Raw genomic sequence first — 70084 nt, 5'->3', positions numbered from 1 at the left:
TTTTAATTATTCATTTTTGATGGAGACAATATATAGGAAAAACATTGTAAATATCCTAAACGAACATCACACGTTTCCTTTTGGGGAATAAAATGATGTAACTTTTTTATTTGAAGTCTGTTTGTTAGAAAAGTGGATTCAACAAACATAAAAAGTAAGACAAAAAAACTTAATATAATTAATGTAACTCGATATATATCACATATTGTCATTTTCAGATACTGAAATAATTAGTAAAATAAAACTTTTTTAATTAAACTATATTTTATATTCCAAACTTTAAAACAATATGTTTACATTTTAATTTAATTTTTTTATTGTTAGTCAAATATTTTTAAAATTTATATTTTCATACACGAGATACTTAATAATACAGTATCTTCATTCTTTCAGTAAGCGATACAAATACAGAAAAAGAGAGCATGATATAGCATCTACGTTTTTTTTTTGTTTTTTTTTCTGTATATATAGCCTTTAATTCCTACCCAAAAACAGCAATTTAGATGGAAATAAAAAAATATTAGCAACCCACATTTAAAATTAGGAATTAATTGAGTTAAGCAAAGTCCATTAGAATTAATTAACAACTAATTCAACCATCTTAGAGATATTTCCTAATTTAAATAAAATTGAAAATATAAACTAAAAACATTTGAAAATAAGAGAAATATATATATATATATATATATATATATATATATATATATATAAAAGTAATAAAATATAAAAAAATAAACATAAAGAATAAATGTTTAAAATAAAAAAATAATAATACAAACAGTAAATATTATTGGACTCAAGTATGTAGAAAAAAAAATATATGGTGGACATAAATAAAAATAAATTTAGTTTCCTAATTTTTATTTAATGTTACCTAAGCATCATTCTCTATATATATAATGAGGAAAAATTAAAAATTATTTCTTCATTATATGAAAACAAGAATATTATATCAACTTAACTAAGATACTTAATTAATGAAAAAGTTATTTAGTTTGCTTTATAATTGATTGCAAAATGTCTTAACTAATATTATATATAGATCATAAGATATTCATATGCTTATAATTTTATTCTTTTACATAATTGGAATTTTTTTCAAGTCATGGTTTGAAAACTCCAATAAAGAAAGCGAAAGGGACAAGTGGTGTCGGTAAATGATTCCCTTTTCGGACATAAATGCATTTCATTTATACGTATATTTTGGTGACACTAAAAATAAGGAACAAATGAATTTAATTAAAATTTACGATAGAGATACATTAAAGTTGACTGCGAGGATAGTTAATACATTTTTAGTTTATATCCAATAAAAACTATTTTAGATATAATTTTAAAGTAATTATTATAAATAAAGTCAATAATTTTGTTATTACTTGAGAAGTTAGTACATTATATTTAAATTAACATTTTCTATAAAAAAAAAACCCACTTGTTAATTCTTCAATGAATGCTTGTAGGAATATATAGTAGTGTGTTAAATAGGAATGTGAAACGATGGTGGAATCTAACAAATATCATCTTCTTAAAACACGTTTCATTCTCTGGTTTTGTCAAATTGAAATGAATGGAGTGATAGAAAAACGACAATTTTATTTGAAAAATAGACAAAAAGAATTTGAGTGAAATATTATAGGTTTTAAGAATTCATTTAATTGAATTTCATGAAAAGTCATTGGGCATAGACTTTTGGAGGTTTCTTGCTGCAGCATTCATATCGAAGTGTTGCAGACTCTTATTATTTAGCTTTGCCATAAAGAATAATCTGATATATTCAAAAGGGTGAAACACAGAAAAAATGAAAAATCGTGAGAGAAGTGTCAGGCAGTACAACAAATCTGAACTTCCACGCCTTCGTTGGACACCTCAACTCCATCACCACTTTGTTCAAGCTATTGAAAGCCTTGGTGGAAAACACAGTAAACTTCAATTTCCTTCATATCATAATAATATATTCTGTTCTATCTAGGGTTTATGTATATGTTTAGGGCTTCCAAAACCTGTTGACGAAAGCATCAGATTAGGGTAGAAAAGTCACCGTTTGATCTCAGAAGGCCAGTTTAATTAATGCCTCATCAAGCTTTTCATCAAACCTTTGAACTTTCCTTCACTCTTTAACTTTTCTGCTTTGTTGACTCACTCTTCTGCATGTCTGAGTTTCATTTTTGCCTTCTTTTTCTTCTGATTCTTGTCTCATACTGGGAGAAGATAGTTTGTGTCAGCAATATATGTTATTTATCATAGAACATATGCATATAGATGAAGTTCGTTTGATCTCTTTCTTCTCTTTGTCACTGTGGAACATGAAACCGAATTAAGGTGGGAAGAAACTGTTTGAAAATTGAGATATGATTGATTATAAACTGCAAATAAAAATCATAGAAGCAACATGGTTTTGCAGAGGCAACTCCGAAGAGAATTCTGCAGCAGATGCATGTGAGAGGGCTCAAGATCGCTCACATCAAAAGCCATCTTCAGGTATTTCTGTCTATATATATATATATATATATATAAACGGTTAAGTTAGGTTTAGTATTACCTTCATGGTATAAGAGTCATGAACAGACATTTATGACTGAGATTTGTTTTTCTAAGTTTATCATATTAACCGTTATTACATAGTTATCATGTTTAGTTTCGCATGATAAATCTATCTCTGACATAGGTTAAAAATTTCATATAGATTAAATTTAAAATTCATTTTAAAAAAATAAATATATATTTTTATATATTAGGTAAATTCAGCACAAATTTATTTATTCACTTTGGGAAAAAATATAGTTTATGGAACGTGAAGAGATATCTATGAAAAACATTAATTCCTGATATGATATATTGTTCTAGGGCTTTTTCTAGTCCTCAATTAATTAGGTCATCACATCTCTGTCACCTCTTTTCCTTTTACATTAAATGGCTCAATAAATGAGTTAGACCAAATAGTTTGAAAGTTAGTTCAATTATTGCTGAAAAACAAAATCAGAAAGCATACAGTGCCTTCTTTCAAATAATGACCATATTTCATGGAAAACTTCTTAAGGCACTGCACAGTGCAGGCATAAATATACTTGAGTTTTTCAGAAATTTCCCTTTATGTAAACCACCACAATCTATTAGTGCAATTTTTAAACTATGTTATTATGTGAAAATGATGAAAGATTTAAAGAAAGGACAAATTTCTAAACAATGTAATAAATTTTGCTAGTCTTGTAACTAAAAAACAACTACATATTTATAAATAAGTACTACTTCAACCCTTATATGTGGTAATTAAGGATTGTAATAGTATATCACTTTAATAACATTTTATCATAAATTCAGCATTACATATTGTTACACAAAGATAAATAAAAATTTATATTACAAAAAAGACGAATCAATCTATATGAAAAAAATGTAACTACACCATATTTCACGGATAACACTACATCGATTAAAATACTATTATATTCACTTGTTTTTCCTTAATTTAGATATTTTCTTAGTTATGGTATTATATTTTAGAGAAATAACTTTTAAATTTAATTTAATTTCACAAAAACTAATTTATGAAACCACTTATATATTTTAAATTAATTTTATCTGTTGAACACATACTACACTAACCTAGTCTCGCATAAGTTTTTCTTACATAATAGTTTAATATTAATATATATGACACAATATTAAATATCTAATATTAAAATTGATATTTAAAAATATTTTATTTTCTTGATAAAATGAGTACGTAAACTTGATTATTTTGTTAAGTATGAATTAAGAACATATTAATTTGAATAGTGTGGTATGCTTACATTGAAGAGAAATGGGTTTTGTTAATTAGATGTACAGAAACATGAAAGGCTATGCCAAGAAATGTGCAGATGAGTTGATGGAAGGAAATGTAAAGGATTTCAAAGTATGCTCCATTTGTCCAACCCAAAGGTATTTTCAAAACATTTTTGCTTATGAGTATGTTGAATTTTTCTTTTCAAGATTGGGACAACTTTAATTTCTTCTTTTCAACTACCTTTTAGACATAATTTATATATCTAAATCATTAAAGTATATATATCTAATATCATCAGTAAAACATCTAGTGATTTAAATTTTCTTTTTAGAGAAATGATCGAACTATCCAAAATTACTATCATTCAATTATATCTTTTACATATTACGTAATTGAGTATTATTGAATTTGATCCCTAAAATAAAATTAAAAAAAACAGTGAATATGAATGAAACCATAATTGAATTACTTAATAATTTCTCAATCCTCTTAACATTGAGAAACAAGAGATTGTAGTGTCTTAACCATAAACATATACATGACTAAAAAATCCACCTACATATATTAAAAAACTAGCAAATGAATTAAAAATTCATAAACATATATGAAAATTAAAATGTTATTAATTCTTTATCGTCAATTTAAAAAAGTAAATACATGTCATTGAATATTATTGGATCATATATATATATATATATATAATTTATTGGTCTTTTAAAAATGAGTTTTATGAAAAAGTTGATTTTATCATATTATGAATTTAATACCATTTTCATATCTTTTTACAAAAATATGAAAGCACAGAATAATGAAGAAGGTGGAACTTCAGCTCTTAGACAACAAAAAAGGACTTTCACAAAGCAACGAAGAAACTGATTATGATCTAAACCAGGTATTATATCACTTTCCATCTCCCTAATATTTTACGACTTTTAATTATATGAAGAAAAAAAACATCATGTAATGTCTCGAAAACCTATGTTCTTGTCTTCACAATTAAGCAATCCACTGTTCTTCATCTGCAAGCATTTTTTTTTATGCGTATATATTAAAATTTTAATACTAAACATTTCGACAGGGATAATAATTTTCATTTAGACTGCTTTAACTATGACTCTGATATCATGTTAGAGGTAAACTTTAAGTTTAACTCAACCTCACAAAACCGATTTGTAGGGTAAGGTTTACACCCACTTATAAACTATGAAATATCTTTATCTCTAACCGATGTGAAACTTCCAACAATTATTAGGTAAAATATTTAGCATACTGTTGAAAAGAAAAGGAGATGTTGATAAAATGAATATTATTGATATATTTTATATATTGGTAAAAATATTGCACGAAGCTGAGTCAACTTCATGGTTGGTTAGAGATGATGGGTCAAATGAAGAAGAAAATGTTCCTAATCTATTATTTTCCTTCAGCACACCACTAATTTCTATGATGAAAAGTGAGAATAGCAAAGACATGATGCATTTTTCCTCATCAACTGCACCACCTAATCATTCTATCGATTCTAGTTATACACCTTCCTTTGGAAATACTTATATTAACTTAGACCTAGCAATATGAATATGTCAATTCTAATTTTATTTACTTCATTATACAGGTGCGAACACACTAGTTAATTACTGTTAACAATTTAGGTTGATAACTTAGTTGATTATTATATTCTTTATTACAAGTTAGCTAGTCTTGTTAGCCTTAATAAAAAGGTTATCTTTCTTCTTCTGTATAATAATTATAGTCATTATGTTACCAGAATCTAAACCATGATTATTAATTGGCGAAAAAAAATCTAACAGTATGATTCATCGGGCAGAGCTGGGGCAACTTTATTCTTCATTTGCATCAAGCCCTAGGGTTTATTGAAATTCATTCACTTGCATTATGCCTTTTCTTCTTTAACACCATGATCATATAATTTATCACTTTTCACTCATTTCTTATTCGTAATTCTTTTCTAGGAGTTGTCACACATTGTAAATGAATGATAATTTCATAAAGTCTCAATTACCTTTATTCCTTGTAAATACTTTTTTTTTTCAAAGAGTATGTGTTTAATAGGTAACAGAAAAGTAAAACTATGCAATTCATGTTTGGAAATAATTGTTTAAATAAGTACATAAGATTTTGAAATCCATTCCATAAAATAAAAATTCATTTCTGAGGAAACATTTTCATTAAATCAGAAATTTACCAAAAAATTCCTATAATCAAGTGTAAAGTTCATTTTATCAAAAAGACAATAAAACCAACCGCACTTCTTATTACTACTTATAAATCCAAATATTATGATTTTGAAAAAATTAACATGAAATACCATAAAAAAAATAGTTCACACAATAAGATTTTTATAAATTAACTTTAACTCGTTAAAAGATTATTTTATTATTTTATTTTCTTCTTTAAAAATTATTTATAAAAATGTCATACAAGTACTCCTACTGTTTACGTAACACGAAAAAATTAATAAAACTCATATGAGAAGATGGACCGAAATGACAGGTTAGAAACACGCCTGCCAAATTAATTGAAATAAAATACATCGCATTTAACAATATAATTAAAATTAAACCAATAAATGTACATTAATTGGGAAAAAAAGGCAGAATGATTATATTTATACAAGTTCGGATCACAGGGGACCCAAACACTTTCAACTGTTTCTGTTCTCTTACATCTTTCACTACACATCATTGACATGTATTCATTTTCCTAAAATATCACTAAGTACAAACATTCACTGTCTCTTTGCCAAAGTCTTTCTCAATCCTTTGATGATTTTTGAAAACCAAACCAAGTTCATAATTGATAGCACCAGCGGCACAACAATAACTAACACTTGTCCAAACGACTGCATCTGCTCAACCTGTTTTGAATAATTGTATGACGTGAGATCCTAAGCTTTATAAGATAAACTTTGCTTGACCAGAAATTTGAAGGAACATGTTTATGATTCCCATGCAAGCAAGACTATAGCATTTATTACAAAAGCTAAAAAGATTACCCCATTCATCTTGACAATGCATGTAAATGCAAGAGTCATGATCTCATCTCACAACAAAGCACTCTCTAATCCCTATCACGTATGGGTGAATTTCCAACTATCTAATGGGAAGAACATTCATGACTAAGTTGTTCACATGATGGATCTACTGCCACAAAAATTGGCTTGCCAAACATGGAGTCAAATTGTAAATTTGTTGGAACAAGTTCTACCAATTCCATCTTATGGAGGTAATGGTATGTACGTGCTAGTGTAAACTGAAAGAGACTCCCACACTAAATGCTGATCCTTGCACCCACAAACTCACCTCACCCTCCCAATTCAACACACACGTTATACATGTTCAGAAAGTGATCTTGTAGGGCAACATAACATTATTAATCTTAAAAGGCCAAAAATTCAATATTATGATCTGATTGTTGCAAAGCAGCACAAATACCAGAAAATTTCTGAAATTCATTACGTCAGTAGTTATTACCTGATCGAAGTGCAAGTAGACATGGTAAAACATGTATACGAACAAAAGTATTCTGGCAACCTGCACAAAGACCATTTCAGCAAGTATGTCCAAGATGCCAGGATGAGATTATATGTACTCAACCTGACAGGCAATTCAGAATGATTCCACAAATACACAAAAAAAGAGTGACGTAAATATATTTCAAGCTGTGATGACTTGACCCACCATCCAAGCAATGAATATTACAACTCCATTGATGATATAAGCTTTCGACTTCTTCATTCCAGCTGCATCAAGATACCTTCACAAACACAATATATGCATAAATAAATCAATTACATGACATATACTGCAACATTTAAGAGGTAGATTACCATCTCAAATTTATCCCAGGAGTTGTTGTCTCAGAGATCAGGACCATGTATGTGTATAGCTGACCCTCTCCACTCAACATTGAATAGGCTACTGCTACTAAAGAAAGCAAATGATGAATCACCTGAATCAATGTCAGCATAAAGTAATGTTAATCCAGACCCACAACCAAAGAAGGTGAAAAAGGAAGGAAACCAAACTCCTGCCATAATCATCTTCAGCTGGGTTCCTATGAAGTGGAATATCTCAAAATTGAATAGAGTTCAGATGAATAAGTTGGTTTAACTCATGCAAATCAAAGGATATGATCCTTACATACTCATATCCACCAAGAGAAGGAAAAAACCAAAATATCATCCCAAGGTCAGCGATGAAGTAACCGACAGATACCTGTTACAATAAAATTGAAACAAACACGCAAATTTCATAACCAGATATAAATAAAAATGTCTTGCAGATCATAATATGATCTATAAACATAATTTTCTGTGTTACCATTGGATGTATCAGGAAAATCAATGCAATAAAAAGTCCAGATTTGACGTAAATTGTTACTAGCAACATATAGAAAGCATTACTGACTAAAATGGAATTGGCAGATATGCATAATAAAAACATATGGGACGATCTTTCTTTTCTTTCTTCAGCAGAAAAATTAATTATGAAAATCAAGCAGCATGTTTCATGCAGCAGAAGCAGAAGGCACATATACTTACTCATCAACAATTTACTTAAAATATTATTTTTCTTTACCCTGGCAGTATATTCCTCTTGTCTGTCTTGACTTTGTAACAACACATGGGTGTCCTCCAAATTTAAGACCAGTATGTCTAGTGATTCAGACTTAACTTACATTATATTTAGTGATTCAGACTCATCTAAAGTATATTATCTCATACTTCTTTTGGAACTCCTCTACATCACGCCACTCGTGTTAATATCAGAAAATGGTATCAGGCCACTAAACAAGATGACATAATATATAACCGTAGTTAGCGTACAATTCAACTCCATGATCCATTCCTTTATCCAATTGATATGCCCTCAACAGTGAAGTAAAACAATTATAAGTGATTGTTTATCATAGATAATGGTGACGGGCAGATATAAATTACAAAGAGGAAAAGTAAAGGCAAACAAAATTGGCAAGGGTCCACATCATTCTTACCCCCAGAGCAAATGTAGACAATGAAGAGCTTCGTAATGTAACAAGTTCAGAAAACTCGTCGTCAGAAAATAGATTGGAGCAAAACACGAAGTATAATGACATAGTTGTTACGAAAATAGCATGAATTGTTGACATAGAACTGCACAAATAATAGGAAAAAAATCATAAATATATCTTCGTCATAAACTAAATACGATCATTCCATGAAATGGAAATATCCACTCACCGATTATTCCACTCAACGCGTTGGATTCTAGTGAGACTGGAATAGCTCTTAAAGTGAACAGTGCTAAACAGCTGAGTCAGATCATAGACCTGGAAAAACAGGGAAATATTTAAAGATAAATGAAAAATAAAGATATATAAAAGTAACCATAAAAGCTCAAGTCAAGTGAAATACTTTAGAAAATAGAATGAGAATATAATTTATTACACCATACCATCTTGCAAGCAAAAACGCCACCGATAATAGAAGTGTATGGAATCAGAGGGTCTGCTAACAAATATTCCTTCACAAATAAATTAGCCCGATTCTGGTAAGATTTGAATTTCATCATTTCATTAGAAGCCAACATTGCAACACTACCCCTTGAATGGGAAATCTTTTGAAGATCTTATGAGCTTTCTGCCTTTACTCCTGTACCCTGTTTTATGAACAAAAACAAGTTTGAACACAAGATGTTGCAAAATTTAAAAGCCAATGATGAGTCCTAATTTGTTTTGCCTGTGAAAATGACTAGAGAGTTAAGGATAACTATCACATAAGTCACACAAATCAAGAGAAAGAAACTTAACCAATTAAGAATTTGTCTATGGTGTGCCAAAGAGATAACTGATCAAAACTTTCATATGGACGAAAGCTAGAATATAATCACATTAGGAATGAAGAAATAGGAGGAAAATGGAGGATGGGCATCCTCCTTGCAGAAAAGGATAGTCGACATCCAAAATTAAATATAAGTGTGCTAATATCTCAGTGAAAGCAATCTTATACCAAATCAACTCTAACAAGGTAAGCAAATCCAACGGAAAATCCAAACGTTCAGAATCGGAAAGCAAGAAAGTTGTTTGCATATAAAACACATTGCCACAACACTCTTCTTTTACTCCATCCAAAACCTATTAAATCAATCAAGAAGGCAAGAAATGCTCCATATCCCATGTACATACCCAAATTTCACCCGAAACACTCAAAGGTCTGTTCCAATTTCCAAACGTTGCTATCCAGCAATGTAAATAACAACAAACAACATTATCGCAGATCTACCAACCAAACCAACATGCGTGAAGTTCAATTATTAATATTTACAGGAAATAAATCATCCATCCGGAGAGGGTAGGAGAAAATTGACATACCAGGTATAAACACTCTTCAACCTAAGCATCACTGATAAACGGTTTATTCATTAATACCAAGCCTAACCAGTTACCACTATAAATATCATTCGCAAGAAAATCAAATAAGTTACTATTCTCTGAGTGTCAGTAACTTCTAAAATCAGTGCAGAGCTGACAGAAGACACTGTCAAACAAAAAAAAAGGTGAAAAGTCTTAAATCATCTAATAATTGAAGTTCAAGAAAACGAAATTCAGATAGGGTTCTAATTTCACATAAAAAACAGCACCCAACGGTTCATATTAATTGTAACCACTTGATCAAGTGAGATTTGAAAGCACCAGCTACAAGTAAGCTCAGCGACGAAAGAATAAAAACAAAAAGAAAAACATTTCATAAAACTTCAGAGTAAAACCTCGTCAAGAGCTTTAAAAAAAAAATAACGATAACGATAACCGAATCGTTTAAGCTTTAGCAGCATTGAAGAGAGGAGAGAAGGAAGTAAAGTACCGAAGAAGAGGGGACAGGCGGGAATCGGGCGTAGGGGAGAAATGCGATCAGTTGGTTGGTGTGTGTGTGTGTGAGAGGTGAGAGTGGCGAAGGCGGTGGAATCACGTTGCGTGTGCAGTGGTGATTGAAGAAAAGGAAGGGAAAATCTGGAACATTGAAAACCCTAACATGTTGAATCGGAATCGGAATCGGATTGGATTGGGATTGGAAGAAGTGAGGCCGAGGAAGAAGATGGCAGAGATAGGAAGAAATATTATGGTTGGGTTGGCACCCGCGTCTTTTATGCATTTCTTATTTTTTCTTATTTTTCTTTTAAATAAATAATTAACAAAAAGAAAAAAAAAACACAACAATAATTTTTGACTGGTAACTACTCAGTTTTCAATCCCTTTCATCAATCATTTCAATTATTAGCTGCGTATACTTCGTCTCTTGTTCTTATACTCTTATATTAAATCTCATTTATTGTGTTGGCTTTTCTACTTTTTTTTTTCAATAAATAAAAATGTTGATGATATTTAATAATGGTTATGGAAAAGAATTTTGCAAAATATTCTCATTTAAAATTCATTTATTATTTAATTCTGGTACTAAAATATTTTTAAATTAAGCGAGAAATGTTTGAGCTGTGTCTCTGTATTGGCAACGACATGGAAATATTTGAGTGCAGAAAACTCATAAAAGTTGCAGAAAATGGGAAATCTGTTGTTGCTGTTGGAAGAAGAAAAGTAGGATTGTGAAGGGACAGAAGTAGTTTCATCCTTTGCATGCTTGCACAAGACGGTGTGCTTAAGCAAAGTATGTGCTATTTATTGTCTCATTATGTGAATCAAAGAACAGTGGTCACCATTCACTTTTTATTTTATTTTTGTGTGCACACTAAGTTTTCACGAATAAAGTTTATTCTAAAGTCTCCTCATTATATATACTGTGTGCCATAAACCAATGTTTTCTGATATGTTATTGCTAGCACTGAAATTAATGCATATTTGAAGTTTAGACTTCAGAATACAAATATGAATACTCCTAAACAACACGTTTTATTATTAGGTGGCTGACTTATACCAACAAAAAATTTAATAATTTATATATGGAATCTGATAAATATTGGGCGCAAAATATAAGCTGCATTATGTCAACTTAAATGTACTTTCAAACTATATGTCACTTAAATATTTACCTAAAATTAGGTAATAATTAAATTAGTTAGGCTTTAGTATCATTCTATTTGTTTCTGCTTAAATATTTATCTAAAATCTCAAAATTATAGCAACTAATAAATTTTAATAACTTGATAGAAATTATATCATTTTTTATATATATTGTAAAGACATAGCTTTTATTGATTTAACCTTAATAAATAAATGGATAAATTGTGTATAATATTTAAATAAAAAATGGTATTGAATCGTTTTATTTACATTGATAGTGTATGTATTTAAATATAAAAGTAACGTACACAGTATAATCATAAAAAAGTAGCGCACAATAAATAGTAATTTATAATAATATTAATAAAATAAATACTATAATAAATTGATGGTGATGAATAATTACAATAATTATTGTAATCTTACATAATAAAAATTGATATTATGAATAGCTAAACTCAAGATTCATAAATGAATAATTAATATTCGATTTGGGATTCTTTTTTATTCCTTTCCTCTTTTCTCTTTCTTTTAGGAGCGTCCTTATGTCTCAAATGTCTCAAGATTCAATTATGTCTCTTATCAAGGCTTAAGAGGCATGTTTTCATACGTTGTTCTTGAACCGATTCTACTGGATTAAGAAGAAGTTTTTCTACATTTAGAAAAAACCCTAAAGAATAGTTTGACTTGTGGTATGAAACAAACTCTATTATGAGTTTGAAGCATCTAGGCGCGCATTTGAAACGTTTTGGTGAGTTTTTAAAATATATAGTTATATGCATCTTCCACATGAGAGAAAATTAATTCATGCTGGTGAAATTCTTATAAGTATAATTATCTGTGGACTCTGAAATTGGACAATATGAACTCTTTGTAAGGTTTAGTGACATTCAAGAGCATGATGATATTATAATACAATAAAATTGGTGAACCTGTCAGCTTTAACTCATCAAAAGGTTATAAGGTCAAAAAAAAGAAATTTATAAAACAATCTATAGAACTAAAATGTAACAAATAAATTTATGGTCCAGACTAACTCATGGGCAGGTCTTTAAGAATCGATTTCAGATTATGATAAATAAAGTTAGGTCAAGTCCAAGTTAAGTAGACTAGTTAGGTTAAATCCAAGTCAAGCCAAGGTTATTAAGATTTAATCGTGTTTAGTTCAGCTGAACCCATATTAGATAGAGTTGAGTTTGGTTTGTGTCAAATTGAGTTATGTTAGGTGCACCTCAACCCAAAGCGAGTCAAATACATCTCAAAGTGAGATAAGTAAACACATTCAAGCCCAATCAAGTCGAATCAAGTTAAGTTGGACCCATGCCAAGCCAAGTTAGATCATCAGGACAAATAAAGTCAGGCCCATAACAAATTTAATAAAGTTTTGTCCATATTAGACTAAGTTGAGTCAAGTCATTATTAGGTCAAATATAATTGGGCTAACATCAAACAAAATTAATTTAGCTCACCTTGGATTAAGTTGAGTCAAACTAACATTTGCTTGAGTCGAGGATAACTTATTTTTGGTCGAATTAAGTCAAATCGACATTAAAACGAGTGAAATCAAGTTGACAAAACTAAATCAAGTTAGATTTACATCAAATCAATTTCAAATCATATTATATTATTTTAAATTAAAAAAGTATCAACCAAATTTAAATTCATACTAAATAATATCAAATTAGACTGAATTTAAATTAAGTTAAATTGATCTAATCAAACTAAGTTAAGTTAAACTATAACATTCTTGTAAATATTTAAAATTAAATAAAAATGAATTTATAGTTAATGTATAATATTTAAAAATTAATTTATAATTTCAAATATTTAAAATTTAATTAAAATTTTGTAATCCAGGCAAACTTACATTAGCATTGATCCTAACCGATGATTTAAAGAATATTTCAATACATTCATTTGATTGACTAATAAAAAACTTCTTTAGAAGTGAATCAAATTCACACTTCTATCCATTACGTTCTACCTACCCCTACAGTAAATCATAATTATTTACCGTTGATAACCTCTGGCTCCTGACATGCGTAAATCTGAGAAATTTACTTCATAGAAGAAAAAAATGTTGAAACAACTAAGGTTAGTTGAATGAGTAAATATTACTCATAACGATATGATTGATGACTTTTTTTATCAGAATGATTAATGAATATAACAAATTAATATCTAAAAAAAATACCAATATCATGAAATATTACAAATACTCAAACTAACAGTTGCGATGTGGATTACAATCGATTAAAAGACAACTAAAGTGTAGTACTATTATAGATATTGTTGAGATTTATTTATATTAAAATTTATAAATTGGAGTTGAAATTGGGAAAGTTACCTGGAAAAAAGCGAAGGTGAAAATAAAAGGAAGAACACTGAATTGAAGAGGTGGGGTTTGGAAGGAGAAAATGGGAAAGATGGAGTCGAAAGTGATTATAGCGATGAAAGGGCACCCAGGAAGCGGGAAAAGCACGTTAGCGGAATCCATAGCCTCATCGCTCGGAATTCCTGTGTTAGACAAGGACGACGTCAAAGACTGCACCCAACCCTTGCTGCTAACCTCACCCGCCTCACTCCTCAACGACCTCTCATACGACGTCATCTACCAGATTGCCTCCACGCAGCTCCGCCTCGGCCTCAGCGTCCTCCTCGACTCCCCGCTCTCCCGCCGCGCCCACCTCGACCGCCTCCGCCGCCTTGCCAACGACCTCTCCGCCCGCCTCCTCATCATCGAGTGCCGCCCAGCCGACCACAGCGAGTGGCGCCGGAGACTGGAGGCGCGAGGCGGCGGCGCGGGCGGACACAAGCCGGCGACGTGGGAGGAGCTGGAGAAGCTTCTGGAAGGGTACGGAGGGTGCTCGGAGTACGACGTTGGTGACGTGGCGAGGCTAGCCGTGGATACAACCGCAAATGTCCCTTTCGAAGAGATCTGCTCCACTGCGTTGGAGTTTATCTTCACTCATGCTGCTAAGCCACTTGAGATCTAGCCACGTGGCTTTCCAATATCATTCTCATATTAATTTCTTCAATCCTTACTATAGGAGAAACAGCATTGTAAATTATTGTAATAACTCTTCCGATTGCACTTGATAGCATTATAAATATTTTTTTTTTTGTAAAAAATGAAATATTTTAAAATTTGTCACCAAAATAAAAGGACGTGTTATATATTTTACTAAATGTTATTGGATATGATAAGATGGATAAATATTAATAAAAAGTTCAACGAAATCGACAATTCACACGATAATAAACTCATATGCGCAAAAAAGAAAATTGCTGATATAATTCTGGTTAAATATTTTGAAGTAAATGTCATTGAGTATATTATGATAACAAAAAATTAGTGCCTAGTAGAAAAATAGTGATGGAAAAATATATAGAAACAGAACCTGAACAAAAAGTTAAAACTTCTACTTATTGAAGCAATTACATACAAGAGAGAAAAGAGAAAATGAATACAAACCATATACATATTTGTATAAAAAAAAATCAAAACTTGAAAAGAAAATTGAAACCTATACATCTTGAAATAATTCGGATAAAAAGAGATAAAAGGTGTAGAAGGAAAATAATCGTCAATATTTCTTGTCTTTTTTTTTATGAAAAAAATTACAAATATGAGAAAAAAAAAAGAAGAAAAAATGTTGCATGCACACTCGTAGATGATATATATCATTTTGGCACCTACAGATATATATGATTTAATATTTTTATTTTATTTTTATTCAAAAATAATATAATCGTCCTTTAAATTATATAAGTTATGAGTAAACTTATATTGAAAATACTACTTTTAATTAAAAAAATTGGAAATAAAAGCCTTCGTATATTTTTTTTCTTCTCATACATTCCTCTTGTCTGTTTTTAGTCATTAAAAATGTTCAACTCACTTTATTCCAACAATTTACAAGTATAGTGTTCAATGATCAAAATGAAGTCTCTAAGGCTGTGTTCGTATGCGTGGATAGTACTATTCACGGTGAATTGCGAAGACTGATTTGTGAAGAAACTAATGTTCGGTTGGGACAATTTGCGCGGAGAGAAAAGCGAGGATTTGTGAGATTGATACATTATCACTATCCCACTAATTTGAGAAGATTTGCGATGATTTTGAAGAAAAAGACTGGTTTTCCCTGAACGAATTGGAAATTTCCAAACACGTATTCAGTCAGGGTTACAATAAAAAATGCATATCCATGAAAACGTTATGGTTGACGTAACCGGTTACAAAGATCGGTTACACGTTTTCAAAGATTTCCACGCCCTGGTGTAATCGGTTACACGTGAACGTAACCGATTACTCCCACAGTAAGATTCCCTCTTCGTCTTCTTTTCCCTTCGTTCATTTCAGTGAGATTTCCTTTTCATTTTCGCTTCTCTCGATTAGCAGCTCCAGATCACAACTCTCCACCAGAAGAGTGCCACCTTTTTCCATCAATTTCTTTTAAGCCATGGCGCCACGGTGAGTCTATATAAAACTTTCATATATTTATAAATTGGGGTACCCGAACATCAATATAAAACTTTCTTAACCACCAAAGTGACAATCTTTTTTGAAAAACAAAAGAATAGTAATGTTAATTCTGCAGTGTAAATCAAACCCTTCCTGGAGTTGATTCTGCAGATCCTGGAGTTGATTCTGCAGATTCTGTTAGTGTAACGTCCCGGCAACTCACAGGGACCATCGACTGCCCCCACAGATCACCACCAGGCTTTCCAGTGTGCTTAACCATGGAGTTCTTATGAGTCAGGCTACCGAAAAGCAAATGCATTTTGGTGATATGAGTAGTCAAATCAATTCCTTTAAGCTATCCTTCAACCGTATAGTCCCATACCTATACAGTCTCCAGATCCCTCTCATTCCGGTGTATGTTCGATTCGTCCATGTACCCCTTCCACCCGAAGCTGCCAGGAGCCGCTCCTTGTCTGTGCCCCCTGCACCATGCTTCTTGCACCGGCGTCACTCCCCGCCCTCGTCTCCGTGCCCGGGTGTCACATGCCCACCAGCTTTTGCTCTGGTTCGTCCTCGAACCACACCGTACTGGGAGAGGCTAGGCTCTGATACCATCTGTAACGTCCCGGCAACTCACAGGGACCATCGACTGCCCCCACAGATCACCACCAGGCTTTCCAGTGTGCTTTGTCCTCACTCGCACACTTTCCGGGAAAACTTCCCGGAAGGTCACCCATCCCAGAATTGCTCCAGGCTAAGCACGCTTAACCATGGAGTTCTTATGAGTCAGGCTACCGAAAAGCAAATGCATTTTGGTGATATGAGTAGTCAAATCAATTCCTTTAAGCTATCCTTCAACCGTATAGTCCCATACCTATACAGTCTCCAGATCCCTCTCATTCCGGTGTATGTTCGATTCGTCCATGTACCCCTTCCACCCGAAGCTGCCAGGAGCCGCTCCTTGTCTGTGCCCCCTGCACCATGCTTCTTGCACCGGCGTCACTCCCCGCCCTCGTCTCCGTGCCCGGGTGTCACAGTTAGACCAAATGCCCAACACTCGTACCCTTTTTCTGTTAGGATGGATTTTGGCACCTAACAACCAGAGGAGAAGACAATCACAAGGCACGCACGAGCTTCACCACGGTCTGCTGCGATCGCAGCCCTTGCTGTCGTCGACCCTCTCTGTCCTCGCCGCCGATGCACGTCGTCTTGCTGCCCTCACAGCTGCTCTTATTTTCTCCCCGCCTCTGTATGTTCTTCGTGGATGTAATCTTTTTGAATTTCTCCTCGCAATCGCCTCTGTATATATGAATGTAATTTTTTTTATTGCTATGAATGCTTGATTTTGTTAATAAAATATAAATATATGAATATATGAAATGAATTTGATTGTTAATTTTAGTTGTCTTTATATGGTTGTTAAATGTTATATTTTTGGTTAAATGAATTTGATTGTTAATTTTAGTTGTCTTTATAAATTATTCATAATTTTTTTCTCTTTATAAACATTTTTACCATTAAATATAACATCATAAAATAACATTTTATATTACTTTTATAACTAGGGGCATTTTGGTAATCTTCATTTTTTACTAATTAAACTAATTTTTAAAATCTATCACATCAATCAAATCCTACACTAATTCTCAGAAACTTTACTTCCAAATCCAGTCTCAATTACCCACAAATCCACTCAAAAAAAACAACTAAAAAATTACCCTCAAATCCACTCAAATCCATTCAAATCATCTCCCCCAAATACACCAAAATCCACTCAAATCCATTCAAATCCATGATAATAACAATACCAGATAAATTAAAACATTTATTAAAAAATTTCAGTATTAAAAATTGAATGTGATATAACATTACATGTTTTTTTTTTATATATTTAGGTTAATTTACTTTCAAATTTACGCATCTAAATCATGTTTAAAATTAATTACTGAAAAGTTTAAGTCGTACATCATGATTACGACTTCGTCTTGTTGTGAAATGTATGCATAATTTCTTAATAATAACTAATTCGTTTTTGGGTTTGGTAACTTCAATAAAATTAAATTTAATTAATTACTATTATTAAACAAAGTCTAATATATAATTGGTAACTTTAATTTTAGATAAAATCGTATATATAGTTAGTAACTTCAATCTTAAATAAAATCGTATTTCAGTTCAATTTTACTAAAGTCATAAATATGGTTGATAGATAGTAAATGAATTACATCAAAATCAAAATAATTTTTTCAATTATACTAAATAAAATAAATAATTTAAAGTATAAAAAAATTAAAAAAACGTACTCAAATACGACTTCAATACAAAAATAATAATAATAAAGAAGTTATACTTGAGACATACTACTTCAAGTTTTTTTATTTTTTATTTTATTTTACTTAAACAAATATGTATTTTAATAATTTTTATTAAATATAAAAATAATATATTTTTTAAAAATATTATTTTTTACATATATATAATAAATAAGAATATGTATAAAATTTAATAATCAAATTTTAAAAAAATGAAAAATGAAATATTTACATAAAATGTTTAGGGAAAATACCGTAAAAAGGTTTTATTTTTGATTTATTAATCAAATTATAAAAAATAATCTCAAAATAATAAAAAAAATTATACAAAACTTTAAAATGTTTAAATTCTTTCTATTCAAATTATTAAAAAAATTAAAATACTAAAGATTACTCAAAAATTTAAATTAATAAGAAAAATGTCTCCAAATTTAAATATATAATTATATAACACTTTGAAAAAGAAATAAAAGAACTAAAAGTTAATTAATCAAATTAAAAAGTAATTTAAATAAAAATATATTTATATAAAAAATTTAGAATAACAATTTTTTTATATAAAATAAAGTAAATAAATTTATAATATAAAAGAATTGAAAAGTTTGAAATCCCAGTTCTCGAGTACAGTTATCATACTTGAGACATGCGATTTAACTTTTTTTTTTAAATTTTTTTACGTTTAAATTATTTATTTTATTTAATATAATTGATGAAGTTGTCAAAATAATTGTATAATTTTGATTAATTCATGAATTATGAAGTCGTGAACAATATTTACTATTATGTATGACCCTATATAATATTGAAGTTGCTAATCATATATATAATTTTACACTCAGTGATGATTAATTAAATTTAATTTCGTTATGTCACAAACTTAAGAACAATTTTAATATTATTAAGAAATTATATAATATTTTACAGCTTTCTTATAATAAAATTTTCATCACGATATAAATTTAATTTTTTCAATAATTAATTTAAAATGTAATCCAAATTTGTAGATTTGAAAATAAATTAATCCATATATATAAAAAAATCTCATTTACAACATAACTAATAAAAAAAAGGTTATAATAAATATAAAGATTGTATTGTATAAAGAAAATGCTGATATATATATATATATATATTCACTCTATAAAAGAATTATATAAAATAAATTGCTTATAGTAACTATGTTAAAGTAAAGTTCTCTAAAAAAATGGTATTAATTTCAAATTATGTGATTTATGGTTGTTAAGAAAGTAACATCATAGTCACTTCCAACTATCTAAAATCTAAGATCTAACGTTGGATCTAGTCAAAAGCATATATGTCTAACACGCTTTCATATTTCTAAGATAAGAAACCATTCTATATTGTAAAAAAATATGGTAATATGAATACGAAAGCAGGAGAATCTGATGCACCCAAATTCAAACGATTCTGTCTGCACACAATTCGATGTGCTCCTTCTGCATTGGACAATCCGAAACAAACATTCTTTTTTAAATTTTTGTTAACATGTTCAGTCTACGATGGTGCAGCACTAAAGTTGGACCACTGTTCCAAATTTGATATAATTTTATTAGAATTATTATATTTATTTATTTTTAAAATTTAAATATCAAACTATATAAAAATTTAAGAATTTATATCAAAATTTACAAAATAAAAAATATTTTTAATCCTATATATATATATAAGAAAAAACTTCAGCACTTTGGTATCAGTAACTTAATTTGGTATGACTAACTCAAATTTTACTTTCCTTTTCTTAGAACACTTTCTTTCCTATTTTTGCCACTACAATATTAAAATATTCTGTTGCATCTGTAATTTTGTTTCTATAAACACTCGAATATATACATACAGAGAAAGAGCATCATTCACAGAAAAGAGAAAAAGAAAGATAAATGCTGTTAATGTTCTTCCTAATCCTTTGGGTTGTACAACTTAAAACTGAAACTGCTGGAACAACTATCATGTTTTTTTTATATTATTAGAGATTAGAGAGAATAAATTTGATTATGACAAAACGTATATGCACTTTTTAAGATGATTTTTTCCCTTAATTGTTGAGGGAAAGTCTTATTAGTATTTATTTTTCACTTATAATCTTATTTAATAATCCTATGAACTAAAACAGCAATCAATATAAATTTTGTCGTTTTTAGAATGAACAAAGGCTGCAAGAGGAAAAGTCATTCACTGCTGTGCTCAATTTTTGTGCTTAAATAAATTCCCTAACCACTTTTTCCTTTTCAAATCACATGTTTTACATATGCATTTTAAATTATATTGATAAAATACTGTAACAATACTCGGTAATATTTATTTATAGCATTAAGAAAAGAAAAAGATTAAAAAAAATAGACAGACAGAACAATCAACCTTGGTAGTTCCAGTTTTCTTTCACTTTGAGAAAAACAGGGATTCCCGGTTACCGAGCATCATCTCTCTGTTATTTTCCCTATCTTCTCTTTCCATTTATTGGTCAACCTTTGGTTCATTTGTTCACTTTTTCTTTCCCTTCCAAGTTTTCCCTTCTTAGGTTCAAGGGACTTTCAGACCCTTCACTATTCTTCATGTCAAACTAGCCATGTTCTTCAGTTTTTCTTTTTTTTTCTTCTTTGCAGCGTTTTGAAGCCTCTCCCAAGTGTCTCTTGCTCAAGGTTTTTGATTCTGGTTCATTCTCTCAAGCTGCTTTTGAGTTCGTCTTCACTCTTAACTCTAAGGGTCACACTCTGTAGTATATATCCTTCTTTGCCTCTGGATATCTCTTTCCGTACAAGTTAACTGATAAAAGTACAAACTTTATTGTCTCATGCCTCAATTTCTTCAGATGAAAAATTCATCTCAATTTATGCTTTCCAGCAATCTGAGTTTTGTTGCTTGACTTGCAAGTGACTTTGGTGCTGCGGTTGGGGAAACAGTGCCTTTGTGGAACTTTGCTTATTTGAGCTTGGTTTGTTTAGCTGTATAATTTGTTGTCTAGCTTTGCAATTGAGATGGGTACTTGAAGGGGTCTGATTTCTTCTTCTGGTTCTAAATTAAGTCAACCAGTTGTTTGACTCAATTGGAACCTATGGTATTTGGGGTCATGGATAACTCAAATGATTCATCATCATCCTTGAGTTTTGTATCATCTCACCTCTCACATGGTTCTAGTAATCACAACGCGTCTTCCTCTACCAGCAATGAGCATGTGGCAAATATTGAAATTTTGACTCTGAGTAAGCTCAGTGGAGGCCTTGAGAAGTTACTGATTGATGCTGAATATGATTATAGTGATGCTGAGATTCTCGTTGAAGACATGTGTGTGGGTGTTCATCGCTGTATATTGGCCTCGCGTAGTCCTTTTTTTCATGAGCTTTTTAAAAAAGGAACGGGTGGATCAGGGAAGGAAGGAAAACCAAGGTATCTCATGTCAGAATTGGTGCCTTATGGCACAGTTGGATATGAATCTTTCCAAGTTTTCTTGCACTATTTGTACACTGGAAAGCTAAAAGCTTCGCCAACAGAAGTGACAACATGTGTTGATGAAACATGTATCCATGATGCATGTCGCCCTGCTATCAATTATGCATTGGAGCTGATGTATGCTTCTGCCACTTTTCAGATGAAAGAGCTAGTTTTACTTTTTCAGGTATGTTGTGTTTTAGGCTGAGTATTTCCTCATTTCTTGTTATTTTTCCTTTTCATTGCTAATTTTTCCACAAAAGAGATGAAATGTGACAAATTTGAAGCAATTTCACTGATCATTCTTGGCTGAAAAACTCAAACACCCCCTGTTAATACTACCAGAAAAAGTACTCCCAAAGTTCACCTATTACCTAAGACAAACAGCATATAAACATTATAGTTTTTGCAGGTTTTGGAAACTGTTTCGAAATTTACATGCTTATCTTTAGGAATGTGTTCAAACACTTTATCTATTTTCCTAGCAAACATATTCTGAAACAGATGTACTCCTAGCCTGCATGCAAGCACACATGCATACTTTTGACTCCTGCTATATATGAATGTCTCTTCACTGATGCAGCGGCATCTGCTAAACTTTGTTGAGAAGGCTCTTGTGGAAGATGTGATTCCTATTCTTTTGGCTGCTTTCAACTGCCAAATAGACCAGCTTCTCTCTCGGTGCATTCACAGAGTTGCAAGGTCTGACTTTGACATCATATCTTTGGAAAAAGAGCTCCCTTATGAAGTTGTGACTGAAATCAAATCGTGCCGTCTCTCATCTCAGCCAGAATCGGCAGCTGATACAATGGAAGTGGAGCCTTTGAGTGAAAAGAGTATCAGGAGAATCCATAAATCATTGGACTCTGATGATGTTGAGCTACTGAAGCTTCTTCTAAATGAGTCTAGGGTCACTCTAGATGATGCATATGCGCTGCACTATGCCTGTGCCTACAGTGATTCTAAGGTTATTCAAGAAGTTCTTGGTCTAGGTATGGCTGATATTCTTCGGAGAAATTCCCGAGGATACACGGTTCTTCATGTGGCTGCAAGGCGAAAGGATCCATCCATTTTGGTGGCACTGCTGAATAAAGGGGCATGTGCAACAGATACCACTCCAGATGGTCAAACTGCTCTTTCAATTTGTCAGAGGTTGACAAGACGCAAGGATTATCATGAGAAAACAGTGCAGGGTAAGGAATCTAACAAGGATAGACTCTGTGTTGATCTCCTTGAGAGGGAGATGAGAAGAAGTTCTATGACTGTGAGTATGTCTGTATCATCACAGTTAACAGCTGATGATTTGCACATGAGACTGGATTACCTTGAAGATAGAGGTATGGCTTTCACTTGTCTTTGTCACTTTGTTTCCATGAATATTGGGTCTGAGTCAGAAATTTGAAAGGGTAAAAATCAGAAATTTATTATCTTTTCTTCAGACAAATATTTATACAAAAGCACGGAGTTATAGATTATAAGATTAAATATGTTTTTAGTTGATGAATTTTAAAGCAAAATTAGAATTCGTATCTAGTTGAATCTTTAATATATTTTGGTTTTTAAACTTAAAAAATGAATAGATATAGTCTTTTTTAAGTTAATTTTTTATGTCTTAAATGCATTTTGTTAGCATTTGAATTGTTTAAATTATTTAACATGTTTTTACTTCAATGTGAATGTCAGGTAAGAAACAAACCTATTTGACACATTAAATTTTTTTTAATATAATTAGACTAAAAAGATTATATTATTATTTTTAAAGTTTGAATATCAAAGTACATCAAGCTTTTGACATGGACTCTAGATCTTAATACAAAGTTACACATAAATAAGGAAATGAAGACCTTGAATAAAGATAGGTTATAATATGAGTTTGATACTCTATTAAAAGGTAAACTGGTCAGATTTTCACCCCCAGTTATGGTGTATTTATAGTTTATAGTCTATGTAAGACTTTCAATAATAATAATAATAATAAGTTGTCATTTTACTTTAGGTCCATGCATGCATCAGAGTCACAGTGAAACAGTATTTGCATGATGCTTTTCAATTGGGAGGCATTTGAACATGAAATTAACATGTTCCATATGTTGCAGTGTTATTTGCTCGGTTGTTGTTTCCTGCTGAGGCTAGGGTAGCCATTGAGAATGCTGAGGCAGATTCTTCATCACTGTACGCAAACGAATCAGCATTGAAGGGCACAAATGGAAAGCTAAAAGAAGTTGATCTAAATGAATCTCCCTCTGCTCGAGCCAGAAAACTTCAGTTAAGACTGCATGCCCTTATGAAAACAGGTATGTCCTAACACAATTTTGAAATGGCTTCCTATAATGATTATGCATGATAGTGAAATACGAACAACACTTGTCAATTAATACCAAATCAAGCTTGCATGGCCTTGTAGTATAAAAACCAGTTCATACCTTGTAGTGCTTCTGATATGTGACAAAATAAGTTGTTCTGCCGAATGCCTTTTTCTTTTGTTCTTATGATAAAGTTCAATGTGCAATTGTGGTAGTTCATGAGTAACACAGAAGGAAATGAAATCAATGCAACTAACACAGAATTTTGTACAGTTGAGAATGGTAGGCGCTTCTTTCCCCATTGTTCAGAAGTGCTTGATAAGTTTCTGGAAGATGATATGCCAGATGTGTTCTTCCTAGAGAAAGGCAGTGAAGAAGAGCAGAGAATGAAGAAAGCACGATTCATGGAACTTAAAGATGATGTTCAGAAAGCATTTCACAAAGATATGGCTGAAAATAACCATTCAGCATTTTCATCTTCAGTGTCCTCTTCATCATCTTCTACTCGGAGGGAAGGTCTTAACCACAGAGTGAGGAGAAAATGAACTCCATCTTCTGCTACTGCAACTTCCAAGTATAAGAAGAAGCTGTGGAATATTCAGTAAATAAGATGTTGTGTTAAATTAGAGTGTTTTGGTAAAGGAAAACAAGCACATTTTTTCTAGCTTCATTTTTGTTTCTTGCACTTGTTTGACCAAATGAAGAAAAAAGGAAGAACTACTGGCTTGTAGTATATTTTTTATCCTTTTCCAAGAAGCTTAAGTACTTGTAAAATCTTACATTGATATCTCAATCAACATCCTAGATTCGACCACATTAGCACATGTATAAATAGGAATAATTATTTAAAACTTATATACAAAACTGTTTATTTGATGTCATTTTTTATTGATTACCTCTGTTAGTTGTAAGATTGATTACTATTTTGAAACTTTTTATTTCTTTTTATAAGAATTTCTTAATTATTTTTCACCAAAACATATTTAATTATTTTAATTCACAGTTATGAGTTTTCTTCTTCTCGTGAAAAGTGAAGAGGTTAATTTTATGTTAGTGCTATTATTCCCACCACAAATTAAATATCTAGAGATATTTTTGAATAAAAAAATACTACAATTACAAACAAAATTTAATGTTAGTAATTAAATTATTCATTTTTAATTAATATGAATTAAACATTCTTGTCCTATGGAGAGAAAACTCTTACAATTTTATTTACTAAAAGCATATATATAAAGACAAGGTAATGGATTTTTCTTAAAAATGATTATTTTTACAATGATGTATACCATGAAAAGAGAAATCTAATATCAAATGTCCAATTGGATTTTTCTTTCTTCTTTTTGTCAAGAACACGTGAGAAGAGATTATGTTATGATTGTTGTTAGAGACATTTAAACTAATTATGTATTAAAGGATTCCAGCAAAACTCACAGTGGATGTCACAAGATTTTTTTCAAAAATCTCCCCTTATTTTAATCATCTGGGTCAAAGGATCTAAATTTCAAAAGGCCCAACACTTTCTCCATTTTTATTATATTATGGTACCAGTTTCCTTTAAAAAAAATTGAGTTACTCTTTTTCAGATAGATTGATATAGAATATAAAAACTATTGCATTCTAAAATAATTTTTCTAAATAAAAGGCTCAATTTTTTTAATTCCTTTTAATGTTAAAAGGAATGTGCTTTCAATGTTCATATTGCTACAGGTATAAAGAAAATAATTATGGAAAATGGAAGTGCATCCATCCACTATGACAGCAGCGTGGTGTAAGAGAAACATTTTTTCCTTATGGAGGTGAATTTAGTAATAATGAAGATACAGGTAGAAAAATCATGAAGTTGTTGGCTGAAAGTCCAACATAGCCTAATTGGTAGAAAGCCTAAAAAAAGTGTCCCATAATAGAATTGATGAGAGAATTACTCCCTACACCATCCCACATTGGTCTCTGCACCATCACATTTTTTAAAAATTTTAAAACTATCCTTTACATTTTAAAAAATCCTACACTCTCACTTCTTTTCTTCAACAAATTTCGACATTCATTGAAAGAAAATTTCTTCAATGAATTTCGATATCCGTTGAAGGATTTTTCAAGCCTTCAACAAATTTCAAAGTCCGTTAAAGAAAGATATTTTTGGTATGTTGTGGTGCAGGAAGCAACGTGAGGTGGTTAAGGGAATAACCATTGATGAGCTAGCACTCCAAATATTTCATGAAACATCTCTTTTTATACTGAAAAGATCTGAAATGTAAAATGTACATTCTAAAGTACCCTTTTTAGAATGAAAAAAAAAAAGATGTTGACTAAATTTTTTTAAAACTATCTTCTGTAAGAATTTTTATTGCATATAATAAAGTAAAATTATATCTTGAGAAAAGTAGTTGTGGTTTCTATTCAAAAACTATGTTTTAATCTCTTCATCAATGTATTTTCAAAATTTTATGGTATTTACAGTTTTGATCATATTATATAAAGATAGATTATATAAAATGGTATTAAAAGAAAGTGATTTTTGTCTGTGGAGAGGAAAGCAGGAGAGAGACCATAAGAAGAGGAGCATGATTTCTTCCTCCTTTCCTAACATTACTTTGGTGAGTTTTCCAGATCAATAATCATGCATTTCTCTGTACTGAAATACACTATACAAAGAAACAAGAAACCAGAAACCTTTAGGAAAACAAATTCATCAAAACTCAAATATGAGCCTAACCATATAAAGGACTGATAACTCTTTATCCTAAAATCTTAAAGCAATGAACTAATGGATATTTCACTGCTTTACTTTCTCATTTTATCCAATGTAAGACTTGTAGTCACACTTGAATTCTTAACAATATCGATGAGAGAGACAACCCACAGCACTAATGAGTAGTGAATAAACTTATATAAAATATCATATCATCATTTTATCCCAAAACCTTTGAGTAATGGTTTATGGATCTTTCTACTTGTTAGTTATCTTAACATGTGTGTATAAAAATAACTCAGAGAACTTTGAAGAATGGTTTCTAATATTTATGATAAGGAATTGATTAAATGAATGGATTGCAACTGTTGTAGAAGACATCTAGGTAACTTCAGATGTATACAATTCTAACTAGGTAATCACAAATTGTAACAGCTATTTATTTTCTGTTAACCATTTTGGTGAAGTTCTAAGGGCCTAGAAGTGAAAGACCATAGGCAGCAGGAAGTGACAAGAGCTTCTTGACTTTTCCTACATAAGCCCTTTTTGTGAAGTTATTATAGTCATTGGCTTCAATAGAATCTAATATTTGCCTATATAACAACAGTGATGCCCACACTGGCCACCTGCTAGCAGAGTTTAGCTCTGCAACTCCTTTCTCTGCCTCATCAAAAAACATCCTTGCTCTCTTTATCTGTCCCTTCATGAATTTCCTCCATTTATCTGTAACTTTACCCCGGAAAATGTCATCATCTGAAAGCCCAGCTTTTGCCAATTCATCTTGTGGAAGATATACTCTTCCTCTTCTGGCACTGCAATCATAAAAAACTACACCAAATTAGACAACATGATTGCAATGCTATGGACAACTAAAACTAGAGTCTAACATAAATAGTGTAAAAGCTTTTCCCTTGTTACCATCAGATTTCCGCAAGATCATGCAACAAAATTCTACACTATTGGTGCATATATTATTTAAACATTGTCTGGCATAGGCCTAGTTTATATTGCGTTTTAGTTATGTTGCTATTTGTTTTTCATTTCTTGGCAAGTTATGGTGAGATACCCTTAAGTGAAAAAGATGTTAAATGTCATTTCTTTTTTGTGTTTTGTTTAATTGGATGGCATTGAAGTGTTCAAAGAAACTTACTCTTCTCCCACGTCTCTGAGAATGTTGGTGAGTTGATTTGCAATGCCTAGAGCCAATGCAGCATTATAAATGCACTCTGTTGAAGCCTTTGAATCTGGTGCTATCCCCATTACTGGCACACTCATAAGGCCTACTGTTCCAGCAACATAGTAGCAGTAAAGGTACAGTTCATCAAAGTTTTCGTATCTTGACTTCTTAAGGTCCATCCTCATTCCTTGGATCATGTCCTTAAAGGGCTGTTTCAAAGAACAATTCAATTTCATTAGAATCCGTTTCAGCACACAAGTTTCACAATTTTGTTTCATCAGAATCAATGACTCTCCTCTACTTCATTTCATCTGGGTATTCTTAAGTAATAAAGGTTTGCATCAAAGGCCAACATAAATTACAAAAATAAAACTCAAATTTTCAGTAAGGAATAACACAAAAAGTAGCATGTAAGTATAGTCCAAAAGGGGTGTAAAGCTCAAACTTTGATTTAACATTTAAAGTACCTGAATATCAACTGGGTACTTTGAGACAGTATGTGAGAGAGCAGCATCATACATATCATAGGGTCGACCTTCAAAAACATCAGTTAATCGTTGCTCCCACCTGTCCAAGGCACCAGGGGTGATGTGTGAAGAGTTTGGTCCATCAACCAGTTCATCAGTTCTTCTGCACCAAACTGCAAAGGACAAATGAGATTGTCAAATCCAAAACAAATCTCAGTGGAGAACCTGAAAGTAGCAGTAAGAAATGTAATGTAATCTGATTACAGATACCATAAATTGCCCAAATCGCTTTTCGTCGCTCTGCAGTCATCAATTGTGTGCCTAAAAAGTTTACATTTTGAAGACAATTGGTTAGGACAATGAACAGATAATGATTCTAAACCATGTAATGTAACAGTTTCTTAGAAAAGGGGAAAAAAAGAAACAAGTACTACCTAAGTAAAATGTCTTGGCATACTCAGCACAGACTTCACCACACCGATCATAAGCCACATTCAACAGATCCCCATTGGTGAAATCAGCTCCAACATCTTTGTCCAAATCTAAACCAATGTTTGTACCCCTTTTGTTCTCTTTCACAAGAGCTGCTTGCTTCAGCACGACATCATAGACCCTCTCCTCTGAGGATCTTGAAGTGTCAGCTGCCACTGCACTGGAAAAAGCAGAAACCCCACTGGCAAAGCTGACTCCTGAGAACCTTCTTTGGTTTCTTTCACCACTGCTACTCCTGCCTGCAAAGCTCACCAAGGAGTTGATGTTCTCTTTGGGCCAACAACTCACCCAAACAAGAACACCAGACATCTCAAGAACAGCGAAACTTTCTTCCTTCCACTACTTCAGGTGCAGCTTCACAAGTAGTGAAGGATGAAAATGAAGAAACCTTTGAGAATAATGCAGTTTGGTTTGAGAATAAGGTTGTTTGTTTTCTGAGGTTGTAACTAAATTCAGAAACTGAACAAGGATATATAGAAAAGAGATTGTGATTGTAATGAAACCCGTAGCCTACACATGTCAAAATGTATGGACAGTGGCCTTGTAATCCTCAATGTGATCAACTTGAGATCATCTTCTTTGTCTTTTACTCCAACACTCTCTTCTCTCTCAGTCTCTTTATTTTTAAGCCACAATTTTATTTTCTTTTTCTATTTTTTAATAATAACCAACAAAAGGGTTGCCAAGCATTTTCTGTATTATAAAAATAAAAACACCGAAAAAAATTATTCTTTTGAAATTTCTGAGTTCTAAATAATATTTTTTAAATTTTTTACACCACTCATTTCTTTCCTCGCTTATTCCAAGTATTCATAGATTTCGTGTTTACGTGTGGTCCTATGTTTTGGTTTGCTTGCGTTGTATTTACAAAATTTATTCAGAGTCGCAAATTTTCTGTACACATTCAAATTATGCCTTCACACACATTTTGTATTAAAATTTTAAAACATTACACTTTTATCATTTAATTTTTCATTGATCTGTTAAATATGTAATGAAATATAATAAAACGTAATTAAGAAAAACAAAGCGATATTTGTTTAAAACGATTTTTGTGAAATGACATCGTTTTCACTACATTTTTTTTTCTTTTCATGACGCTTTAACATGTTGAAATATGTTAAATTGAACAAAAAATGAAGGTAGCATATATAAAAAAATAACTAATAAACTCATAAAATAATAATAGTTTAATACATATTGTTAAAATATGTTAAATTGAAAAAAATAAATGAAGGTAACATATAAAAAAAATTACTAATAAACTCATAAAATAGTAATAGTTTAACGATAAAATATGTAGCTAAACTAATTTTATTTTTTATAAATTATTTTCGATAATAGGGAAAAAATATGTTACAATAAAACCAACAAAATTTACTTTTTTTTCTTAAGAATATAGAAAAGAGATCCAAATGAATTCAACATTAAAAAGATTTGATAGATACATCAGATATTGTCTTAGTGCATATTTGGTTTCTCACCTTAAGTCCGGACAAACATAAATATGTGATTTATATTTAACTTCAAATAATAATAATTTTGGTTTTCATGATGGAAAAATGAATCTGAAGCTAAATTTGTATTTAGTTTTTCGATTTAATAATAAAATTGACGCAAAAGGTTGGTGTTGTGTTTATGAGTTCAGGTAAGATATTTTTAAAATACTTTTCTTATAACAAATATTTAAGTAAAATTGTACATATATAATTAATATCAAAGTCGTAAAATTAATAGCAGTTTGGTTTAGTAATAAATCAAAATAAAATTTGCTCTTTCGTTGATGTAAATAGAAATATATCATATACAAAATTCTAGTTTATTTTGCTAGTAAAGGACATAATTATCATATCTGTTTCCCTCAACTGCGATTTTTTATACTTTTGAAATTTTTTTGCATCTTCAACTACGTTTTGATACTTAAATTCAATTTTTACATAGAAAAAAACAATCAATGACAAATTTCGAAACACATTAAGAGCACTTCGTTCTTATAGAAAATGATTCTATAAAATTATAAATATTTTCTAACAAAAATTAGATATAATCAGTAAGAGCATGATGCTACTCTTTCCTACCACAACCTCGATGCCAATTAAGATGTATGGAAGATTCGGAGAAGGAATATGACAGGTTTGGAAGTTGTCCCACGGATAATTACTTATTCATTACAACTTTAATTAAAAATATTAGTCTTTCTTGATGAATGAGTTATGTAATAAAAGGTGATTATTATTAGATTAATAACAAGTTTGATTTCAGATTTTCTACTTTAATTAGTGATTTAAGTGTCAGAATGTGTTTAACAAGTATTTAAGCGGTCAATTTAACGCTGTGTTCGTTTGAAGCGATTTAACTGTTCACACAGTTTTGCGAGCGAGGAATTAAGCTCGTTATGCGTTCGGTTGGAGTGAAATGCGCGGACGGATTTGTAGTGAAATGCGGGATGGTTGCACTGTTCAGTCACCCGCGGTTGTGATGAGATTTGAGTGAATTGTCGCGGAAAAGTTGTATGTGCCCTCTAATTTAAGCAACGAAAGAGGGTGGCGTAACCGGTTACAGCAGAGTGAAGTTTTGGCTGGCACGCGTAACCGGTTACGCAAACGCGTAACCGGTTACAAGGCTATATATTTTTCAGTTTTTTGTATAATTATTTTAATACTATAATTTAAAAAGATCTACATCTTAATAAAATTAGGTATATTATATTTTCTAATTTATTAAAAATAAGTTGATTATTTAATTTTTATAATTTTTAAAAATTAATTTTATAAATTATTCATAATTTTTTTTTCTTTATAAACATTTTTACAATTAAATATTACATTTATAAATAACATTTTATATTACTTTTATAACTAGGGGTATTTTGGTAATCTTTAATTTCTACCAATTAAACTAATTTTTAAAATCTATCACATCAATCAAATCCTACACTAATTCTCACAAACTTTACTTCCAAATTCACTCTCAATTACTCACAAATTCACTCTCAATTACCGACAAATCCACTCAAAAAAACAACTAAAAAATTATCCTCAAATCCACTCAAAAAAACAACTAAAAAATTACCCTCAAATCCATTCAAATCATCTTCCCCAAATCATCTCTCTCAAATCTACTCAAAAGAACAAAGTCTAAGAGAGATTTCAGTCTCACATATACGAAAATGTATGTTATGTTATCGTTAACATAAGTAAAATTCTAATAATTGAAAGAGTACGATGCTGAACTCATTCACGCTGTTCATTGCATCATATGAAAAATCAAATCCCAAGTCGGCAATTTTAAGGTTTATTTTTTTCGGGTTTCTCAAGTGAGTAGGTATAGTGTTCTCGGAGAAGGTTTGGTTTGACACATACGTTTTCTTAATTTTTTTTTCCAAGTTATTAATTATAGGAAAGTATTTTTAAGCATTTATGAGGTATGGAGTTCAGCGTAAGGTTGGTGTGACTTTAAAGGTGCAAGTGAAGGATATGCTTTCATGAACTTTTGGAATCTGGAAAGTAGCTTGATTGGCATTTTGTTTGGATATTGATGCATGTGGTGGTCATGTGGGCAACTAGGTATACGTAGCTATGCGATCAGCAAAAGACCACGATAACCATTCATAGTCAAATAATGCTGCATCAACTCTTATCATCATCAAACAATAATAATACCTAAACTTAGTCTTTCATACCTAATAATATGTTATTTGTTGGAAGTCTCACGTGAGATAAAATTAAATTATAATATATAAGTAGGTACAAATCTTATTATATAAATCGGTTTTTTAAAGTTAAATTAGATTTAAAAACCATTTTTCTAACCTGGTATCAAAGTCAGGTTGAAGCCTATCCTAATCAGATCTATGTGACATTCTGTTCCACCTATTGTTGGAACACTATCGGACCACCCTTTAATTCTATTCTCACGTTCCATATGTTTATACCTCAAAATGAAGGAAATTGATTTTGAGGATTGAATTAGGCTTAAAAATCAATTTTCTAACTTTATTTAAATCACGTTCACATATTCTTAAAACAATTCATATATAATACAAATTTTATGTCCATTTCCTAATAAAAGAAAAAAGCTCGTGTAGTTAAATGTGGTTACAATATCATAGGAAATTAGATTTTACAAAGAAAAAAATTATATATATTATATTTAGTTATTTGTAGAAAGATGTCTTAAAATATAAAGTCTAATTTTATAGTTCTATTGTTAGTCATGTTCTCTAGTGTGATTATAAGGTACTTTTGGAAAATACTAAGTTAATTGATACTAACAATTGTCATTCAATCATACAATTAGCAGCACTGTAAATAAATCGACACTGTAACTCATATTAAAAGATAATTGAGTCTCCCTTAATAATCCATACAAATATATAAGACCATTAAAATTATTATAAATAGTTGAGCATCTATAAAAGAAATGTAAGTTTATTATCTATACAAAATCATATTTTCAATATTAAATCATTTTAGTCAATTTTTGATTTGAGAATTAGAGTGTCATTGTGGTAATTCAACAAAAACTGAGAATAATAAAAAAATGAGGACAAAAAAAATTAAAGATAAAAAATACTAAAGACACAAAATTCATATTACCAAATTTCAAATAGACCTAATGAATGATTTTATAACATCAATCCAACTTTCATTGAAAACATTCAACCACATCAGGACAGATTATGAATAATATTCATGAATATAGAATTATTTTTTATCCTTAATTATCTCAACTTTCATTGAAAAAAAAATCAATTTATTTTGCTGAGTATATGTTTTAAAAGGTGCATATAATATACAATTAAAGCAAAATTCGGGTTGGGCTTGTGCGCTGAAGCAAGAACAAAAGGTAGTAGTTTCTTTCTGCACCCCTATAAAATATTGTATCTCCATTTTATCCTTAAAATAGATATTAAAAACTTTAAATACACTTTTTATTTTCACTTTCTCTTCCTTTCTCCTTCTTTTTGGGACCGGGGTATAAAAAGGAAATCGCAAGTATAAAAAAGTACAGATTAAATGATTTGAAAAATATTTTCAAATCTAAAACTATCTTTAAAAATTCGGATTAAATATTTCGAAAGATACTTTTAAATTTAGAAAAGTCTTTCAAAACACTTAAGATAAATAAATACATTTTGAACAGAATGTTCTGAAAAATATTTTCGATATGAAAAACATCTTCCAAAATACTTATTCTGAAACAATATTTTTATATTCTCAATTGAACGTTGAGACATTTTCCAAATTCATAAATACTTTTCAACACACTGTGTTAAAAAATATACAAATATTTTTTAAAATCAATATTTCGAAAAATATTTTTAAATTTGAAAATACTTTGGAAATTACTCAATCTCAAATGGATCTTATTTTATTTATGTATTTATTTTTCTAGTTATAATTTTTTAATTATTAAAAAATATGAAACGCATGTATTTTTACTGGCAGTTATAAATAATATTTAGTAAACAGTTGTAAAAAAGAATTCTTCAAAATGATTCTTAAATTAACAATTTTTTCTTATTGATTAATTAATTTAATTTCCCTCGCTGTGAGCCACTTCAAAATTCAAATTGGAGACGCTGCTCAAGCACTCACTGTTCACGCCCTTTCTCAGACTCCGTTTCGATTTTGAACTGAATTCGAAGTTAGGGTTTCTGAATTTCCATGACATGCTGAGGAGCGTCTTCTGGTTCATGATCCGTTTCTTCTTCCGATCCTTCACCAAAGTAATGGGCTGCTTCTTCGCTTGCTTCCGGATCAGAGACACTCGCCGTACGCACACACCGCAATTGATTTCCACCACCAATCGTTCCAACGTAAAATTTCACATTTCGCATTTGTCTTTCTTCTTTTCACGTATTATTTTTAATTACTTTTTTGTTTGGTTGTCTGTAATAATTAGAATTTTCTGTGTATGTACCAGGGTGTTGTGACATCTCGGAACAGCTTGCCTTCTTTATTAACTGAAGGTGTTTTTGGTTTCTTTCTTACTGCTTTTACGTTTTCTTTTTGTCTTTCATTTCTTTTACTGATTCTGTGTTCTAACTTTTTAGAAGAGAGAGATAATTCTGCTCGGATCGATGGGGTGGGGTTTCAGGGAGAATTCCAGGGACTCCAGGACGAGGTATTTTCGTTGAGTTATTAATATTGCTATTGGTATTTCACTATTACTGCAGCTGAAATTATTTCTTAATGATTTTTGTCAGGTTGTGTTTGATTGTTACAAATTTTGTCTGAACAAGTTAGGGCATCGAGTAAAATAAGATTAATATTTTATCTTGTGAATTCGCTTCAAGCTGGGTGAAATGAATAGACAAACTGTGACATGGTTAGGTTTTTGAGTTGTTCTTGCGCAGATGTGAAATGTAAATTTTAAGAACCTCTTGGATGTAGTATACAAATAAAATGTGAAGAACAACAGATGATTTTATGAACCTCTTTTGTAAAAATGCTGGAAACATTTGATAAAGAAGCACTCTTAGGACCATTAGTTTTCATTCAATTTGGCTTGTTAAAAGTCAGTCATCCATCACCTTTCAATCATCTGCCGTGTATTCATGTATACATTTTTTTTATCCAAACCCTAAACTGTACATGGAACCATGCATATATCAAATGTCAAATACTTCCAAGTTTCTTTTACATCTTGTTTATTATTTTGTTCTTACATTTCTGTTTCTGTCAATTGAATTTTGATTGTCTCATTACTTAAACTATTTCCACAGGCTAAGTTTCTTAAAGCTTGTGGGACCTTACCAGGAACACCTATTGAAATTCGCAAAGCATCTGAGCAATTGAAGAAATCACCATCTCCTGATCATGAATCTGACCCTTCAAGATTTTATTCTTGGCTTCCTAACACGTCTTTGGAGAAACTGCAGCCGGATGTCCAATCATTTGATCCACCAACTCCGATAAAACTTTGCCATGAGTGGGGAAATAGCATGAATTCATTTGAGCACACATCAAATAGGTTATTGTTGACTTTGGATTTTTTTTGTTAATACTGATATTCAATAATAATGAATTTGAAAGTGACACTTGAGTCAATTTGCATAGTAGGTGAAGCTTTTTACTCAATTTTCATTGTAGTCGGCTTTAGATGCATTTTTTACTGTTAGAGCTCTTAATAGAGAAACTGCATTTTTAACTAATAGAAAATTAGGCAGTCTGTGATTTTAAGAGAAATGTCCTTCAAATGGCTCCTTCATTCCTTTTATATTTTAGATTTTAAATAATTGCTAATTGTCGGGATGTTTTGGTTGGAACTTGGACTTGTCAACTGGCAATTACATAGGAGGGAGAACTAGAACCTGATCGGATGTTAGTTTCATTTCTTTTGCAGTTGCGTCTCCAAAGCACAAGATACTCGCGATGACTCTGTTGACTATATAGAAAAAAGTTGTGCAGGGAACCCTCATGGGGAAGATATTTCTGAAAGGAATGCAGCTTTAGTTTCACCTCTGCTACCCTCAAATACTCAGAGAAAGAACAAGTCTGTTCGTTTTGAAAGAGAAACTGACTTGGCATCCTACGGAAGCTCATCAAACGATTGGCATATGAAAGAAAACAAATCACCAAACAATCAAAGTGCATATAAACAATCTCCTTATCCTACCCCGTTGAAGTTATTCGATGAGATTCAAACACCAGGAACTGTGTATCCTACATCATTAGAAGAGTTACGTAGTGGTAAGGCTCAGGTTCGGTCTCAGTTTGTCTATCCAACTAACAATCGAGGTGATAATGTCTTTCGATGCAAAATACTAGAGGCCGGGGATTTTAGTTTCGAAGAAGATTCAAGTGAGCTGAGTAATTTGGTTGACCAATCTCAAAATGGAACTCCTATTCCAGAACAAGGGTTGAAGAAAATTTCAGATGGATATGACAATGAGGAGAAATCGATTTTGTCTGCTAGATTAACTCCTCTGTCAATCATTGATGAGCATTCTCCCATTTCTCTTAAGTGGTGGTATGGCAATGGCATCCCGAATTCCACAACTAAGTACAAGGAGGTATGTTTTGCAATCATTATTTGGTGTTATAAGGTTTTTAAATCTTTATACTCCATCTGATTAGTAGTCTTTGACTGATTGTCCACAGGACCAGAAAGTAAAATGGCATGCAACCCCGTTTGAAGAGAGGCTGGATAAGGCACTGTCTGAGAATTTTATATCTCAAAGGTATCTCAACTTAACAACTGATTGTAATCTGTTTATCAGTTAAAAAGGAATTCTTTGAACCAAAAGAACGTAAAATCTTGGAACCCATAAAATTTCTTTGAACCACATGACAAGAGTGACAATTTCAGTAAGGGCATGCTAAATGCATTCCTTAGTAATGGTTTATTTTTGTTGACCATAGAAATTTCACTCGAGTTTAACTCATTTGTAGAGTAAAAAAATCATTTCTAATGGTTGAAGTATACCCATGTTTGGCATGCCTTGTTGCCACTGAAATTTTTATTTTGAAATTATATTTTACTCGTTAATTCTTTAAATATGTATCTGTAAATGTCCTTCTAATTTGTTATTTGATTTACAGGAAGCTTGTTCGAGGGAAACCGGTGGAATTTGACGACATTGAAGAAAATGATAGTGCATCGTCTCAGCGGCTATAGTCAAAAGTCATGTTTTATGCGGTGTCATTTTGGTAACTGTATATGTCCATCTCATCTCATTGTAGTATCTTATGTGGGAAGTAATTCAATATTCTGGAAACTAATTGCTAATAAGCTGCATTCAGTATGCTGATTGGTCTGCATCAGCTGTTTATTATACAAATTTTGCATTACCGTAGAAACTATCTACCAGTCTGCGACAATAGTCTCATCCCTGCGTAAGCACTAACGACAATACTTTCCTTCTCAGGAAAATGAGAAAGCTACCGAATTGTTGAATAAAAAGGGTGGCGGCTTCTTTTAATATACAATTTTTTCCCCACTAGTTGCTGATCATTCTTCGAATAATATGATATGTTAGTTGTATATTGGAAAAGCTGCCCTGGATTTTTGACGATAAGGGTGTGTCCTTATATAAAAAAAAAAAAAGTTGAAAGATCGACAGAGCAATTGTCAAGTCTTTGAGCAATCATGTTCTTTCCTAGCACATTTACAATGTTTCTTTCACAAATCGTGGTGGTGCATTAGTCATAACCTAATTTTAGATTGAGTTACTATTTTTTTTTAAAAGACTATTATGGTTTTTACTTTATATTTATTGGCTTATATATTAAATTTTGATTCCAAAGGACATTTGATTTCCTTGATCATTGGTTAAAGTTGGGTGTGTATATATAATTCAGTTCAGCATCTATATCATACCGACTCAAGTAATAAGTAACTTTTTTTTTATAATGCAACTCAAATAATTGACACATTTTAAAGATAAATAAACTAACGAGGAAGATATAGGAATAGTATTTAATAAAATCATTTATCGAAACAATTTTAATACATTACACTATTTTGTCCTCTTCGAGACGTTCCACTTTTCAATTGGTTCAAATGTATCCGTGTTTGTAGTCTTTTCTATTATTTAGTCTTTCATGTGGGTAATAATGGAATAGAGCAACTTCTATTTATTTAATTAAAATCGCAAGTGAGTTGGAAATAATACCCTCGAAAAATTTTCAATGATAAAAAAATAATACCTTAACCAGTATTTATATTAATATTTTATCATATTTTTATTTTGACATTAATTTATTAATCTATATTATTATATTAATACATATATTATCATATAATTAGTTGTGAATTTTTTTTCTTCTTATTATGTTATCAAAGAGTAACACGCACGACAACTTCCCAATGAAATGTTCTAATTTCACAGCATCTTTTCAATACTTCCACACTGCATTTCTTATTTATCAGTCCATTAACAAGTGTTGTTATCGCGAGATTACGTTGGTAAATACTAAATATTAAAATAATACTTCTCCATTTAGATAATATTGCACTTATATCGATTTTTAACTCATTAAAAAATTTCTCCTAAAATCCATAATATTACCAGAGATATATACACTCTTGTTCCTATTAAAGGATTATTTCCTTCGTATAAAATAGAGACGTGCATAAAGAGAACTCGTTTTTCGATCTGGATTGTTGAAAGATTTAATTTTATTTAAAATTAGTTGTCTTATCTAATAAAAAAGTTCAATGATTTTATATTTTAAAGATTTTGTGGAAAAGGGAACTTAATTAATGTTTGTTTACAATAAAAAAGTCACTTTAAAGAAAATTAATTTTATGAGAAGTTATTTTAAACAATTTGCAATTATAATCAATTTTTTTAAAAAAATTCTACTTCTGATTATTATTATTATGCAAAAAATATAGCAAATAAAATAAAAAAGTATGTTTTTCTTAACAAAGTAGTTATTTGATGGAATTATACCGTGTTTAATTTTCTAACTTTTATTTAATACGAAATTTAAACTTATATTTAAGTTCTTAATAATTATTATAAAATTTTAATGAAAAAAATTAAATACGGATGTTTTTATAAATTTAAAATAAAAACCTAAAGAATACCCGAGAAAACTTTTATAATAAGTAGAAATTTATTTTAATACTTTTAGGATTAAAATTTAAAAAAAAAATGATTTTTTTATAAATTAAATCTTAAATTTAGTATCCATTATAAATTTATAACCACATGCTTTTAGAAACTCATCGAGAGAGAAACAAATTCTACACGGAAAGAGACATTCACAACACAGACCACAGGACTCTTTTTCTAATGACTCCTTTAAAACACTTTAAAAGACTAATTTCTCATAAATTAATATTAACTTACCAACAAATTAAAAGAATATTTTGTAAAAAAATTTTAAAATAATTTATGAATAATTTTTTGTAAATATATTCAGAAAATTATTTTATAAAATCGTTTTTCAAAAATAATTTTAAAATATATTAATCAGAGTTAAATTCAAATTCAAATAAAAAATTAATACAGAACAAATTTAGTTTGAAATTAAAAAAATTTATGAGGCCTACTCCTTTTGTAATAGTTTGAGACATGCAATCGGACTTTATATGTCCCTAATAACTATTTTAAGGTTACAAATATTTTAATAAATGTAACTATGTAAACTCTCGTTATGTTTGGATAAAATATATTTTAGGAAAAAAAATGAAAAATAAAAAAATGACAAAATTAAAACCCATTAATATTATATGAATCGAAAGTTATTTAAGTTAGTATGTACTAACTATATATTTTATATCACTTCGTTTCATGTATTTTTTATTAGAAACTAAAAAATAAAATAAATGCTTTAAATTTTAGTAAATAGTGGCTATATTTTTTTTTGTCTCTTAACTTATAATAGATACATATAAGTAAATCAACAAAAGATTAAATGCAAGAAATATTTAATACTACTTTTTAATTTAAAATAAAAAATATATATATTTTTAAATAAGAAAGAGGATCTATGATCAATAGTTTATTTAATTCACATCCAATGAAAAATATAATTATCATATCCTTGAATATCTTTATATAAAGATCATATATTAGACATGAATCAAGTTAATCATATGATTCTTTTAAAAATATATGAGTAAAGTAATAAATAACACAATAATATTTGGATAATGATTTCTTTGACCAATATCAAAATATAAGATCGCTACAAAGAGAGATCTAAATCAATCCATAAAATTTCAAATTTTTTAGTGGACTTTTTATTATTATGTTTATCCTTCATCACTTTTCATCTTATATTAACATGAGTTTTTAAATTTCAGGAAATATAAATTATTATTGTTAATTATTTAAAAGAGATAACTTAATTATTTTTATACATAAAATTTATAAAGTTAAATATGTTTTTATATATCAACTATAAAAGCAAATTAAAATTGTTCTCTGTCATACATTTTGATTGTGTTTGATAATTTCATTTTATAAAACAATAAATTTAATCTTTTTCACTTAATTACCTTAAATTTAATGTCACGTGACAAACGAGTTTTCATGGTTAAATACGTTTTTGGTCCCTTAACTTTTAGTGAAAATTAGAATTAGTCCCTCTTCAAAACTTTGGCCTAATTTAGTCCCCAAATTTTAGAAATGTGTGAATTTAGTCCTTTTAACTAAATTTTGTTAAGTTTATTTGATGTTTCAAGTGCGTTTCATGATAGTATTTGAGTTGTTTATACCGTTTGACACATTTTTACTTCAATGTTAACTGAGAAATGCGTTCGAAACATCAAATAAAGTTAACAAAATTTGGTTAAAAGAACTAAATTCACACATTTCTAAAGTTTGAAGACTAAATTAGTCCAAAGTTTTGAAGAAGGACTAATTCCAATTTTCACTGAAAGTTAAGGGATCAAAAACATATTTAACCCTAAAATATATACACCGTTTACACATGTCCTTGAAAACTGTTATTTAATATTCATATATCAATTTTTAATTTTTTCAAATAAAATGATTTTTTTGAAATCGTCTTGTTCAACAGATCTTCCGTCTCTTATTAGAATTACTAACATTTCTTTCATGAATAACGATTTTTTGATAATATTTTAATATAATGTATCATGTGATTGATCTATATTGATGTTTATAATTATTATTATTGATTGTAAAATAATTTTAGATCAATCATAAAATGACACGTGAATGATGTTAAAATATTGTTAAAAAAATATTTTCAAAGTATGATTATTTTTTTTTCCTCTAATTTTCCATCTTCAATTTCATCATCTTGGTTCTTCGATCTATTCAATGATCCATACACAATCTTATCACAACTTCTCCTCTGCTCACCACAGATCCTCCAGTCATGTCATGGCGGTAATCATGGAGTTGCCAAACTACTTACTAAAGACGGCATGTACTTGGCAAAGACCAAGACGGAAGGCAACTTCAAAATGGAAAATGACAACATCATATTTCTGAAACAAAACAACTAAATTAATTGTCGTACATCCAAATGTCTTGCCAAAATAAATGTATGATTCTTCTCGCTTCATCTGTCCAATACTTTTATTCTTCCATTGCCAAGTGTTCTACATGCACAATAATCCTTTTCTTTTAAATTACATAAATAAATATTCACCTGAGATCCTACCATCAACATCACCTTTTCTTTCTTTGCTGCACACTTTCATCGACTAAGAGCGTTTTCAAGCACAAGAAAGTCAGAAAAAGTTAGAAGCTACAAAAGTAAGGAAAAAACATGTATTAAGAAACAAAAGCAGTTAAAAAAATATATTCGCATAAATGATTTATAAAAATATTATATACAATCAATCATGTAGTAGATATTATTGTATAAATAATATTTTCTTAATGTGATTTGACTCTTTCACTTGAGTCACTATAAGAAGTGTTACCCAGAAGCAAAGGTTGTGTTTGGCTCTTTCACTTCAGTATTGTTTGTCGAAGAGAATCAAAAATGGTGGTGAAGGTGTACGGTCCCCACTGTGCTTCCACCAAACGGGTGCTGGTTTGTCTCATTGAGAAGGAGATCGAATTTGAGGTTGTCCCTGTCGATGTCACTAAGGGCGAGCACAAAAATCCCGAGTATCTCAAGTTACAGGTTCAAAAACTCTTTTTTTTTTCTCTCCTCTCTTGAAGATTCCTCCATTAATTCTTTATCTTCTCATTCATCTTCTTTGTTGATCACATCTGCAGCCCTTTGGAGTTGTTCCCGTCATCCAAGATGGAGACTACACCTTATATGGTTAATTACACTTTCATCTCCAAAACTTTTCCTTTTTCCATTCATGTTTTGTTGAGTGACTAAGGTTTATAGTCGTTTATTTTCCAACCTTAAAATCTGCTGGTTTTTGGTCTGTTTGTGCAGAATCACGTGCCATAATGAGGTATTATGCAGAGAAATACAGATCTGAAGGGGTTGAGTTGTTAGGGAGGACAGCAGAAGAGAGGGGTGTAGTGGAACAATGGCTGGAAGTTGAAGCACATAACTTTAATCCACCGGCGTATGATTTGGCCGTGCATGTTCTGTTTGGTCCATTATTAGGCATCACTCCAGATCCAAAGGTGGCGGAAGAGAGTGAAGCAAAGCTGGTGAAGGTGTTGGATGTTTATGAGGAGAGACTGTCAAAGAGCAAGTATCTGGGTGGGGATTTCTTCAGTCTTGCTGACATAAGTCATCTTCCATTCACAGATTACATTGTGAATAAGATGAATAAAGGGTATTTGATTAAAGAGAGGAAGCATGTGAGTGCTTGGTGGGATGAGATAAGCAGTAGACCGTCGTGGAAGAAGGTTATCGAACTCTACCAACCTCCGATCTAGTTCTTCAATGGAGTCTGCAATTATTGTCATCTATCTTTCTACGTGCTTCTTCTTCTTCTCTGTAATAAGTGTACTCTTAGACTGTTGTCTGAAACTAAATAAATATCTGTTTAACAATTTTTTTCACAACCTTTTTAACAATTTTTATGTATAAATTGTAATCGGTTTATTTTAAATATACGACCTAATAAAATAATAATATATTATTTATTTATTGTGAAAAAAATGGTTTAAAAAAAAGTTATTATGCTAGTTTGAAATCGGGTTAGTTATGTTTTAGGTTATGTATTTGTTTTAGAAGAAAGTTTGAAAAACGTTGAACTAAAAATTAATAAAATATGAAAAAGAAACATCATAGGAAATTTTAATTTTTATGAAAGAAATCGATTTTTGTTTAAAAAAAGTTCATAAATTTTGTGCATACGTAAGAGAGATTTTTTCTCTTCTGTCACATTGATGTGTATGAAAAAAAATTCTAAAATTTCAATATTTTACAATGTTTTAAAATTCATTATTTTTTATATATTGAAATGGACAATTCTGTCGTCTATAATTGAAAAGAATATTTATTAAAGGTTTTTTTAACTTATCTTTATTATTGGATTTTTTATCATTTGCAAATTTGTTTCGAGAACTTTGTATATCAATTTCTTTCATATTTAAAAGTTAATCAATTATTTAAACATAAACAATATTTAAAAGTTAATCAATTATTTAAACATAAACAGTAAAATACTACAAAGAATAAATAATAATAATAAAAATAAAATTATAATTTTTAATGATAATGATAAAATTACAATGCATTATCTAATCAAAATTAATTTGTAATACTTTTTAAAATTTATTATATCAATTAAATCAATCATATTATTTATAAACATTTTTCTTTTTTATTTATTTTTATCACCTTTCTTTTAATTCAAATAACTTCATTATCTTGTCCCTCTATTTTATCAAATTCATTTATTTTTATTCTTTTAGGTTCATCCAATCTAAACAAACAAAAAAGTAAATATCTAATATAAAAGTAAAAATGTTGACTAGAATGGAACTATTAACCAACTTATATATAAAAGATATAATATTGTTTTCAAATTAAAACCTTAAAGCAATTATACATTATTGTATATCTTATTCATTTTCATTCAATATATATATATATATATATATATATATATATATATATATATATATATATATATATATATATATATAATAGTAATTCTATTTCTCATAATAATATTTTTTTTACTTTATATTTTCTAGCTCTTAATCGAGACAAAACATATTAAATTATTCAATCTTTTACATATAAATATAAAATTATGAGAAAGATAACTATTTATTTGAACAAGATGGAATGGGAGTTTATATTTTTCCTCCATTGAAATGGAATTTCCTTTAATTTATTACAAATATATAAGATGTAAATATGTATTTAAAATTTTTAAGGAATATAAATGTGATTTATTGTTATCTATTATTTAAAGGAGACAACTTAGTGATTATCATCCATAATTAATACAAAAATAAATTTTTGATTATTATGGAAGAGACAAATGGTGGTGGTAATCACGAATTGGTATACTACCATTGTCATTGTTACTAAAGAATGCAAAGATCAAGATGGAAGACAACTTCTCATTGGAAAAGGACAACACAATTTTTAAGAAACAACCAAGTATGTTGCCAAAATTAAAGAACTTCCTAAAGTCATCCAATGTTGTCCATAGATTTAATTTTTTTTTGTATTATTTCAAAACACCTCTTATCTTATTTTTATTATATATAAATTCATCTCTATTTTATTGTTTTATCTGATGTGAAATTTTATTTGTATCCTAACAATAACCACGTTAAATTTTTGTGTTGTTTATTTATTTGTTTCTTTTTTTATTGTCTTGTCTCTAATTATTGGTATCAGAGTCAATGGTTTATATTGGTGATCGGCTCATATGACTACAATGATCCATGTATCAAAAAATTTTCTGACGAAAGATTCTAGGTAAACGTGTCCCATTAAAATGAACGAAGGTACGAAGTACTACTCCTAATTAGTTAGGAATGCTTCCGTTGAAGAGAGTGTATACTAATGTGGAAGGGACTCATCCTTAAAAAAAAATTATTGAAAATTCAAGAATGAGTTGAAGTCCCACAGATAAAAATGAAAAAGTAAAATATTATATAAAGATGAAAAACTCGTTATTCATTTGTTTAAAGACGTTGGATAGAAAATAATGACATTTTATATGCATAAACTCATGATGTTGGTACCTGAGTTAAACCACCTCAGGAGTTTTATTTCTCTCTTTCCTCTTTTAATAAAGCAATTCACCCAAAAATGTAAAATCACATGGAATGAATAAGATTCAGACCACATTTCTCGTACAAAGCAATGATATCTTTGTTGTTTGGATTCTTGAACCGGAGCAGCTGATCGCCATAGTTCTGCTTTGTCACCTCTTGTTTAAGCTTCTGAATGGTAAACTTGATACAATATTAACAGCCTCCTCTGTTCGTTGCACAACGTCTTCCTGTTTCTTCCCCTCTCTGTTTCTTTTCTATTTAATAAATACTCTTCTTCAAAATTGTGAATGACATCCATAATCGTGAAAACTTTCTATAACCTCCTCACTTGTTTCTTTGCTGCTGCCAACCTTGCTTCAGCAGTACCACTTGAGTTATGTGATTCATATATTCATCACTTAGTTTCTTCTTATCTTTGATGGCATCCTCATATCTCTTAATGTATTTTTCACCTTCGCTGCCTTCCACCCGTTTCATTAAAAATGCAATCTTATCTTATCTTCAATCAACTTTAGCTATTATAGTCTCTTCACAGGGTCAACTATGGGGCCTTCAAAACTTCGTTGCAAGAAAATATGTATAAACAATATAACAGTGTAGAATTTCAATTGGAATTTATCGTCCGACACAGGGAATATTGTGCCCCCACAGCAATGGTGCACAGAATAAGTATTTCATGGCATGGAATTAAGCTTAGTTTAACTCCAAATGGAGTGGGTTCACCGAATGCATTAATTAAAAGAAAAGGCGGCATACAACTTGACAAATTTCTTTTATTAATTTTCTTATCTATATAATGACAGTAATGAACAGGGGTTGACGAGTTGCTCCTTAAAAAAAACAAAAAACTAGGGAAACTCAAAATTATGTACCCATGGTTCTTAATTTATAGATTTTATATTAATTTTTATGTATAATATAATATTCGGGGGCCAAACCCCCGTGAAAAGAGCCTTAATCTCCGGCACTGATTGGACAGCAAAATGAATAATCAACAGAGATAGAGGAGGAGGAGCTTCCACGAAGCTTTGTTCACTGATACTGAAAAGCGTGTATTTAATCACAACACAGTGAACATCCATAGTTCTAGTTTTGGTTTTTTGCAGCATGGGAAAACGTGGTGAGGAAGAAGAGGGTGTTGGTTTCAGCTACGATGTGTTCATTATTAGAGGTGAAGATACTGGGAACAATTTTGTAGGACATCTCCGTAAAGAGTTGGGTAGGAAGGGAATAAACACATTCAGTGATGAGAGTGATATGAGGACGGAGGAAGGTCTTTCACCTGCTGTGTGTGAGGCCATTGAAGAATCTAATATTTTCATAGTTGTGTTTTCTGAGAACTATGCATCTTCCAAATGGTGTCTGGAGGAACTTGTTAAGATTATCGAACGCACCCACACGATCAGTAAGCAAGTTGTTTACCCAGTGTTCTACCATGTAGATCCCTCAGATATACGTAAATTGAGAAATAGTTTCGGAAAACACATGAGGGCACACGAAAATGAGATTGAAAATGAGATTGGAAAAGAGTCTGGAAAAGAGTCGCTGAGAATGCAGGCTTGGAGGTCTGCTTTGTCTGAAGCAGTTAATTTGCCGGGGATGCATGTTACCACCGGGTATGTACCTCAGTAATTCCATTACAAAACCATTCAATCTTATTTCTAACTTTTCTAGCTTCAAATTGTGTATTCATAACGGGTAATCATTATTGTTTTGTGCTACTGATTATTAATATCAATGGTTATTATCTAGTGCAATACAATGCTTAGTTTTTAACAAAAGAGATACTGATATCAAACAAATAAATTAATACATTCTGCTCCTATAGGTATGAAAACAATTTTATTGAAAAAATTGTTAAGAAGGTTCGTAAAAGTATAGCTCCTAAGCCTTTATCTACCGGTGAAAATTTTGTTGGACTGGAGCCCCACATAGAAGAGGTTATGTCACTTCTGGACATGAATAATGACAAAGCTGTAACGATGTTGGGCATATATGGACTTGGTGGAATTTGAAAAACGGAACTTGCCAAAGCTTTGTATGACAAAGTTGTGCAAAACTTTGATGCCGCAAGTTTTCTTGCCGGTGTTAGAGAAAAATCAAACACAATCAATGGCATGGAAGAACTGCAAAAGACACTTTTATCTGAGATGTTAGAGGAGTCGGAAACTAAGTTGGGAAGTACCAATAAAGGAATATATGAAATAAAACGAAAGCTTTTCCGAAAGAAAGTTCTTTTGGTTCTTGACGACGTTGACGATAAAGAGGAGTTAGAAAATTTGGCAGGAGGGTGTGATTGGTTTGGTGCAGGTAGTAGGATTATTATAACGACAAGGGAAAAAGATGTCCTGATTGCTCACCATGTTGGAAATATTTATGAAATGAAGGAACTTGATGAACAACATTCTTTGGAGCTCTTTTGTTGGAATGCCTTCGGACAAGGTTGTCCTAAAACAGGTTTTCAAGATGTGTCTATGCGTGCTGTAGATTACGCCAAAGGTCTTGCACTGGCTTTAAAAGTGATAGGCTCTGACTTAGCTACTCTTCATGAAGAAAGTTTAGATGCCTGGGAAGATGCATTGGAAGAATATGAGAAGACTCCTCCGAATAAAAAGATTCAAGATGTGCTTAAAATAAGCTACGATAGATTGGATGATGATGTCAAACAAGTTTTCTTGGACATAGCTTGCTTCTTTAAAGGGGAGAGAATGAAATATGTGAAAAAGATACTTAAGGAATTTTGTTCAACATCCAACATGAAAGTACTTGTCAATAAATCACTCATAACTGTCAAGAATGACAGACTGAAGATGCATGATCTAATACAAGATATGGGTAGACAGATTGTTAGACAGGAAGCACCAGATAATCCTGGAGAACGTAGCAGAATATGGGATTATGAAGATGTCATTGAAATACTAACAGAAGATTTAGTAATCATCTACTTTTTTACTCTGTTTTTTTATTTATACATTATAGTATTTTATATTAATGATAATATGCAATTGATATGTTGGTTCTTTGTACTCGTGTTAAAGGGAAGTGATAAGATTCAAGGGATTAAGCTAGATCCTCCTAAGCAAGCAGAAGTAATATGGAGTCGCACTGAGTTTGGGAAAATGAAATGGCTCAGAATTCTCATTGTTCGAAACACATCATTTTCATCTGAACTTCAACATTTACCAAATCATTTAAGACTACTTGATTGGGATAACTATCCTTCAAAGTCTTTCCCCCAAAAATTCCATCCAAAGAAAATCGTTGTTTTCAATTTGCCTAGAAGTTGTCTAACATTCAAAGAGCCATTCAAGGTACAATTCTATAACATATTTTCCTACTTTTTCCGTTTCAATTTTTTCATTCACGTTAATAAGGTAATAATTCAACATGCTGCAAATGATTGTTTTTTTTATTATTGACATTTTTGTATTTGGTAGAAATTTTCATGCTTGAGTAATATGGACTTTTCATATAACCAACGTATCATTGAAATACCTGATGTGTCCGAACTTCAGAATCTAAGAGAACTGAGACTTGATCATTGTAGAAACCTAATTGCAGTCCATCAATCTGTTGGATTTCTAAAATGGCTTTCTCATTTAAGTGTTTCAGAATGCACAAAACTTCAAAATTTCCTGTCCAGAATGTTTCTACCATCTTTAGAAGTCTTTGATCTTAATCTATGTGAAAGAATTAGTCACTTCCCAGAGATAATGCAAGAAACGACAAAGCCATTGAAGATTTATATGATAAATACGGGTATTCATGAGCTTCCAGAATCCATTGGTAAACTTATTGGGCTTGTTTTTATAGACATATCCAATAACAGACAACTTAAATATCTGCCAAGCAACTTATTCATGTTGCCAAATGTTGATTCCTTCAAAATCAAAGCATGTTCGAAACTTGGAGAATCCTTCAGAAGTTTGGTGCCACACCCTTCAAAAGTCAATGTTCGTTCGAAATTACGATCACTGAATTTCCAAAAGGGTAACTTGTCTGATGAAGATCTTCTTGCGATTATTTGCTACTTTCCGAAATTAGAAGAATTGATTGTTTCAGAGAACAATTTTGTATCTATCCCTTCATGCATCAATGAATGTGGTGACTTGACAAGTCTCGATTTAAATGGATGTAAGAAGCTTAAAAAAATTCCAGAATTCACTGGCTTGAGAATTCTTGATGTTCATCATTGTTTCTACCTTGAAGAAATTTCAGAGTTGCCGTCTATTGTTCGGAAAGTAGATGCAAGATTTTGTCTCAAGTTAACAAAAGAGACCTCACATATGCTATGGTGTGAGGTATCATACTTGTTTTAAAAATGTACTTAGATATTTATTCCTCTTTTACAACTTCCGGTGTCTTTGATATGCATGTAATATTAGATTTTTCTTGGAATAACTTGTATATAGTGATAGTCATATAAGCGGATAACATTTATTATAATGCACATAGAAGTGACAATCGAAACTGATACAATATTATGATAGGTGAAGAAAAGGGTTGGTGGAATAGAAATGGTGATGCCATTTATAACTGAGATTCCAGAATGGTTTCACTTTGTGGGGGTGGGAAGGATTCCTAGTTTCTGGATTCGTGGCAAGTTCCCTAACATTGTTCTAGCCATGATCTTCCACTTCCAAAATGAGAGTGAAAGGAACAAATTAGTTCGCCGTCGCCTTGTTGATCTTCGTTTACTTATCAACGGTCGAAATGCTCCTGGCAAAGGGTACCAGGACTTCGAAATTGAAGCAGAACACATCTTGATCTGTGATCTACGAGTTTTGTTCAGTGAGAAGGAGTGGTTTGGGCTTGATGCATTTGTGGAGAATGAGTGGAATCTGGTACAGGTTGAGTATGAAGCCAGTTCGTCGTTGATGATAAGTGGTTGGGGAGCGTTTGTGTATGATGAAGGAAGCAACATGAAAGATGTCGCATTTACTTGTCCGAATCCCACGTATTCAGACAAGAAACCACCGACAATAACTCCTGATAAAGATCCTATGGAGAAGTATAAAAAGAGGATACGGGAGCTACGTCTGGACGAAATATTTAAGAAGACGTTGACGGAATGGCAAGAGAACAAAGAAAGAGGAGGGGACAGGAGTCATGACGATTGCATCCGTATGGCATTGGGACAAATAAAGAAGATATCAGAGGATGCTGAGGATGCATTGAATTCAAAAGGGTCAGCTTTAGAAGATCCAAACTCCTACCTGAGGTGGCTGCTAGATACGTTAGAAAATGATTATGGAAAGCCTAAAGAGATTATCAAAGGTGATCTGGCGTTGGTAGTACAAAAGCATTCAGCGACAGGGAAGAAGAAGGATAATGTAGGAGAAGCTTCATGCTCTAAGCATCATGGAAGAAAGGAGGAAGAAGGGTACGATCCTGTGGTGGAAGCCCCAAGTATCCCTTTTTATACTTCAGTAGTCAGAGAACAAAGAGTAAACGATTCTATAGAGGGAGATCTGCCGGAGGACATAGTGATGGAATTATTCTGTGAAGGAATGAGGGATGGACTTGTTGAGGCACAGAATAAATTTCCTTCTCTAGATATTGCTGAAAGCAGTAATGCTGTGTTGGAAAAGGGTTATAAGGTTAGATGGGCACCTGAAGTAGAAGAGCAAATATCGGTTGAAGATAGGATATACACGACTGGAATTTACTATGGACTCAAAGAAGCAAAGCTCAGGTTTCCTGATTTGGAAATGTGGGCAACAATAAATACTGTGGCAAAAAGGAAAGGGATCGAAGGAATTTTTGTATCACCCTCTCAAGAAAACCTGGAGTTTCCACATTTGGATTGGAGTACAGTGAAAGTTCCTCCTTCTGACGACCCTCTGATGCAAATATTGAAACAGCAAAGTAATTTTGAAGGCGAGGTGATGAGTAAACTGTTCTGGAAGTTGAAGGAAGAACACGAAGCTTTGCGCAACAAATTTGCAGAACTTGATGATGGAAATGAAAATGAATATGATGAGTGTGTTGAGAAGAGAGAAGAGAAGCGTGATGGTGTGGGAAAATATGAAGAGATAAGTGGTGTTTTGAGAGGAAGAGGTGAAGAAATAGAGAGGCTGTACGAAGCTGGGGTTGAAGGATTCAAGAGATCAGAAGAGTTTGAAGATGTGATGGGTGCAATATACTTGAATGGACTGACGGCAGGACTGCTTGAAGCACAAGCTCTCTTACTTAATCTCCTTACTGGACATAGAAACTGAAGTGGGTCATCACGTTGTTTTTTTCGATCTCAATTGGATCTTAAACTTATTAAAATGAGTCAATTAAGTTCTTTCCGTTAATTTTTCAGTAACACCGTTTGCCTTTGATTACCTGGTGCACAGATAATGAACTCAGTTTTAAATATTTAGATACATGGATAATAGTTATTTGAAAAAAATGAAAAAAATAAATATACGTGGCAGGGAATGAGGGATTTTGCTGTTGATTAACTTTTCTTTTTTAAGTTAAACAGAAAAACTGAAATAAGAATTAGGGATTTCATGAGTTAGGGATTTTGCTGGGGTGAGTGAGTGTGAGAATTAGGGCTTTGTAAAATATTTGCAAAGACGAAGACAATCACGTTGTGGTGGAGGAACGGAATTGAAAGTGGATGTCACTTAAGGTTAATATCTTATGTTTTCCGCTTTTGGCCTTTACGAATATGTAGTTATGTTGCTTTGTTTATGTTTTGTTGTGGTCCCGATAGTGGTATGTTTGTGTGTTTAGGTTATAGTTGATTTGGTACTATTATTCTGTGATGGGTCCTAAGATTGGTATGGGTTATGGGTCCCGAGATTGATATGTCACTGTTTGTTGAAATGTGTAGAGTGTTGTGGTTCCAAAAGTGTCTTTATGAATTGTTTAGAAGTTGTGGTGACCTTTTCTGTCTGAGTGTTTCCTTAATGGGGATGTTAGTTTGTTCCCCTGTGTCATTGATGTCTGACTGTTTGCTGAGTTAGTAAATAGTGAGAAATAATAATATTTCCCCCCAATGTACAGGTGTTAAAAGCTTGTGGTTGAATTATAATATTGCATGGCTGAATATATTAAAGTTGTGGTCCATCATTGTGGCCATTTTGTTAGTGATGAGAATGGAAATTTTAAATTTGATGGTGAGATAACAGAATGGTCTTGTGATCCAGACCTATGGTGATATTTTGGAATATTAGCTTCAGTGAAAGACTTAGGTTATATAGACATAAAAGAACTTTGGTACAGTTTAGGAGGTCAGTCAGTGGTGGCAGATAGGTTAGAATTATTGACTGATGATAGGGGTGTTATGCATATGCTGAATATAGCAAGGTTAAATGATGAAGTTCATTTGTACGTGGTTCATAATACCATGGAACCATAGATAATAGAAATGATTGATTGGGTTGATGGTGATGGGGTTGATGGTGATGTTAATGATGAAGTTGATGTTGTAAGAGAGGTGGAGGGTGAGCCTGATGATGTTGATGTTGTAAGAGAAGTGGAGGGTTGATAATGCTAATTCTTACCATTATCTAAGCATGAATTTAAGAGCAAAATCAACTCCTTTCTAGCTTGTAACTCGCTAAATCCTCTCTTTTATCTTAGTTTCATGAATAAATGTGTTTTAGGCTATATTGATGAGATTTCATCTATAATCCCTTTATTTTGTAGTAATACAATGATTGGAAGAACCTCCACGAAAAGTATAAAGCTGAACTAACCACAGAAGCAAGCAGATCTGCACAAAATAGAAGAAAACACAATGCTGCTGCAGAGACTCACGCCGGGCGCCTTCTGACCTGGGCGGCGTCGGGCGTGAGGTAGCTGACCCATGGCGCGCCGGGCGCCGGTCTGTCGGGCCGCCGGGCGCGACTTTTTGCTGATGTGGCAGAAACGCTTTATTTAACCCTGGAACGCGAAGGGCTCGGGGTCTTTGGTTCTTTGGAGGTCCGATTCTTCTACTGGAGCTCATGGAGGGCATGAGGAGCTGCTGGGTTCCTCTACTTCTCTACCTTTGGGTCTCCTTCTTCTTCCATCTTCCACTTTGTAAGCTTTAGGGTTCTCCATGGAAGTGGAGAACCAGATTCGTTTTGTTAGGGATTGTTGTAGCCTATGGATTCTTGTGTAATGGATGATTGATTTGATTATATATATGCCTTTTCTATCAATTGCTAGTATTCTTGTTTCCAATCTTAAAGCTTGCATGTAATAGGAATGTTCATGACTTGAATTTGGGGTTTCATGGATTATGGGGACGTAAGATGGAACCTAGAACTGAAACAAGAGTCCTTGTGGTCATTGATTCTAGGGATGGAAGATGATTCACATGTTGTCTTAAGATCCTAGATCTTTAATGCGGGTTTGCTTGTTAGATTGTCCAAGGAATTGGAGTTTAATAGGGAAAACCTAGGCTCTTTCACCTAAGGGATTGGGGCTAGAGTGTTTTAGTGGATTGACTTTAGTAAATTGATAGAGAGGAGATGAAAGTGGTTATACACAAGAGTGCATTGGTGAAAACTAGCCTTAGCAATGTCATTTCATACCATTTCTAGTCTTTTCCATTTCCAAGTGCCTTCAATACCAAAGTCCAACCTTGTAATTATGTATGAATTTATCTTTCTGCACTTGTTCTGTAAATTGATGTTATGTTCTTGACTGATGATAGGGGTGTTATGCATATGCTGAATATAGCAAGGTTAAATGATGAAGTTCATTTGTACGTGGTTCATAATACCATGGAACCATAGATAATAGAAATGATTGATTGGGTTGATGGTGATGGGGTTGATGGTGATGTTAATGATGAAGTTGATGTTGTAAGAGAGGTGGAGGGTGAGCCTGATGAAGTTGATGTTGTAAGAGAAGTGGAGGGTGAGCGTGATGAAGTTGATGTTGCAAGAGAAGTGGAGGGTGAGCCTGAGGGTAAGGTTCATGGTGATGTTGAGGGTCACTATGAGGATGAGGTTGAGGGTGAGAGTGAGGCTGATGTTCAACCTGAAGTTGTAACAGAAATGGAGGAGGGTCACTGTGAGGATGAGGTTAAGGGTGAGGGTTAGGCTGATGTTCACCCTGAAGTTGGAACAAAAATGGAGGAGGGTTACTGTGAGGCTGAGGTTGAGGCTCAAGTTGGAACAAAATTGGAGGAGGGTGACTGTGAAGTTGCAAAACAAATTGAACATGTGGAGGATGGTGAAGTACATGATGTAGAGGAGGTTGAGGTACTAAATGATTTTGAGCTGCAAGATGTAGAAGGGGATGAGATTGAGGATGATCATGTGGCTGATGATGAGGGTGAGGATGAGGCTGGAGATGATGGTGAGGATGAGTCTGTGAGTGAACATGGTGAGGATGAAGATGTAGATGAGTCTGTGAGTGAAGAAAGTCTAGTTGATGTCACCATTGAGTGTGACATTGGTAGTTTGAAACGAAATGTGAGGGAAGAACAATCTGGCAGTCCAGTAGGTGAGTCATCAAGGACAACTGATAATGATTCCATGCATGATGTTCATGGCTTGTTTGACACTAAGTGGGTGTCAGATGAGTTGGATAGTGGTCCAGACAGTGAGGACGATGATGATTCCATTCGAAGAACTTTGTTTCCCACATTTAGCATGCCTAAAAGTTTGACGGATTATAAATGGGAAGGGGGAACCTATTTCACTGAGAAAAAGGAATTTACAAAGACCATTAGGACTTATGCACTGAGTAATGGAAGAAATTTGAAATTCATGAAGAATCACAAAAAGAGGGTTGCTGTAAAATGTTTGGGGAGCCAGGGTAAATGCAAATGGTATGCTTATTGTGCCTACAGGTCAGCTGCCAAGTCATGGCAGCTAAGAAAAGTTATTAATGATCATAGCTGTAGTATAGTTTGTAATGTGAAGTTGATGACTTCTAAGTGATTGAGTCAAAGGATGGCAAAATCTGTCAGAGATAACCCTAATATGAAGGTGATGGACATTAGGGACAAAGTAAGTAGGAAATGGAATGTAGAAATCTTTAGAAATATGGCTTTTAGGGCAAGAGCCATGACAAAAGATAATGTTGAGGGGTCATTCAAGGAACAATATAGAAGAATCTATGATTATGGTCATGAACTTCTGAGAGCAAATCCAGGTTCAACAATCAAAATAAAGGTTGAAAATAGTAATGAAGAGTGTATATTCAATAGAATTTATGTATACTTGAAAGCATGCAAAGATAGCTTCGTTAGTTGTAGACCCATCATTGGATTAGATGAATGCTTTTTGAAAGGCAAGTATGGAGGGGAGTTACTAACAATAGTTGGAAGAGATGAAAATGAACAAATTCTTCCTATTGCATATGTTGTTGTTGAGGTAGAAAACAAAGACTCATGGACTTGGTTTTTGGAGCTTCTCATTGCAGACCTTGGTGGGGAAGCTGTTTGTGGAGCATGTACATTTATTTCAGACCAACAAAAGGTCAGTCACTCATAACAAATGTTAATTACAACCTACATCACAAATAAGTCAACTGACATGAGTATTTGAAATTGTAGGGACTTTTGCCAGCAATTCAAGATCTTCTACCTAGGGTAGACCAAAGATTTTCTGTTAGACATTTGTATTCCAACTTCAGAAAGAAATTTCCTGGAAAAGATCTTAAACATATGATGTGGAGGGCAACAACAACCACATATCCACAACTATGGGAGGCTGAAATGAGGAAAATTAAAGAGATAAATGTAGACGCATTTCAATACTTGATTGCAATTCCACCTGGGTATGTAATCACTTTTCTCCAAACCTTATTGTGCTTTTACTGTTATATTTGCTTTGACATTTTATATTTATTGACATTTTAATCTCCCAAGTTTTGGTCAAGATCTAGATTCAGTCCTAGATCACAATATGACACTCTTGTCAACAACATGTGTGAGGGGTTCAACAGTGTGCTAGTTAGTAATAGGTGTAAGCCACTTATCAATATGTTAGAAGACATTAGGGTTTACATCATGAAGAGATGGGCTACAAACAGGACAAAAATGGGTTTGTATCAAGGTTTTGTGTGCCCTAAGGTTCTCAACAGATTCGAAAAGCAGTCATGGTTAACCAGATATTGGTTACCAAGGTAAGTTCACACCCACATTTAATTTCTGATCATCATTAACAACATGTTGCTAATTGTGTTGTCATTTTTGTGCTTATGACAGATGGTCATCAAATCAGTTATTTGAAGTCTTACACATTTCACAATTTGGGGAGCAATTTGTTGTCAATATTGAAAACAAGGACTACAATTGTAGAAAGTGGTTAATAACTGAAATTCCTTGCACTCACAATAACTGCAATGAAATTCTTGAATTTAAATGACTACATTGGCCATTGGTTTAGGAAGTCTACTTATGAAGAGACCTACAACACCATCATTTATCCTATTAATGGTCAACTTCACTGGGACATAACTTCATATCCAGATGTGTTACCCCAAAGAAGAGGACAATGTCAGGAAGACCCAATAAAAAACGAAGACTAGAGCCTTGGGAGTTGAAGAAGAATGACACTGAATTAAGAAAGGGTGGGAGCAGAAAAACATGTGATGTCTGCAAACAACTTGGACACAACAAAAAAACATGTCCACAACGACCTACAACACAATTTGTGCCTCCACCAGATGTGTCTACTGACCAACCTACTCAACAAACACCACTCACAATCCCTCCACCAAGAGATGTGCCTATTTCTCAGGAGTCAGTTGAATGTCCTTCTCTAAATGTTATTTAATCTGTACTGATGATGGACCAATGTATTATTAGTTTTTTTTGGTGTAATGTGTATATCTCAAGACATATTTAGTGATGAAGACAATGTAGTATAACTTTTGTTTTGGTCTATGTGTACTTCATGAAGACATATTTGGTGTAATTTCTATTGAAGAAGTAATATCAGGTTTATTTTCTTATGTTATTGACTGAGTAAGATTGATGAAGTAATATCAGGTTTATTTTCATATGTTATTGACTGAGTAAGATTGATGAAGTAATGATATCAGGTTTCTTTTGTTATGTTAATATCATGTTTGTTTTGTTATCTTATGCACTGAGTAAGACAAAGTTCATATAAGGTTTTTTTGTTAAATGATAATGAAATCTACTTTTTATTCATGTTGTTATCATATGTTTATGATGTTTAACAAAGTTGCTTTCTGATGTTACCTTTGCACTTCCTTTAACAACAACAACCCATATGAAATTACATTAATCAAATAAGACAATATTAAGAAGTCAACTTTATATTTAAAACAGGCAGACAACAACATTCTATTTCAAACATCCTTCCAAAGATCAAATTACATTCATATAAACCTACTTTTATCTACTTTCATCAACCAAGTTTCATCAGTATTGATATCACAATTACATTAAAAACAGATGTAACAAACACCATGCCCATTAAAATCTTCATCCTTTTCTCCAAAATAACTACACTTTTCTCCAAACACCCAATTCTCAGCTTTTCACCATCTCTTTCTTCCATCTTCATCACACTTTGTTCCATCTTCATCAAACTTCTACCCACTTCTTCATTCCTTGCACTTGCACTACTGTCTTCTAAATTCACCACATTTCGAGAATCAATTACTTCTTCAGTGCACCACTCAAAAAAGTTGCATCCAACGAAATCTTCACTCCCAACTTGTGGAACAACAAAACACACTCCCTCGTCACCGAAATCAAAACTCTCACCCTCTGAAAAATCAAAACCATACAATAACTCACAAAACTGCTTCCATTCACTACAAAACTAATATATGTTAGGAGGGGTTATTTTCTGGCAGTTTAGAAAACCCGGAAAAATTCCCGACGGTTATGACTAAACCGCCCCTAATATTTTTTTCTTTTTACATAAATTTTTTGGCAAATATTCTCCCTGAATTTTAGCTCCCTCCCCTCCTCGTGCCTTCATTTTTCATGTTTCTCATTTTCTCAAGCCCTAAGTTCCCTGCCTCCCTCCTACGCCTTCATCTCTGTTCTGATTTTCTCGTAAGTTCTCTCCATTCCTCGCACCAATTCTTCAAACCTAATTTGTTCTCTCCCTTCCTTGCACCATATTCTTCAGACCTAATTGTTCCTCCCTTCCCCGCAAGCCCTAGTTCTTATTCGTGGAACTCTTCGGCTTGGTCTTCCGTTGCTTAGGAACGAAAATCTGGTGCGTTTGTGGGCTGAGCGAGGCCGACCGTCAAGGTGTTGTTCGTTGGAGGTCCGGGTGCCTCCAATCGAGGGGCTCTGGCATGTGTTCGCTCCCGCACCGAGCATCAAGGTAAACCGGCAAGCTCTCTCTACTTTTGCCTCTGTACAGATTTTCTAAGAACTTGGTTAATGGGTGATAGGGATAAGATAAAGCACCTGAAACCCTTACCACGAGCTTGGTTGAGACTGAAACGAAGAAACTGTGGAAACTCTGGCACCTCTTAATCTGGTTCTGCAAGAAGAGGAGGCAAAGAAGGTTGAGGTTACAATGCAATACAATAGGGGATTATTCATGCATTCATATTGAGAGAGAAATATACTTATCATAATATAAATGTCGTGCAGAGTGGTGCAGGCCTTTAACCTTAGAAAGTTAACAACATTTGCGTTCACGTGCTAGTTTTATCATATACTTTAATTCATCTTCTGAATTAGCACTGTAGAAATCATTGGTTAGTTCTTTATACTCTTCAGTTAAATTTCTTTGCTCATCGTATATCACAATGTCTTAATTTACTTTTTTTGTAGATTTTCGTAAATTATATTATTTTTTAAAGTTTGTTTTAACTTTGTTTCAAATATATTATATTATGATTCAGAATCTTGAGATACAATGTTTTAAATTGTCATATTAATGTTTTAATAAGACTTTTTTATAAACCTCGGATTCTAGACTCCTGCTTGTGGTTGGGCTATCTTGAAATAGCTTTGAATTAAGGTGGATCCAATGGACACTTGGTGACTTTAATGTTAAGTTCACAAAACCAAAGTTTAAGATAATTTTTATTAAATTTGTCGGGCAAAATAAAAAGCCGATTAATTAGACAACTGGATATAGTTTTGTTATTTTCATTAAAGTGAACAATTTAGGTTTGGTAAACATCCTGCATATTAGGGCTGTTTCTACAAACATGTACAAAGTATATTAATTGGTATGTGGATTAGAGTTTGAAAGTAAAATTTTCTGTAAAATTTTGTTTCTTATTTGATTTGAGCTTCTGCTCTGGATTTATTTTATTTGTGCGTGTACTATCAGAAACTGTGTGTTGTTTGGAAGTTGATATTACTATCAGTTATGTAGTGTTATTTAGGAATATTTGCTTTGGAAGTTATTTAGAAATTTAGGTTTTAAGTGAGCCATGACCATGAGAAGCATGCTGACATAGTTTCCGAGTGAAAGTACTTGACAGTTATCCAACATGCGTCTCAATAATTAGAATTTGTTCTTCTCTCATTTTGAAGATATTGATTTTTGTTTGGCATGAATGTATGTTTACAAATGAAGGAATAGAGAAAAACAATGATAAAGTTTTGAAGAGTGAGAGCTCCTTTATATTTTCTCCATTACTTTTCTCATCACTCTGTTGAGACAGTACCATATACTTATAGTGCATTTTAATAACAATAAATAAGTTGTTGGAGTTTTCTGGGATGAATAGCTTCTGTGAATGTTGAAGATCTGTTAGAGATGTACCTTGTTTTATGTCACTTGTTCTTCTGGATGCATGCCCGCAGAAAAATCAACTTCCTTCGTCCCTTATAAATTTAATTAACTTCAAATGGTCTACTTGTACAACAATCCCCTTCATGCACTTGCCTTCAAATATTGAGGGATTCTGTTCAAAACTTTTAAGTGTTGCTTTTATGTTTCTTTTGTATCTTCTCTTCCCAGTTCCATGTTTCATTTTAAGTGTTACTTTGTCAAGTTGGATGCCATGTCATATGGTCAACTGAAATGTTTTCAGAAATATGTGTGCCAATTTTAGTTCTTCAATTGTTATTCCCAAATCAATTTTTTTACTGTTAAAATGCTCATTTTTTCTGGAGTATGTTTGACCAAGGTTGTGCCATGAATTCTGCAGAAGGGTGGGAGACAAGGCATCGAATCAACTAGAAAAATCAGTTGGTTCAAAACTTGAAGCTACCGTGGCCAGGCAGATACAAACACAATTTCAAACCTCTAGCAAACATGCTCTTCAGGTAAGCAGCTTGAGGTCAAGAAAAAAGAATATCTATTAAAGCTTTTTGTACATGATTTATTTTTATTAATTGTAATACTAATTGATAAATCACTTTTGGGGAACCCATCCTTAGAAGCAAGTTGTTAAAAAGAGAAAACCAAATGCTTAAATACTCCAAGTCCCTGGGTTGTTGGAAATTGTGTATATTCTTAGAATTGATGTATAGGATAGTGGAATAGAAACAATGTCTTAGATAGTGTAATGAAATTTAAAATTTCCTAAAAATTGCCTTAGAGACAATGTCTTAGAAACAATGCCTTAAAATTTCCATGCTATTCTGGGATTACCATAAGATTAGTTATTTTAATAACTATATTACATGTTATACTTTATTTAGGAAGCTTCCATCCATTAATGAGAATTATCGTGCAGTATAAACCCAATCCTTGCTATTCTGGGATTACCATAAGATTAGTGTGGGACACACTCAACACATAGTCACTTCCTCTTAAATCACCTCAGAATTAATGTCTTAAGAAAGCAGGGTAAGAAATAATGTAACAAGATAAAAAATTAAATAGATAAATAAAAAGAAAGGGAATTAAAAATATAAGTTATAATGTGAATTCAGTCTTTGAAATTATAAATAATCTCAAAATTTAATCCAACTCAGAACTGGGATATAATCTGATTATATTATACTGGATAATACTACTCTTCACTGATTAAAACAGTAGCAGTACCCTCTTTACAAATTATATTATATATACATGTTTTTAATTTTAAATTATCAAATACAAATTTGTAAAACTGATTATTATTTTATATTATCAATAGTTTGTCTCTTTATACAAACATTATATTGCTGCCAACTCAATAGTTTGTCTCTTTATACAAATGCAATGTTTTTAATGTTGGCATCATTGATTACGTTGTATGTAGGAAAAAATTCAAACATATGAATCTACAACATCGTCTCAATCAAAAGAAATATCAAATTTAGATTCATTGACTCATGTTTTAGGAAACCAAGAGCATTGTGGACGTGTTCGCGGTCTAGGTTTGGGTCCTTGCCCATCTAAAGTCTTTGGAGTCCATGCTCGTTCTCATATTGGATCATCTTCATCTACTCCTTCTAATATTGAATTACAATATCAGGTTAATGAATATTTAAATATTTATTTGGTTTGTTCCTTTTAAAATTAACATGTTAGGTATCATATTTCTCACTTTTTAAATAAATTTTTCTGTTATAGGTATCTTCATTGACTTCTTCTAATGTTAAATTAGAATCTCAGGTTAATGAATATTTACTTGGTTTGTTCCTTTTAAGATTAACATGTTAGGTATCATATTTCTAACTTTTTAAATAAATTTTTCTGTTATAGTATCTTCATTGACATCACAAGTCAATGAAATGAAGGCAATCATGACACTTTTGTGGCAAAATCATCAAGGTCCATTGCCTTCACAATTTGCAGTATTTCAAAGATCATCGGTAATAATTGTTAAATTTATTTGTATGATTTTTTTTATTAAATATATTATCGACTAACTATTATGTTATATTGTAGGTATCTGATCAAGGGAGTGAGCCAAACAATGGATAAGAAAAAAATTAGATATTGTTATTGAATACTTTTATGAGTCATATTTTTAGTATTGAACATCTATATTGAACATAATGAACCTCTTTCTTTTTAATTTTTATGTATGAACAATTAGTTATATAAATGATATTAGGTTGAACAATGTAGTTTATTTTATACAATATTATTAAATTTTAGTTCATATTAATTTATTGTTTGTTTTGTCAATAAAATTATTTTTATTATAATCTAATTTTATTACAATAAAAAAAAATGAACTATACAAATTCCCAACGGTTTTAAAACCTCGGTAAACTAAACCATCAAAAATAGGGGCGGTTTTGAGATAATCTCAGCTAGTTCCAGCGGTTTTTGAGTAGTCCCGCTATTCTCGGTGGTTTTCATAAAGCTCCAACTAATTCCGGCGGTTTCTATAAAACCCCTGGAAATTCCGGCGATTTCTGGGAACCCCCACTAATACTGGCAGTTTTTTCAGAATAGCCGGTACTTGCTTGGCGACGGACGTTTTCCCATCGATTTTTCCAACCGTGGGAAATATGATTTGCAGGGGTTAAAACCGTCAGTAATATTTAAAAAAAACCCCGGTAAAATACAGATTTTTGTAGTGATTAAACTCTCCTTGAAGTTTGGGCAACTCCAAAATCTTTTGCCCTTGTTTTTAGGGGTTCTGGCAACGCGGAAGACTGCAGGCCGCCCGCAAAAGCAACTGGGTTGTACACCCAACCTACTCCCACTACCAGAGCTATTTTGAAAACCCCAACCCGTGCATTTGCAAGACGGAGAACAACCAGAGATTTCGTCACTTCAACACTGCTTCCACAACTCTTCCTAACGAAAACGGAGATGTTAAACACTTTTGAAATCAGGGTTCTCTCTAAATATTAACTTTTACGGCTAACACATCACACATGGCAATCTATTCACACAACACAACACCAATGAAATTTAATAAACAATGCCTCGTCAACTAAAACAGATTACACCTCAGCAAAAACAAACGGCGTTACTGAAAAATTAATGGAGAGAGTTTAATTGATTCATTTTAACATGTTTAAGGACCTAATTGAAACCGAAAAAAACATAATAACCCACTTGAGATTGATACATATACGAGAAACAAACGAGGATTTAAACCAAAAAAGTAAAAATAAAACAAGTGTCTACAAAACCAGATATGGTTCCAGTAGTCGGTTACGTACAGGAATATTTTAACATCAAACGACGCTTTTCTCAAGACAGTTCCTCTAATCAATTGTAAATTTAACGTAAATTTAGACAAAAAGTGACTTTTCCTCTATATATTCTTATTCTCAATAAAAAATTGAAATAGTGTGTCTTTTAAAAAAACAAACTTTTGTTTTAAAAGCTTTTTACAGGTCCAGAAAACAAGGATTAATCTTTCTCCAACAAATTTATTAATAATGAAAATTCAGAATTGTTTAATTAGATAATAAATTGGTTGATGTTTTTAGTTTTAAATTTTTTATACAGTTTTAGACTTGTGAGGCTTTTTATAATTCACGCCATTTGGAGTATAAGATAATGCAAGTAACTATGACATCCTTTCAAATTAATCATACAATAAACAGACAGAGATGGTCTGAATTATACATCAATATTATACATCAAATGACTATTTTTAGATTTAAAGACGAGAATGGCAGTGATACAAATATCTAAAATTAATTTAAAATAAGTACATATCAATTAACACTATATATGAGATTACACGTATAATCATATATATGAATATGTATATATAATAGTGCCGTCAAAATGGTGGGTCGGGTTGACTCACCTATTTTTTTAATTAAATTAAATTAATTATTCAAATCTTATTTTTTTATTGAAATCAAATTAATTAAATTAATTATTCAAAATGCATAACCTTTACTTAGCAATAGAGCATTTCGCGTTCCTGTCTTTTCAAAAGTTCCCTTTTGCAAATAAAATCCTAAGATTATAGATTGGATAATATTATAGATGGAGATAAAGAAGATGTTTCAAGAGAGCATAATACTGTGGATTTATCCATTCAGGACTCCAATTTAATAGATGAATAATATTATAGATTAGATAATTCGGGAATATATCATTTGTTTTATCTTGTTTTTAGACCTATCTACAAGCATGACAATTTATCTTGTGCTATATATTTTTGTTAACCTCTATATGTAGTTTTTTGTATGTCTCACTAAATTAAATTGACAAAATTTTACGCTTGATAGCTTAGAATATATATAACAATATATTTCTTTTGTTTCATTTTCTTTTATATCAATTGATTCAATTATTATTGTTTCAATTTGATCGATCAAAGTAACATGTTATAAGAATCTGAGAAGAAGAAGGTGAAAAAAAAGTTAATTAAGTGAGCCAATGAGCCAACCCGTTTAACCCACCAACTCGTGGTGGGTCGGGTCCAGTTCGAATTTTTTTGACTCGCTAATAAATAAGCCAGGTTGAGTTGACTCACTAAGTGATCAACCCGTGATGGGTCGGGTCGGGTTGAGCCGAATTATCCATTTTGACAACTCTATATAATATAAGAGTGTAGAATTATAATTGTAACTTATGGTCCGATACACAGGGAATATTGTGCTCCACACAAATAGTGCACAGAATAAGTATTTAGGCACTTAATACAGCATGGCATGGAATTGAGCAGTAAATTTAACTCCAATAATGTTCCTCAATGCATTAGTTAAAAGAAAAGGTGGCACACAACATGACATATTCCTTCTATTAATTTTCTTATGAAAAATGTTTTTCTTTTTACAATAACTTATAATTAGTCTATTTTAAATATACGAATCACCAAATAATAGTACATAATATATTATCAAAAATATTTATGATCGATCCAATTTCAAATATATAAAACAATGATATAAAAAAAATTTGTTAAAAAATATTATTAAAATATTATGGTTCTTTTCTTATCATACAATGATATCATTATTTTGACTAATAGGGAACAGTAGTGAGTAGGTGCATGGGAAGAAACAAAACTAGGGAAACTCAACACCTCGTGGTTCTTAATTTAAAGATTTATATTAATTTAATATAATATTAGGGGGCCAAATCCCCGTTAAGAGAGCCTTAATCTCCGTTTAAGACAGTGTATTTAGTGACAGCACACTGAATTACAAAGAAGTTGAGCATCTCAGTCTAGTTTTGGTTTTTTTGTACTATGGGGTGTGTCGGTTTCAGCTACGATGTGTTCATTAGTTTTAGAGGCGAAGATACTAGGGACAATTTTGTAGGGCATCTCCGTAAAGAGTTGGGTAGGAGGGGAATACTCACTTTCCATGATGACAGGGACATGGGGATAGGGGAAAGTCTTTCACCTGCTCTCAACAACACCATGGAAGAATCTAGGATTTTCATTGTTGTGTTTTCTGAGAACTATGCATCTTCCACATGGTGTCTCGATGAACTTGTCAGGATCATCCAGCTCTCCAAGAAGAGGGAGAAGAAGCAAGTTGTTTTCCCAGTGTTCTACCATGTACATCCATCAGATATACTGCAAGACAGAAATGTAAGAAATTGAGCTGGGAGGTATAATACCAAATTGTAATATCTGGGAAATATACTCTTCATTATATAAACTAAATTTTCTGGACAACCTATCCAGAACATACAAATACAAACCCAACACTTTAATCTCTCAAACTCACAACATACAACTCACAACAGACAACCCATTTTCACTCTTTCTCTCACACAATACACAAACATGGAGACTCTCTCCTTTCTCACTGCCCATTCTCCACGGTGCACACACTAAAAGTGTGTCACACGACCACACCTTCCTCTGTATTTTCTTTCTTCTCGGTGGTGGGTATTTTACAACCACTTCTTCAATCACTTTTATAAGTGAGTTGCACACAAAAATCCAAATAGTGGTTAGTGAAGTGGATGGCTACTTTCGGTGTAGTGTGGTAGTTGCAATCATCACAAACAAACAAATAAACCGTGTGGACCCTTTTAAAGTTTACCCAACAAAACTCCCCCGTAAACTTTAAATTGGTTCTTACACTATATCCCATCATCTCGATTTTTTCTTTTCTCCCAGATCTTCTGCTCCCTGTTCTCGATTTCTTCTCCCTGGATCGTCTAGATCTTGAGTGTTCTGAATTCCTCCTCTTCAAATCAAACTTTTCCCGAAGCATTCGATCTAGTGGCTCAAATCTCCGCTGCCGGTGCGCCTCTAGAACCTGATCAACCTCTTTACCCAAGAGCTTTGATAGGTCCTTCCACTCCTCGATGACGCACACAAAACTTTCGAAATCATCCGTTCATGATTTCAAACTCTTCTCCACAACTCGGCTGGCAGGCAGCGACTCTCCATTTCTGCCGAGTTGATCTGCCACTTTCTCCTTCAAATGTTCAAACTATGTCTTGCCTAACACAGTTGTCCCCTGCACGCGTCTATTGAAGATGCCTCCTTTGCTATCTTCTCACCGCTGGACTTCTCTGTCCTTCACTCGCGTCTCTTGAAGATGCCTCCTTTGCTATCTTCTCACCGCTGGACTCCTCCTTCACAGGCGTCCTTTTCACCTCAACAATATGAGTCACAGATTTGCTCTTCCTTCTCTGTGGGTTCTCGTTTCCCACAATCCACAACATCCCAAACACCGGGATCCAACAAAAGCTTTCATCTGCAGACTCCAATCACCATAGTTGACACACTCTGTCAACTGAACTAGGGACACTGTTAGCAAGATTAGTCATCTCTTACTCTCTCTTTTTCTTTCACTCTCTTTTTTTTCCGGACACTCAAACTCTCTGTCTTTTTATTTCTCATCATCAAGCCATCAACGTGCTTGGCATCAAAAGAAGAAAACAAACATTCAATAAAAAGTATTGAACCAAAATGACAGCAACGTCCTCTTTGTGTCTCTACGTGCTGCTGCTCCCTCTTCACGTTCCAGCCCTCTGTATTCTCTCCTCTTTTCCAGCCCCTCACACCACTTTCAGCTACTCCCAATTAAATCAGTCACTGTGCATCAACCGTAACCTTCCATTCCCGTGCGTTTTTCTTCACGTTCCAGCTGCTGTATTATCTGTTCCAGCCCCCTGCTGTATTCTCCAGCACTCTGCAGGACTTATTCCCACACTGCAGCCCCTCACGGCCTTCTCACTCTTTCTACTGGAACGTCCTACTCTGCTCCTGCACGGCACCCTCTCGTTGCACACCAAAACTCCTTTTATCCTCTTTGGAAGCATGCCAAAAAAAAACTAAGAGAGCCCTCCACTTTTCTCAAAAGCTACGTCTTCCTTCTTCAAAAAAGAAGATAAAGTGGTTCACTTTTCACCAAAATTAATAACTCTTTCTTCTTTTCCACGTGAAAGTGTCACTCCCCATTTCATATTCTTTTTATCTTCATATGGGTGGCGGCTGGGTCCCTTTCTTACTTCCAACACCAAGGATATTTTTTAAATGCCAACTGCTGTATGCACTTCCAAAAACGCTGCTGCTTCTTCTTTTTTATGCTGTTTGGTGGCTGCTGGAGCACGCTTTCTCTCTTCCTCCACACACTCACAATACCACTCTCTCCCTCTTGGTGGCTGCTCCAACACGTCACTCTTCATCACCACTGCCGTGACAGCACTTGCTAGCACCGTGTGCTCTCTCCAGGTACTCTGCTCCATTCTCGCGCCGCGCTCCGGAGTTGGGTCGTGCTTAGCTTTTACCGGTGTTGTTGCTGCTTCCGTGAGCTGGAAATAACTTCAGAGCTTTTCTCTTCCAGCACGTAACCGTGCACACCTCCAAAGCTGGAGCAAAGACTCCCACCTTTGCTCATCGTCTGAAGGCCTCCTCCATCCGTGGCTCTGATACCAATTTGTAAGAAATCGAGCTGGGAGGTATAATACCAATTTGTAATATCTGGGAAATATACTCTTCATTATATAAACTAAATTTTCTGGACAACCTATCCAGAACACACAAATACAAACCCAACACTTTAATCTCTCAAACTCACAACATACAACTCACAACAGACAACCCATTTTCACTCTTTCTCTCACACAATACACAAACATGGAGACTCTCTCCTTTCTCACTGCCCATTCTCCACGGTGCACACACTAAAAGTGTGTCACACGACCACACCTTCCTCTGTATTTTCTTTCTTCTCGGTGGTGGGTATTTTACAACCACTTCTTCAATCACTTTTATAAGTGAGTTGCACACAAAAATACAAATAGTGGTTAGTGAAGTGGATGGCTACTTTCGGTGTAGTGTGGTAGTTATAATCATCACAAACAAACAAATAAACCGTGTGGACCCTTTTAAAGTTTACCCAACAAGAAATAGCTTCGGAAAACACATGAGGACACATGAAATTACGTTTGGAAAACAGTCCCAGAGAATGCAGGCTTGGAGGTCTGCTTCGTCTGAAGCAGTTCACTTGCCAAGGAAGCATATTACCACCGGGTATGTACAAAAACCATTTTCCTTTCATCCATCTAATTACGATAATAAACACAAATTAAATTAATATTAAAACTATATTTCATTTATGATTCACACTAAACTTCTTTAATTATAATTAATGATGAATTACTGTCGATTTAGTCCACGGAACTTATAGTCAACTTTCAAACTCCATACTTTTAGAACTTGAACCATGTGCACCACTAATAGGACATTATTCACTGTTTAGTATTGACTTTTACTTTATAGCAACTGATTTTTTCCCTTAATACTACAATATTAATCACAATGCTTGTTATTTAGTATAATAATAAAAATGATGAAACCCTAAAATCTAACAAATAATTAATACAATTCTACTCCTTCAGGTGTGAAAACAATTTTATTGAAGAAATTGTTAGGGAGGTGTATAAGAATATAGCTCCTAAACCTTTATATACTGGTCAAAACTCTCTCGGACTTGAGCCCCACATAGAAGAGGTTAAGTCACTTTTGGACATTAAGCCTGATGACAACACTGTAAGAATGTTGGGCATATATGGACTTGGTGGAATTGGAAAAACGGAACTTGCCAAAGCTTTGTATGACAAAATTGTGCAACACTTTGATGCTGCAAGTTTTCTTGCCGGTGTTAGAGAAAAATCAAACACAATCAATGGCATGGAAGATCTACATAAGACACTTTTATCTGAGATGTTAGAGGAGTCGGAAACTAAGTTGGGAAGTACCGATAAAGGAATTTATGAAATAAAACGAAAGCTTCGTCGAAAGAAAGTTCTTTTGGTTCTTGACGACGTTGATGATAAAGAAGAGTTAGAAAACTTGGCAGGAGGGTGTGATTGGTTTGGTCCAGGTAGTAGGATCCTTATAACGACAAGGGAAAAAGATGTCCTGATTGCTCACCATGTTGGAAATATTTATGAAATGAAGGAACTTGATGAACAACATTCTTTGGAGCTCTTTTGTTGGAATGCCTTCGGACAAGGTTGTCCTAAAACAGGTTTTCGAGATGTGTCCCTACGTGCTGTAGATTACACCAAAGGTCTTCCACTTGCTTTAAAAGTGATAGGCTCTGACTTAGCTACTCTTCATGAAGAAAGTTTAGATGCCTGGGAAGATGCATTGGAAGAATATGAGAAGACTCCTCCGAATAA

At 32.3% G+C, this 70084-nt stretch overlaps 11 protein-coding genes across 14 annotated transcripts in view; 9 read left to right on the top strand and 2 right to left on the bottom strand.

The window, feature by feature from the left end:
* The first annotated feature begins 1524 nt into the window (after positions 1 to 1524).
* LOC128197768 (probable transcription factor KAN4) lies at positions 1525 to 5935 on the top strand. Its single transcript, XM_052880492.1, has 4 exons — positions 1525 to 1919; positions 2402 to 2478; positions 3821 to 3921; positions 4571 to 5935. The coding sequence occupies exons 1-4, from the start codon at positions 1799 to 1801 to the stop codon at positions 4683 to 4685; spliced, it is 414 nt and encodes a 137-aa protein (XP_052736452.1). The 5' UTR covers positions 1525 to 1798; the 3' UTR covers positions 4686 to 5935.
* A 429-nt stretch (positions 5936 to 6364) lies between these two features.
* Positions 6365 to 10895, bottom strand: LOC108336213 (uncharacterized). Its single transcript, XM_017572566.2, has 9 exons — positions 10626 to 10895; positions 9220 to 9423; positions 9006 to 9094; positions 8780 to 8918; positions 7927 to 8001; positions 7614 to 7735; positions 7465 to 7540; positions 7258 to 7317; positions 6365 to 6641 (listed from the first exon to the last, which is right to left on the bottom strand). The coding sequence occupies exons 2-9, from the start codon at positions 9352 to 9354 to the stop codon at positions 6513 to 6515; spliced, it is 825 nt and encodes a 274-aa protein (XP_017428055.1). The 5' UTR covers positions 9355 to 9423; positions 10626 to 10895; the 3' UTR covers positions 6365 to 6512.
* Positions 10896 to 20929: 10034 nt separating this feature from the next.
* LOC108338708 (BTB/POZ domain and ankyrin repeat-containing protein NPR1) lies at positions 20930 to 25181 on the top strand. Its single transcript, XM_017575756.2, has 4 exons — positions 20930 to 22184; positions 22581 to 23334; positions 24094 to 24291; positions 24574 to 25181. Exons 1-4 carry the CDS (start codon positions 21624 to 21626, stop codon positions 24843 to 24845), a joined length of 1785 nt encoding a protein of 594 aa, XP_017431245.1. The 5' UTR covers positions 20930 to 21623; the 3' UTR covers positions 24846 to 25181.
* A 2118-nt stretch (positions 25182 to 27299) lies between these two features.
* On the bottom strand, positions 27300 to 29588 carry LOC108337105 (phytoene synthase 2, chloroplastic). Its single transcript, XM_017573562.2, has 5 exons — positions 29071 to 29588; positions 28907 to 28957; positions 28637 to 28809; positions 28143 to 28378; positions 27300 to 27804 (listed from the first exon to the last, which is right to left on the bottom strand). Exons 1-5 carry the CDS (start codon positions 29435 to 29437, stop codon positions 27462 to 27464), a joined length of 1170 nt encoding a protein of 389 aa, XP_017429051.1. The 5' UTR covers positions 29438 to 29588; the 3' UTR covers positions 27300 to 27461.
* Positions 29589 to 34685: 5097 nt separating this feature from the next.
* LOC108337545 (protein JASON) lies at positions 34686 to 38142 on the top strand. 2 transcript variants are annotated; one of them, XM_052880367.1, is made up of 8 exons: positions 34686 to 34949; positions 35057 to 35102; positions 35187 to 35257; positions 35859 to 36106; positions 36479 to 37148; positions 37237 to 37316; positions 37678 to 37785; positions 38004 to 38140. In XM_052880367.1, exons 1-7 carry the CDS (start codon positions 34803 to 34805, stop codon positions 37751 to 37753), a joined length of 1338 nt encoding a protein of 445 aa, XP_052736327.1. In that variant the 5' UTR covers positions 34686 to 34802; the 3' UTR covers positions 37754 to 37785; positions 38004 to 38140. The 2 variants fall into 2 exon arrangements, with proteins under 2 accessions (XP_052736327.1, XP_052736326.1); XM_052880366.1 differs by having other exon boundaries at positions 37678 to 38142.
* Positions 38143 to 42255: 4113 nt separating this feature from the next.
* Positions 42256 to 43535, top strand: LOC108337278 (glutathione S-transferase F9). The gene is made up of 3 exons (XM_017573768.2): positions 42256 to 42696; positions 42792 to 42840; positions 42964 to 43535. The coding sequence occupies exons 1-3, from the start codon at positions 42553 to 42555 to the stop codon at positions 43416 to 43418; spliced, it is 648 nt and encodes a 215-aa protein (XP_017429257.1). The 5' UTR covers positions 42256 to 42552; the 3' UTR covers positions 43419 to 43535.
* A 3123-nt stretch (positions 43536 to 46658) lies between these two features.
* On the top strand, positions 46659 to 57570 carry LOC108336517 (uncharacterized). 3 transcript variants are annotated; one of them, XM_052880127.1, is made up of 5 exons: positions 46659 to 47344; positions 47557 to 48661; positions 48767 to 56146; positions 56224 to 56795; positions 56878 to 57570. In XM_052880127.1, the coding sequence occupies exon 3, from the start codon at positions 50246 to 50248 to the stop codon at positions 51947 to 51949; it is 1704 nt and encodes a 567-aa protein (XP_052736087.1). In that variant the 5' UTR covers positions 46659 to 47344; positions 47557 to 48661; positions 48767 to 50245; the 3' UTR covers positions 51950 to 56146; positions 56224 to 56795; positions 56878 to 57570. The 3 variants fall into 3 exon arrangements, with proteins under 3 accessions (XP_052736087.1, XP_052736089.1, XP_052736088.1); XM_052880129.1 differs by having other exon boundaries at positions 47557 to 49039; positions 49341 to 56146; XM_052880128.1 differs by having other exon boundaries at positions 47557 to 49039; positions 49333 to 56146.
* LOC128193378 (disease resistance protein Roq1-like) lies at positions 47846 to 50047 on the top strand. Its single transcript, XM_052880684.1, has 3 exons — positions 47846 to 48661; positions 48767 to 49039; positions 49166 to 50047. Exons 1-3 carry the CDS (start codon positions 47846 to 47848, stop codon positions 50045 to 50047), a joined length of 1971 nt encoding a protein of 656 aa, XP_052736644.1.
* On the top strand, positions 55619 to 57200 carry LOC128197854 (uncharacterized). The gene is made up of 5 exons (XM_052880683.1): positions 55619 to 56146; positions 56224 to 56447; positions 56550 to 56795; positions 56878 to 56976; positions 57059 to 57200. The coding sequence occupies exons 1-5, from the start codon at positions 55619 to 55621 to the stop codon at positions 57198 to 57200; spliced, it is 1239 nt and encodes a 412-aa protein (XP_052736643.1).
* A 7925-nt stretch (positions 57571 to 65495) lies between the features above and the next one.
* Positions 65496 to 66379, top strand: LOC128193385 (disease resistance protein RUN1-like). The gene has a single exon (XM_052880126.1). The coding sequence runs from the start codon at positions 65679 to 65681 to the stop codon at positions 66036 to 66038; it is 360 nt and encodes a 119-aa protein (XP_052736086.1). The 5' UTR covers positions 65496 to 65678; the 3' UTR covers positions 66039 to 66379.
* A 2444-nt stretch (positions 66380 to 68823) lies between these two features.
* LOC108336515 (TMV resistance protein N-like) overlaps positions 68824 to 70084 on the top strand; it is a 4493-nt gene continuing 3232 nt past the window's right edge. The window contains exons 1-2 of the mRNA XM_052880682.1: positions 68824 to 68930; positions 69299 to 70084. The exon at positions 69299 to 70084 is cut by the window's right edge and continues 152 nt beyond it. Coding sequence (XP_052736642.1) covers positions 68824 to 68930; positions 69299 to 70084 — 893 coding nt within the window. The remainder of the gene's footprint in view (positions 68931 to 69298) is intronic.

The sequence above is a fragment of the Vigna angularis genome, chromosome 7, assembly GCF_016808095.1.
Source record: "Vigna angularis cultivar LongXiaoDou No.4 chromosome 7, ASM1680809v1, whole genome shotgun sequence".
Classification (NCBI taxonomy): domain Eukaryota; kingdom Viridiplantae; phylum Streptophyta; class Magnoliopsida; order Fabales; family Fabaceae; genus Vigna; species Vigna angularis.
This window is presented reverse-complemented; position numbering and strand designations above follow the sequence as displayed.

Coding starts and splice junctions, on each gene's coding strand:
- LOC128193378 (XM_052880684.1), top strand. CDS start 47,846: ATGGAAGAACTGCAAAAGACACTTTTATCTGAGATGTTAGAGGAGTCG. Junction 48,662..48,766: donor AAATACTAACAGAAGATTTA/GTAATCATCTAC, acceptor CTCGTGTTAAAG/GGAAGTGATAAGATTCAAGG. Junction 49,040..49,165: donor CATTCAAAGAGCCATTCAAG/GTACAATTCTAT, acceptor TGTATTTGGTAG/AAATTTTCATGCTTGAGTAA.
- LOC108336517 (XM_052880127.1), top strand. CDS start 50,246: ATGGTGATGCCATTTATAACTGAGATTCCAGAATGGTTTCACTTTGTG.
- LOC108338708 (XM_017575756.2), top strand. CDS start 21,624: ATGGTATTTGGGGTCATGGATAACTCAAATGATTCATCATCATCCTTG. Junction 23,335..24,093: donor GGATTACCTTGAAGATAGAG/GTATGGCTTTCA, acceptor CATATGTTGCAG/TGTTATTTGCTCGGTTGTTG. Junction 24,292..24,573: donor GCATGCCCTTATGAAAACAG/GTATGTCCTAAC, acceptor AATTTTGTACAG/TTGAGAATGGTAGGCGCTTC.
- LOC128197768 (XM_052880492.1), top strand. CDS start 1,799: ATGAAAAATCGTGAGAGAAGTGTCAGGCAGTACAACAAATCTGAACTT. Junction 1,920..2,401: donor AAGCCTTGGTGGAAAACACA/GTAAACTTCAAT, acceptor ATGGTTTTGCAG/AGGCAACTCCGAAGAGAATT. Junction 2,479..3,820: donor ACATCAAAAGCCATCTTCAG/GTATTTCTGTCT, acceptor TTTGTTAATTAG/ATGTACAGAAACATGAAAGG.
- LOC128193385 (XM_052880126.1), top strand. CDS start 65,679: ATGGGGTGTGTCGGTTTCAGCTACGATGTGTTCATTAGTTTTAGAGGC.
- LOC108337278 (XM_017573768.2), top strand. CDS start 42,553: ATGGTGGTGAAGGTGTACGGTCCCCACTGTGCTTCCACCAAACGGGTG. Junction 42,697..42,791: donor CCGAGTATCTCAAGTTACAG/GTTCAAAAACTC, acceptor TCACATCTGCAG/CCCTTTGGAGTTGTTCCCGT. Junction 42,841..42,963: donor TGGAGACTACACCTTATATG/GTTAATTACACT, acceptor CTGTTTGTGCAG/AATCACGTGCCATAATGAGG.
- LOC108337105 (XM_017573562.2), bottom strand. CDS start 29,437: ATGTCTGGTGTTCTTGTTTGGGTGAGTTGTTGGCCCAAAGAGAACATC. Junction 28,810..28,906: donor AGCGATTTGGGCAATTTATG/GTATCTGTAATC, acceptor TGTCCTTTGCAG/TTTGGTGCAGAAGAACTGAT. Junction 28,379..28,636: donor AGTACCCAGTTGATATTCAG/GTACTTTAAATG, acceptor TCTTTGAAACAG/CCCTTTAAGGACATGATCCA.
- LOC108337545 (XM_052880366.1), top strand. CDS start 34,803: ATGCTGAGGAGCGTCTTCTGGTTCATGATCCGTTTCTTCTTCCGATCC. Junction 35,258..35,858: donor TCCAGGGACTCCAGGACGAG/GTATTTTCGTTG, acceptor CTATTTCCACAG/GCTAAGTTTCTTAAAGCTTG. Junction 36,107..36,478: donor TTTGAGCACACATCAAATAG/GTTATTGTTGAC, acceptor TTTCTTTTGCAG/TTGCGTCTCCAAAGCACAAG.
- LOC128197854 (XM_052880683.1), top strand. CDS start 55,619: ATGGCAAAATCTGTCAGAGATAACCCTAATATGAAGGTGATGGACATT. Junction 56,448..56,549: donor TTGATTGCAATTCCACCTGG/GTATGTAATCAC, acceptor GTTTTGGTCAAG/ATCTAGATTCAGTCCTAGAT. Junction 56,796..56,877: donor ACCAGATATTGGTTACCAAG/GTAAGTTCACAC, acceptor TGCTTATGACAG/ATGGTCATCAAATCAGTTAT.
- LOC108336213 (XM_017572566.2), bottom strand. CDS start 9,354: ATGTTGGCTTCTAATGAAATGATGAAATTCAAATCTTACCAGAATCGG. Junction 9,095..9,219: donor GCGTTTTTGCTTGCAAGATG/GTATGGTGTAAT, acceptor CTGTTTTTCCAG/GTCTATGATCTGACTCAGCT. Junction 8,002..8,779: donor TGTCTACATTTGCTCTGGGG/GTAAGAATGATG, acceptor TTATTGTAACAG/GTATCTGTCGGTTACTTCAT.